The 65,000-nt window shown below is 44.0% G+C and overlaps 3 protein-coding genes across 4 annotated transcripts; 2 read left to right on the top strand and 1 right to left on the bottom strand.

The window, feature by feature from the left end:
• Positions 1-6,601: 6,601 nt before the first annotated feature.
• wdr89 (WD repeat domain 89) lies at positions 6,602-20,322 on the top strand. The gene is made up of 4 exons (XM_063184661.1): positions 6,602-6,684; positions 14,695-15,140; positions 16,710-17,025; positions 17,399-20,322. The coding sequence occupies exons 2-4, from the start codon at positions 14,742-14,744 to the stop codon at positions 17,944-17,946; spliced, it is 1,263 nt and encodes a 420-aa protein (XP_063040731.1). The 5' UTR covers positions 6,602-6,684; positions 14,695-14,741; the 3' UTR covers positions 17,947-20,322.
• A 2,607-nt stretch (positions 20,323-22,929) lies between these two features.
• LOC134435594 (serine/threonine-protein phosphatase 2A 56 kDa regulatory subunit epsilon isoform) lies at positions 22,930-60,153 on the top strand. 2 transcript variants are annotated; one of them, XM_063184659.1, is made up of 14 exons: positions 22,930-23,306; positions 31,931-32,091; positions 45,050-45,246; positions 45,373-45,474; positions 50,083-50,175; positions 50,745-50,875; positions 51,818-51,877; positions 52,257-52,365; positions 52,590-52,643; positions 52,865-52,915; positions 54,263-54,382; positions 54,648-54,775; positions 56,569-56,670; positions 57,249-60,153. In XM_063184659.1, exons 2-14 carry the CDS (start codon positions 31,935-31,937, stop codon positions 57,346-57,348), a joined length of 1,404 nt encoding a protein of 467 aa, XP_063040729.1. In that variant the 5' UTR covers positions 22,930-23,306; positions 31,931-31,934; the 3' UTR covers positions 57,349-60,153. The 2 variants fall into 2 exon arrangements, with proteins under 2 accessions (XP_063040729.1, XP_063040730.1); XM_063184660.1 differs by lacking the exons at positions 22,930-23,306; positions 31,931-32,091 and adding an exon at positions 36,124-36,330.
• Positions 60,154-63,100: 2,947 nt separating this feature from the next.
• Positions 63,101-64,002, bottom strand: gphb5 (glycoprotein hormone subunit beta 5). The gene is made up of 3 exons (XM_063223949.1): positions 63,936-64,002; positions 63,400-63,569; positions 63,101-63,292 (listed from the first exon to the last, which is right to left on the bottom strand). Exons 1-3 carry the CDS (start codon positions 64,000-64,002, stop codon positions 63,101-63,103), a joined length of 429 nt encoding a protein of 142 aa, XP_063080019.1.
• Between the last annotated feature and the right edge of the window lie 998 nt (positions 64,003-65,000).

Raw genomic sequence — 65,000 nt, 5'->3', positions numbered from 1 at the left:
GTGTGTAGCGTTTTTGAGGTTGTTTATAGCGGGGAAACATCAGAAAATAATATTTACAAATTGGCCCCGCCGTGATGCATTGGCAGCCTGCGTTATTCGCCAAAAAGCTTCAAATAGGCTAACTCCATAACGGCGCGGCATTTCCCGGAATGGCTCATCATTAGATACATTTTGGGGCATGGGAAATCGATGGTGAAACTTTCATTTTAGACCGGAATTATCCTTTAACACAGGGTTAAGTAGACTTGAACACATCACCCCACATGGAACAAACGGCAGCACGTATCCAGAGTTACACTACTTCATTCATGTGCAGAGTTACACTTCACTTATTCATTATTAATTTAACCCACAAGCGACCGGCCTGTTTTTGCGACTAATCTGACCGAGCAGGGTAATTTATGACCCCAAGGAGTTTGTATAGAAATACCACCATATAAATTAGTTTTTGGGGTTCATTCAAACGTACATGTATATGCTAAATATGATTTATGCCCTCATTTGCATATGTAAACATCAAAATACAAAAAAACATCCAATACATTTTTTTCTTCTCTCATCATCAGTAATCAACTGAGAAAGTTTCATGGTGATATCTATCATTTACATTTTTTAGCCTATTCACTTGTAGTAGTCTTACCATAATAATACAGTATATTTATGCTAATTATGGAAATTGCTCAAAGTGAAACTTTGGGAAACCAAGCAAAAATTCATTCTATCCATTAGGCCCATAGATGATATTTCTTCAATAAACCTTTAGGGTACTCAACATTTCTGGGTTCATGAAATCACAAGATCAGAGAATATGGTAATTTACATAGACAAAACCATGTCTCAAACATATAAGCTTATGCACACACTCAAAATTTCTCTGAAACTTTTTCTGGACATTGTAGCTGTGAAAAGGTGTCTTCCATATGTATTAGAGCAAAGAAATGATTCAACTGATGCTTGAGCCTTTGTATAGCCATATAATAAGGAAAATTCTAAAAACGTCATTGATTTCTACACTGATGACATGATTCCTCCCTCTTTGTTCATCAGGATGACTTCCATTTCATATTCTCATCATGTGTCTAGGACCACTGTGGCATGATATCAACTAATATGGAGCAATAACAGAGGAAATACTACCTGGGTGCCCTCACAATATGTTCCGCTGGCTATCGCAGGGGTGCCCTATTTATTTATATAATATATTATATTTTAATACTATAAATGTTTATATTATGAATATTTTAGGTCTGCTGACCATGGCCTGCCCCACGATACAAAATACAAAAACCAGAGTTTGAAAATTACAACAACAATGGACATTATAATGTTGAGTATCTCATGGATCCTCTCGGGGTCATAAATGTTGAATTGAAGAATTTGCAGAAATTGCAGAAATTGTGTATGAAATAAATTGTGTCATAAATGACCAGAGTCGGTCGCTTTAGGGTTAATCATTTTTGATTTAGGCATGCATGCACACATACATACATACATACATACATACATACATACATACATACATACATACATACATACATACATACATACAAACCCCAACTCCGATGAAGTTGGGACGTTTGGTGAACAGTGAATAAAATCAAAATGCTATCATTTTCAAAACATTCAATCTATTCATTAGATGGAGAATAGTGAAAAGACAACATATTAAGTGTTAAAACTGAGAAAAAATATTGTTTTGGGGGACATATGTACTCATTTCTAATTTGATAAATCCAACACGTCTCAAAAGAGTTGGGACGGGGACAATAAATGGCAGCAAATGTCGAGGAAGACTAAAAACAAAACAAAAGACAACACTTAACAGTTAAATACATTAACCGATGAGATGATTTTACATAAAAAACAGTGTTAATTCCTATCTTGGACATGATTTCACCAGCTTAAATGGTGGGTGTATTCCTTGCCATGTTTTGCAATGTTTTCCTTTCTGTAGTGCTTACAGTGTGACAGGTCTTGACCAAAAACCCACCATTTTATCACCTGCTGGTCCTTATGATGGAGCCAAACTGTTAAAACATATTAGAGAATGCAATTTGACCTTACTATGTGGCAGTAATCTAAGATGTGCCTTCAAAATATAATGCATGAGTGGCTTTTCATGCTGTTTAAAACCCATTTATACCATTCAGCACAGTATTTAACTCTACAGATGAGTGAGAACATCTTAACCAATGCACTACTGCACCCGCATGCCATCATGGAGGCTGACTTTTGAAGCTAGCACTAACACAAGTTGGATGGTCCATTTTTACTGTGGCACAGGATGTGCAATGCTCTATTATTGTCAAAAAGAATGGACTTCTACAACTTCTGCTGACTTCTGTAAGCAAAGGACAGTTTCCCATGTCTTCTGGGTCTATTTCAAGTGAGCTCAGGTGCTTAGGAGAATGTTACACCCCTGTATCATTTTCATGCATTAAGCATTCTTAATATGGTCAATTTTCAATAGCTCTAATTCCTAGAGTGCTAGAGTGAGACTACAGCCAATATATATTTCATGATGTCATGAACCTATACAATGATTTTATTAACAAAAATATGTCTTATATACACTCAATCGTGGTAAATCAAAGGGAATTCAAAAATGTATGTAATAACTATGGTAATTATTCCCTTTGCATCTTTAATTCTGAGTGACTCAGCCTCTCTGTGATGATCTTATACCTGGACACCTATATTGTCCGTCAGTACAATTCATTTTGAAATGTTCTTCTTTGTTGTTTTATCTTATTTGGATGTTTACTAAATTTCACTGATCCCCGTCCCAACTCTTTTGAGACGTGTTGGATTTATCAAATTAGAAATGAGTACATATGTCCCCCAAAACAATATTTTTTTCTCAGTTTTAACACTTAATATGTTGTCTTTTCACTATTCTCCATCTAATTAATAGATTGAATGTTTTGAAAATTATAGCATTTTGATTTTATTCACTGTTTACCAAACGTCCCAACTTCATCGGAGTTGGGGTTTGTACATACATACATACATACATACATACATACATACATACATACATACATACATACATACATACATACATACATACATACATACATACATACATACATACATACATACATACATAAACTCAATTGTTGTAACAATGCATATTGATTCCTGCAGAATTATTAAACATTACAGTGCATTTGGCAGACATTTTTTGTAAGCATTTTTTTGCCTTTATTCTTGACAGGACAGTGAAGGAGAGACAGGAAATGAGTGGTGAGAGAGACGGGGCGGGATTGGCAAATGATCTGGGTCAGATTCGAACCCGCGCCACCGGCGTAGTAACCCATTGCCCCACCATTAGGCCACGGCAGGGCTGGTAGACACTTTTTAACCCAGTCGATTTACAATCAAGGACTTAATCACAGCACTTGCAGATAGAAAGTGCACAGGAAGTATACATAACAATATATAGTGCAGATGCCAGGCTTAGTTTCTTTTAGTAGCCCCTTAATGCACGCCAATCCAGTGGAACACTGTAATAGTCACTGAAAAACCTTTACACTATAGAGTTACACCACTATGGGCCTTTAGTGATACATTACGACTTGGTCATTACCGTTCTGGTAACAGGTCATTTATAACAGCGGCTGTAGGCTACCTTAGCACAGGGTTAGGTAGAGTGAATAAATAGTGAAGCAAATACACTCACAGTCTCTGTATAACTAGTGACTTTGCCTGGTGAATCCGCTATATCCTGTGAGCCTAGTGATTATAATAATTAAGTTGCTTGTACAGAGTAGCTAAAGTGCTGCAGCTAACTGTACTGAGTCTGTGTTCAATGCCACTGTTAACATACTGTTAACATCTAACAGCTTAGGAGGGGCATAACAGGTCTCTCTCTCTCTCCCTCTCTCTCTCTCTCTCTCTCTCTCTCTCTCTCTCTCTCTCTCTCTCTCTCACGCACACACACACACACACACACACACAAACACACACACACACACACACACACACACACACACACACACACACACACACACACACACACACACACACACACACACACACACACACACAAAGATGTGCACTGCAGGTCCAAAGGTTCCTGCCCATGCCGAGTGGAGTGGAGTGATTCTCTTCCCCAGGTGTGGGCAGGTAGAAGTACAGATGCAGGTAGATAAGATACAGTCAGTGGCGGAACAAGCACACATAGGGCTCCAGGCCAGGGCAAAATACAGATAGGGCCCCACATACAGCCTTTCAAGGTACAGATGCCTAGCCTACTGGGGGCAGCCGTATAGGTATGCTGGCTGGTCTAAAGATCAGAGGTTTGCCGGTTCGAATCCCTCCCTTACATCTCTCTAAACCTCCATTCATGGCTGAAGTGCCCTTGAGCAAGGCACCTAAGCCCACATTGCTCCAGGAACTGGAACCAATGTCCTGTAAAATAACTTTTGTCACTTACTTTGGATAAAAACGTCAGCTAAGTGTAATGTAATGTAATGTAATGTACAGGAGGCCCCTGGGCCCAGGGCAAATAACCTGCTCGACCCCCATTACTCCCATGGATACAGTCTACTGTCAGGGACAATGAAGGACAGACAGGAAATGAGTGGAGATAGAAAGAGATGGGGATCAGGGGATCAGATGATGGATCAGCAAATGACCCAGGCCAGAATCAAACCCGGGTCATCGGTGTATCGGCGACCCCGTAAGTGTTACCGTTACCGCCACAGTAGGGCCCAAGCTGGGTTATTGAGTGGAAGACAACTAAATAGGCTATAACACCTGTTAGCATCACACTTAAAAAGCATCCTCATTAAGATTGGCTGGATCCCTCCTGTTTAACCCCTTTAGACACGGCATTATAAATGAGCTGTTACCAGAATGGCAATGACCAAGTCGTAATGTATTACTAAAGGCCCCATGCACTGTCATAGTAGTGTAGTACTATAGTAGTTAACCTTCAATATCTATCACAGCGTGCTACAGGAGGTATGGCGTGCATTAAGGGGCTACAGACCGTATTTTAAAAAGTAGGCCTAGTCTTTGATTCGCGGGATAACTCCTACCCTGTTTTAAAGTTGTCTTTTCTGAAGTTGGAAAGTACATCAGCATTTATACTCTCACTCCAGCATAGCAGATGCACCATCAGCAAAACAGCACAATTCCATGCACCTAAGTAGTTACCCGATACAGGAAGTTGAAGTGGAGAGGAGGAGGGAGGATAGTAGTAAATAGTAGATACCTGCTGCAGGAAGCTGGGGAGAGGAGGAGTGGGAGAGAGGAGAGGAGATGAGAGAAGAGAAGAGAAGAGGAGGGGAGAGGAGGAGTGGGAGAGAGAGGGGGGGGGGCAAAGGGAACTGTTGTGGGGGGTACAGGTGTTTGTGTGTGTGTGTGTGTGTGTGTGTGTGTGTGTGTGTGTGTGTGTGTGTGTGTGTGTGTGTGTGTGTGTGTGTGTGTGTGTGTGTGTGTGTGTGTGTGTGTGTGTGTGTGTGTGTGTGTGTTGGGGGGGTGTCTAAAGCATCTTCTGTTCTCCTCACAATGTCCACCCTGACACTTGATCTCCTTCCTGCCATCGCACACACCAATGAACCACTTTGTTCCCCTTCTTATTCTCTCTCTCTCCTTCTTCCTCCCTCTTTCAGTGGCAATCTCTCTCTCTCTCTATCTCTCTCTCTCTCTCTCTCTCTCTCTCTCTCTCTCTCTCTCTCTCTCTCTCTCTCTCCTTATCTTCATTCTCTTTCTCTTTCTTTCTTTCTTTCTTTCTTTCTTTCTTTCTTTCTTTCTTTCTTTCTTTCTTTCTTTCTTTCTTTCTTTCTTTCTTTCTTTCTGTTTTTTCCCTCGTCAGTCCCTTCTTAAAGGCCATCTGCTGAAGCAACATTCTGGACTAGAGGAACACACACACACACACATGCACGCACTCACGCACGCATGTACACACATGCGTGCGCATGCAGGCACTCTCTCTCACACACACACACACAGACATGCACAGCACACGCACACAGACACCTACACACTCACATGCGCACGCACGCACGCACGCACGCGCGCACACACACACACACACACACACACACACACACACACGCACACACACACACAATGAAGTAGCTCCAGGGAGGCAGAAGCTTAGCACGTGTCCTTGACCAGCAGGGTTCTTCGCTGTTATGGAGCTACATTACTAACTGAGGTCAGTGGCATGGAGCCCAGTCCAGACACAAATTTTGTAGTTAGTAGTAGTTTGTAATGTATGTAGGCCTACGTTTGATTGGACTATGTTACTCATATTATGATTGGTCATTTGCATTTTTTTTTCTTTTTGCGGAACGGTATACCAGAGGGCAAGCGTCAGGTAAGGCAATCTCCTCACCAGGGGTAAAAGTATAGTTTTCGTTTCTTACTGGTGCTATGCAGTGCTGCACACCTGTGCGCACCCATCTACTTTCACAACTGCTTCTCACATAATTATAGCCTACTTAATTACCGGTAGGCCTATCTGATCTGAAGACTTGAGACATTTTACTCCCACCTTGTGGTCAAATTAAGAATTTTTAATTGGTTTCTACCGAAGCCGGAACCTTCGAGAGGGTGTAACAAGTGTTCCGGTGGAGCACCTTACCCAGCTACACACGCGATGCTGACTGCGATTGCGCAGAAATCTCGTGCATGACAGCTGAGACAAGAAAGGAGAAAACACACATTAAAGTAAGTTTTAACAGATAACTCTGGGAGTCAGGAGAATAATTCGGTTATTTGCATAGAGGAAATGCATTCTTAAGTTAAGTACTACGTACTAGTAACACGTACTGCTACGCAGGACACAAGAATAAACGTAGGCTATTATTGACAGATCAGCAGAATGTAACCTGTCCTTTCAAAACTCTGGTCTCTGAACAACAGTAGCCATAGCCAGAGTGAGACATTGTTGAACGAAGATAACTTCTTTATCTGCATAGTTCACAGTGACCTTGGGTAAATCTGTCGATGTTTTCTGCTTCTAATGATAAGGAATAGGATGGATTACTACAGACTGCTGGTAGTTGAATTAAGCTTACACTGGTCTACCCAACCATTTATGTAATGGATGAATGATGAATATGTAAGGGTTAACGTTCGGCGAGAAGGTCGCTACCGTGGAATAGCAGCACGACAGAGAGAATCTTTAGACCCCGACGCGGAGCGGAGGGGTCTTGTTCTCTCTGAAGTGCTGCTATTCCACAAAGCGACCGACTCGCCGAAAGTTAACCCGCTTATTATATGGATATACTTAAATGATTCACACATGCGGGGACATTTCTTTAGACCTATTTAATGTTAAGATTGTTGCTGCGCAAAACAAAACAGTGCCGTTGTGGAACACCGCTAGGCAACAGCTAGGTAGGCTAGCCAGGACAACAGGTGTTGTCTATCACAGCAGCTGATTAGAGTGACAAAAGACCGGTGTGGCAGCTTTTGTGATATGCACCGGAATTCTCATCCGCATGTACATGTGCTTATACGAGGCTACGGCAAGCGATGTGGGACAAATGTATGGCAGGAACCGAATGTCAACATAAACAGAGATTAGGCCTACACAATCTTCGACATGGTCAGCAATTGTTTTGGGACTGTCATTTATGTTATGCCTACACTTTGGAATTAGATCAGAGTCTTGTTGTTACACAGGTATATTTGATTTACCCCAACTGTACCCTGTACTTAACTTTACTCGCTCTACAAGCAGATACAGGGCGGATGAGAATTCCGGTGCATATCACAAAAGCTGCCACACCGGACCCCCTGCGGAGTGATATGAAACATTCGCTTTAGCCACTGACTTGTATACAAGCCAGTGGCTTTAGCAGTGAATGTCTTGTTGCCATTGAAAGCGGTAGCCAGGACAACGGGTGCTGTCTATCACAGCAGCTGATTAGAGTCTTGTTGAAAAGTCGCTTTAGCAGTGAAAAGTCTTGTTGCCATTGACAGCGGTCTGTTATAGACCAACCCGTCCGTTATCCAAAAATAACAGACGTCCGAACGTTGGGGAGCCCCGTTGAAATGAATGGAGCATTCGACAGATGACGTCACAACCATATAATATAACATGTTAAAACTGGATTCCCTGATCAACCTCAAAGGCTTGAAAACTTAATGGACCTGGCCCTCATAATTTTGGAGATGATTCGTCTGAACATGGTCACTCAGACAGTGATGCCAAAAACAGTCAATATGAGGGGGTCAAGCATTTGATGATTCTAGCTGAAATGACTCATATCTAAAAGCCGTTTGTCGTGTGTCTGTCGGCCTTATGGATATTTTAGTCTAGGCAATGGGTGAAAAAATCGCTCGCAAGGTGATAAAAGCATGAAACTTGGCACAAGTGGTCATTAGGACATGCTTATCAATTTCAGGGGTGGAGCCACCCAGAATTCAACGTTGCATAGCAACGGTTGCTAGGCAAAGCATTTTCTTAAGCAACCAGCATCACTGATAGAGTTTCTTATCACTTTTGTGGTGTCATGATGTCTGTCCTTGTTCATTAGGACATTCTTATCAGTTTCAAGAGTGGAGCCACCCAGAATTAAATGTTGCATAGCAACGGTTGCTAGGCAAAGCATTTTCCTTAGCAACCAGCATCACGGATAGAGTTTCTTAGCACTTTTGTGGTGTCATTATGTCTGCCCTTGTTCATTAGGACATGCCTATCAGTTTCAGGGGTGGAGCCACTCAGAATTCAATGTTGCATAGCAATGGTTGCTATGCAAACCATTTTCCTTGGCAACCAGCATCACTGATAGTTTCTTAGCACTTTTGTGGTGTCATGATGTCTGAATCTAGAGTACTTGTCCTAATATCACTGCAATAATGGTTAAAGAGTTGATATACCTTCAATATCGGAGATAATTTCCTCTTTGTTATTTTTGCCATTCTAACTCGTTCTTGTATTGTGCTCATCTAAATTAAAGAGAGTTTAAACGCTCATACAATTTTACAGTTGCTATTCCTGTATCCAAAGAAAAAGGCAATTGCCTGACAACATACAACATTTAGGAATTACACTTTCAAATCCCTGACAGTAAAACACATACAATTCAGATAATAACCATAGACAATGCTTGCTTGGTTCACACCAGACCATACCACAAGTTAGATATGGGGTCATTCCATGTCAATTCACATGATTCCCTAGAATCTCCCCACATGACCCTCTCCGATTTACCCGATATCTCACATACAGGTACCTTTTGATGTCAATTGAAAGAATACCAAGTATTAGCACCCTACGTCCAACGGTTGCAGAGATGAAGCCCTCCAAAGTTGGGGTGCCATGCCCACTTTTCAAGCGTGTGAATTGCATACAAAATTTACAAGCAGATTTTGACACCTCTTGTTTTAGTTTCAAGGAAGATACAGGCCTAAAAATAACCATGGCCCCTCAATATGACCCCGTCTACCAGATGATGTACTTACAAATGGCATGCCTTGATTATTTTTGGCTATATTAAGCCATAAAAACTGAATTTGTGAAAAGCGTGATGAAGAGTCTTGCCATTTTGGGGTTCCAGAACTTGGACACTATGTATGCTTTGGGAGTTATAATTGATTTTCCATCATATTTGGGAACTGTACAGTGTATTCCAAAATATTTAGGGCGCTCAGACTTTAAAAGCTAAAATAGGAGGGACTCAAAAACAGCTTTGAGACAAAATTACCTTACGGTACCCTCTACTTCAGGCCTCAAATTAACCATGTGGGCACTTGATGACTGGAACGCCCTTTTAACCCCATGTACAGTAGCAGTGTATCAATCATTCAAGCTTGGAAAAACTTTGTTTTTCAAAGTTCTTCATATTAATCTTGGCCTTCAAAGTATATGTTTTTCTCTATATCTTATCACAGTGTCTGTTTTGTCTGCTGCCATCTGCTGGTCTAAAAAAGTAACAACAGCGTAATGTTATAAAACAAAAGGGGCTGGGAAATCTTTTAAGTGAAAGAAAGTGAAAAGTGAAAGCCCATTGGGAAACTCCAACTCCCATTGTCATTGTGACACAGCACTCCACAGCACACAAGTGAACACTGCACACAACGAAATTGCATTTATGCCTCACCCGTGCAAGGGGGCAGCCCTCAGTGGCGCCCCATGGGGAGCAGTGCGGTGGGACGGTACCATGCTCAGGGTACCTCAGTCATGGAGGAGGATGGGGGAGAGCACTGGTTGATTACTCCCCCCACCAACCTGGCGGGTCGGGAGTCGAACCGGCAACCTCTGGGATGCAAGTCTGACGCCCTAACCGCTCACCCATGACTGCCCAACCGCTCACCCATGACTTGCCCATAATTTACCAATAAAGCACTGTAATTATACAGTATATTGCTATATATTAATCATGATTTAAACAAGCATGATGAATATTTTTAATTCAAATAATTTTCCAAGTGTGACTGCTTAATGCTCAATCATGATGCCAGTCCCAAGATGGCCTCAACTCTGCACTACATTTCTACCAGACATGGGGGTGGGTGTGTCCTAGCAGAAATGTAATCATGATTGAGCATTCTGCATAATGCTTGTTAAAATCATAATTAATATATAGCAATATACTGTAGAATTAAAGTCCTTTATTGGTAGCCTAGCGAGCTTTTTTCAGCCCCTTTTGATTTCTTACATTGCACTGTTACGTTCTTTGACCAGCAGATGGCAGCAGACAAAACAGACACTGTGATAAGACATAGACAAAAACATATACTTTGAAGGCCAAAATTAATATGAAGAACTTTGAAAAACAAAGTTTTTCCAAGCTTGAATGTTTGATACAGTGCTACTGTACATGGGGTTAAAAGGGCGTTCCAGTCATCAAGTGCCCACATGGTTAATTTGAGGCCTGAAGTAGAGGGTACCATAAGGTCATTTTGTCCAAAAGCTGTTTTTGAGTCCCTCCTATTCCATCATTAAAAGTCTGAGTGCCCTAATGTTTTTGGAATACACTGTACAGTTCCCAAATTTAATGGAAAATCAATTATAATTCCCAAAGCATACATAGTTTCCAAGATCTGGAACCCCAAAATGGCAAGACATTTCATCACGGTTTTCACAAATTCAATTTTTAAGGCTTAATATAGCCAAAAATAATCAAGGCATGCTATTTGTAAGTACATAATCTGGTAGACAGGGTCATATTGAGGGGCCATGGTGATTTTTAGGCCTGTATCTTCCTTCAAACTAAAACCAGGGGTGTCAAAATCTGCTTGTAAATTTTGTATGCAATTCACAGGCTTGAAAAGTGGGCATGGCACCCCAACTTTGGAGGGCTTCATCTCCGCAACCGTTGGACGTAGGGTGCTAATACTTGGTATTCTTTCAATTGACATCAAAAGGTACCTGTATATGAGATATCGGGTAAATCGGAGAGGGTCATGTGGGGAAGGCGTGTGAATTGACATGGAATGACCCCTATGGTCTGTAGACCGCCTACTGATTTCTCATAGAGAGGAGTGGTTTGTGATTGCTTTGATTTGTGATTTATTTGCTGTTATCATTAAGTGTTATCATTTGGTCTATATAGTATGTAACCCATAGCCAATTGTGTCAGTTACTGTACATTGAAACAAACGGAAAGCTTCCGTTTGTCAAGTACTGTAATGCACGTCATCATCTTTCCACCCCTCCCCACTTGCTGATTGGCCCCCAAGATCTAGTTGCCTCACTGAGAGATAGAATCCATGCAAGCTTTTCAGACTGGAATGTGCAAAGCAACATAGGATTTCCCAGGCTAAGACAACACAACTGATACTGTGTAGGCAGCAGTGGCTTAAGCACTCATTCAAACCCAGATTGTCTGTTTTTGTCTAGATTCAGCCCATTAAGGTTAAGGTTAAGTAAGGATAAGGTTAATAAGAGTGTTTTCCACACCTTCATATATGGCTGAAGAGAGTTTGAGCCCCAAGAACTGTCATGAACTGGCACAGAAAGATGACTGTAACAATGCGATGCCTAAGCACTTGGCAATGAAATTATATATTTTGTACACATTGCAATAATCAGGTTAATGATAGAATGGTACGTCAGTAGGTTTTTGGATAGAGAAACAGTACAGCACTGTTAAAGCTTCTATTCCATTTGATAAAGGTTCAGTGTAAATACAGTAAGAATTAAGTTAAGACAAGGATGTGAAACTCAGGCCAGGGGACCAAATTTGGTCCACGGAACCACTTCGGCCATTAGGCCGCAAGATCTTTGCAAATTTGTATTACAGTTGGCCCACATACACCATCAATACATAGACAAGGTGACTTGAAGGCAAAATTCAGTCAGTCTGAGTTAGAGTACTTTTATAAATCCACAAAGCAAAATTTTGTTCATCACAAGAATTATGAGTGTGTCCAGACTAGTGTAACAGCACATACATAGTTTGTTAGTTTTAAATATACAAAAAATAATTATACTTATACTTATAGTAATAGGCAAACAGTACCCATGATTGTAACCAACTGCTAACCTGACAACTATTGGTTAAGAGAAAAACATTTCTTTGCATTTCATGACTATAATCTGCTGCTATTAGACCATATAATTTTAGACAGACTCCATTCATTTTGAAAACATGTTACAGTTGTCTAAATGATTTGTAACACATAATCCATTTAGGATGTCAATACTCACTTTGTCATTTGACACAACACAGGCAAATGATGTTGCTCATGCAGGCATCTTTCTTTCCAAAGTTGTAAATTTGTGCTCTGAATGATCAGTATGCAGTAGGCACATGTAAAATGCCGTGAAATAAAGAGAGGCCTGACTTGAACACTTAAAGCCCCTCATTACTAGAAATGTGTTCAAGAAAAACTTAAGTGAGAATAATATTCACATAATTGCAATGCTTTGTGGTTTCTAGAATGACACCAAAGGAGTCACAATGACACAAGTTGCTATATAACCTTTTAATGTATTAATACAGTGATATAAGTCAAGATACACATATACCACAGAACTGATTAAAAACTGTGTTGTTGTTTGTTGCTCAGGAAAGTTCATTGATTATGAAAGGTCATAATCATACATATTGCAGTATTTGAAGCCTTATGATGCATTATTTTAGTGATATTAGGGCAAGGAGTCAATATTTAGACATAACAACAAAATTGCTGGGAACTGTATTACTGATGCTAGTTGCTAATGAAAATGCTTTACCTAGCAACTGTTGCTAGGCAATACTGGATTTTGAGTGGCTCCACCCCTGATATTAAGTGATATTTTGGCAAAGAGTTAATATTTACACATCATAACACCACAGAATTGCTGGGAACTGTATTACTGATGCTGGTTGCTAAAGAAGATGCTTTACCTAACAACGGTTGCTAGGGAACATTAAATTGTGAGTGGCTTCACCCCTGATATTAAGTAATATTAGGGCAAGGAGTCAATATTTAGACATCATAAAATCACAAAATTGCTGGGAACTGTACTACTGATGCTGGTTGCTTAGGAAGATGCTTTACCTAGCAACGGTTGCTAGGCAGCAATAAATTCTGAGTGGGTCCACCCCTAATATTAAGTAATATTAGGGCAAGGAGTCAATATTTAGACATCATAACACCACAAAATTGCTGGGAACTGTATTTCTGATTCTGGTTGCTAAGGAAGATGCTTCACCTAGCAACCGTTGCTAGGCAACGCTGAATTCTGAGTGGCTCCACCCCTGAAATTAATAAGCATGTCCTAATGAACATTTGTGCCAAGTTTCACGCTTTTATCACCTTCCGAGCGATTCTCCCATTATATTGCACCCATTGCCTAGACCAGTGGTTCCCAACCTATGGGTCGGGACCCAACCTGTGGGTCGCCAAAGATCCACAGGTGGTCGCGAAGCCCTCTTGAGTTTAAGGGGATGCATTTTAATACCATATATAGTCCATGTTGAATAAATGACAAAGCATTTAAACTAGTATATGCATTGAAGCAACACAATGTAGCCTACATGAAACAGTTATTCAATATTTGACAGAAGACAAATTCAGGAATAAAATGTTAATTAATGAGTATCATGTGACTCCCTCTCGTGCGCCCGCTCGCGCGATTGGGTCACCATAGCTTACAATGGTAAAAATATGGGTCCCTGAAAAAAAAGGTTGGGAACCACTGGCCTAGACTATTTATGTTTATGGATGATATCAGTGTTTCTGTGTTGTGATATCAGCATATTAATGGTCAGTGTTTCTCTGTTGTGTTTTTACTATCAGCCTTATTGTGTCAAATCTAAAAGCTTATCGTGTATATGTGTCTATCAGTCTTAATATTCAGGGTTTCTGATTGTGTTTTATTATCACCCATATGATGGCCAGAGTTTCTGTGTTGTGTTTTTTTAGACAACACAGAAACATCCATAAGGCTGATAGATATTTATTCTTCTTATTGATGGTCAGTGTTTCTCTCTGTTGAATTTTTATCACCCATGGATGTTCAGTGTTTTTTATTTTATTTTGTGTCTTCAGCCATATTCATGGTCAGTGTTTCTGTGTTGTGTTTTAACTATCTGCCTTATGGATGTGCCACTGTGTTGTGTTAAATCGAAAAGCCTTTCGTCATGTGCCTATCCGTCAAGTTTGTGTATTATTTTGTATTATCAGCCAATGTTCATATATATTAGAATTAGCAGTATTGTAATGCTCAGTGTTTCTGTGTTGTGGATTATAATGATCTGTATTGTAATGTTCAGTGTTTCTGTGTTGTGTCTTCAGCCTGTGAGCTGCCTGGGTCTGGGGTAGTTGAGTGTCTGTGGGTTTCTATGGAGATCCTGGGGGAGAGGTTCGGCTCGTTGTCGGTGGCGTGTCGGCTTGCGCCAAGCGAGCCGGCGTACATCCTGGACGTGGCGTGTCAGCCGGCGGGGGGCCCCCTAGTGGCTGCTAGCTGCTCCGACGGCACGGTGCGCCTGCACCAGCGCCACACGCTCGCCCCGCACGGTGCGGGGTTCAAAGGTCACGCGGGGCCGCTGTGCGGCGTGCGCTTTGCCCAGTCCTCCCCCGACACCCTGTACTCTGGCTCGACCGACGGAACGCTGCGCTGCTGGGACGCTAGGCAACCGGGCGGCACGGCGACGCGAGTGTTCCGCAGCGATGCCAGTCATGTCTTCTGCTGCATGGACCTGAGCTGTAACGACATGCTGCTGTGTGGCGGCACAGAACAGGTAGGCACACACACACACACACACACACACACACACACACACACACACACACACACACACACACAAACAACACTACCCTACACTCTGGTACTGTAACGACGTGCTGCTGTGTGGCGGCACTGAACAGGTGGATAATGCAGTCACACACACACACACACACACACACACACACACACACACACACACACACACACACACACACACACACACACACACACACACACACACACACACACACACACACACACACACACACACACACACACTCGCTCTACACTGCACTACACTACACTACACTACACTACACTCTACTACACTCTGGTACTGCAATGACATACTTCTTCTCGAGTCACACACACACATACACACACTACACTACACTACACTCTGGTACTGCAGTCAGAACAGGTGGGTACTGCAGTCACACACACACACACTACATAACACTACACTACACTCTGGCACTACAGTCTGCTGCATTGTGGCAGCGCAGAACATGTGGATACTGCAATGTGGGTACTGCTTGCTTTTTATAATGCTGTTCATGTCTTTGGAAGTTGAAAAGCTCAAACGTCCATGCACAGCTTACAGCATGTGTTAGTAACTGCCTTGTGGCCTTCGGGATTGATAAAAGTCACTCTACTCTACAATGCTCCGAATAGCAATGAATGAAACTGATAATCTATCTGTTAAGTGAAGCCGTGTGTGGCAACAATGTGTGTTCATGTAAGTGGCTTTGGATAAAAGCTGGAATAATGAAATGCAATGCAATGTAGTGAAGTGAAGTGTAATGTAATATACTAGTGTAATATAGTGTGTTGTTATGTAGTGTAGTGACGTGTTATGTAATGTGTAATGTGTTTTCACGCCCTCCAGGAATCATGCTTGAGCCAAGTTTTAGTTTAGTTTTAGTGACAGTACAAACACAACAGAAACCAAAGTCAGTAGAGAAATCATAAACCCAGACACAATGAAATATGAACTAAATGTACTTTAGAAGGTACCAAATTCCAACTGTTTTGATGTAAATGGGAAAATTTGAAGAAATTTGGATTACAATACACAAAACTATTTTGCGTAATAATGTGGAACAGAGCATTTTAAGTTTTTTATTATTTTAAAAAATATCGTTATCATTGGAAGGTTCATTCAAAAACGTTTTAATTGTACTCTAATGGCTGATGACTTGAAAATTATGACGACTGTCATTTGTATTGATTAATAGGGGAAACAGCGAAAAATGTCATTTGCGTAATAATGTGGAATGCGGTGTAGTTTAGTGTGTAGTGTAAGGATGGTGATGGCTCAGGTGGTAGAGGAGGCGTCTGCCACCAGAAGGTTCGGCAACCAGGTTCGAGCCCCACTCTGCCTGACCCTATCGTTGTGTCCTTGAGCAAGATACTTAACCACAAATTGCCACCGGAAGCCACTGCCACCGGTGTGTGAATGTGAGTGTGAATGGCTGAATGTGAGGCGTTGAATGTAAAGCACAAGTGGAAAGGCCCTATACTGTATAAATGCAGTCCATTACCATCACCATTTAATGTGATGTAATGATGTCATTTGAAGGTGGGTGAGGATTCCTTCCTTGTCTTCTGGGACGTGCGCATGGCCACTTCCTCTTCCTCCACATCATCTTCCTCTTCCTCCACTTCCACTTTCTCCACTGCGGCTGGGAAGCAGCAAGGGCTGCTGGGAGTGTACTCAGAGTCGCACAGTGATGACATCACGGCAGTGCGTTTCCACCCGCGGCAGGCGGACCGGGTGGCGTCCGGCGGAACAGATGGGCTGGTCAACGTGTTCCAGCTGAACATGGGAGCCGAGGAGGACGCGCTCACACACACCTGCAACACACACTCCTCTGCTGCCAGCCTCGCCTGGGCAGGTAAAACACACACACACACACACACACACACACACACACACACACACACACAGACGTATCTCACACACCTAAAACACACACACCTCAGCAGCAAGCCTCAGGCAGGTAATACATACATACACACACACACACACACACACACACACACACACACACACACACACACACACACACACACACACACACACACACACACACACACACACACACACACACACACACACACACACACACACACACACACATAAACTGATGGGTCCACAATAGGCAAGATGAGAGCCTGTGTCTGTGATAATGAGTGATAATAACTGTATGTGTGTGTATGTGCATGTGTGTACATTCATTCGTGCATGTGTGTGTGTGTGTGTGTTAGGTTCGGACTATAACGAGCTGCTGTGTGTGACCCATGACGAGGGCCTGTGTCTGTGGGATGTGCGGCACTCGGACTCGGACTCGGACGACCCGCTGGCCCTGCTGAGTGTCCCGGACGCCCGTACACACGTCTCTCTACCACCAGCACCACAAAGCGACGCTCTGGAGTACCTGGTGGGCGGGGCCTGGATGGAGGAGGCGGGGCAGCTGCTGGTTGTGGGCGGAGCCGGCTCAGGAGCTCTGCATTTGATTGGTTGTTGCGGTCGAGAGGGCCTGAGGCCGCTTCGGTGTCTGGAGGGCGGGCACTCGGCTACCGTGCGGTGCTTCCTCTGGCTGCCACTCGAGGGCGCCCTGCTGACAGGCGGCGAAGATGGACAGCTGCTACTGTGGAGACAGGGGGGAGCGGAGACACAGGCGTGCGAGAAGAAGGCGTTGGAGGGGGTATCGGAACTACAGGGGGGCAGAAAAGACACATTGAAGAGTGTCTCATCTCTGCAGCTGAAGGCCAGATCACACCGCAAACACCATAGCAACAGCAAACACCACTAGCGTTAGGTTCAGACAGACGGACTGACTGGCAGGACAATCACCCCTAGCTCACCTGAGACAGACAGACAGACAGACAGACAGCTAGCTCAGCCACAGCTCATCTGAGGAAGACAGGTCAATATATAAGCTCAGACAGACAGACCGACAGACAGACAGGTCTGTATCTCGGCCACAGCTCATCAGTGGTAGAAGCGCTACTATACTCTACTGTGTGTCTCTCACTACTGCGATCACCACAGTAGCAGCAAACCCATTTCTGTCCCCATATGTTCATGTTAGCCTGACTAGCTTATGAACACTAACTGTAAAATGTTCTGACTGTGTGCTGAACAGTGTTAACATGTAAGGTGTACTAATATAACAGGCTATTGAAACCTGGTGCTTTTAAATGTGCTAAACGGTTGTTTTATCAACTCCTCTGTGATACCTCAGACAGCTCCCTGCCAACCCAACTGAGTGTCCACGTGAGACAGGTGGCCTTAGGTTATGGTTGGGGTGGACTGACGGTGGGGTGGACGGACATGTCCATACCTCTTTCCATATTGCCTGAAATTGTTCCTGACACTTTTCCACAAGCGCAATTCAAAAGTAGCATCCCAGGGAAATCTGTCAAATGTATGTCCCCGTCACTTTTCAAACCAAACCGACATACTCTTTCCTCCGTTCACCTAAGTAAGGAGGGGTAGGAATACTCACCGAGACCCAGGATTGGGAAAGTTCTTTTTATACAGGAACATTTCCAAATGAACTAGTGAATTTTAAGTTCATATTTGTTATAATTAATAGTTTGTTCATAGTTATGAAAATGAAATAGTTCATAGTTCTTTTTTCAAGAGGTTGTTGCGAGCCATATTGTTCAACATTGTTCTATTTTTATCAGAACAGTGAAAATATATGTGTTTGGTGTCATCTTATAGTAATTGGGGCTCTTTACGAAGTATTTTTTGCAGGGTTTTCACCTGAACTCTAAAAAAAACCCCGCGGCACCCTGTTAGACGAAGGCACATTCAGTTTGTTTGCAGACACCAGAATGAACTAGTTCATAGTTCATTTATCAGGCAGTAAATAGTATGCGTTCAGTTCACGTTCTCCCAAATGATGAACTAGTGCTTCAACTATAGTTCATATAACTCGTTTTGGTACAACACTGCCCAGCTCACATGTTATATACAGTGCACAGTAAAGATGAATACACCCCTGTTGAAAAGAAACATTTTGAACAATATCTTATTAAACACACAAGTTATTCCCAAAGTGCTCATAGAGTAAGTGTAATACAGCATCTTTTGAGCTTACGACAAAAAAGTAAGGTCAATACTCGTATAACTTAAATGACATATTTGTTATGTTGGTGCAAAAGTGAGTACACCCCTATGTTAAACTCCGGGAGAGTGTCTGTGAAGGGGCTGTGTTGACACGAAACGTCTAGAAATGGAAAAGGATCAAAAGGGAGGTCATCAGTGTGCATTTCATCCTTGCCTTACATTGAACTTTTACATTTTGTGTCTGCATCTGGCTAAAGTGAATGTGTGTGAGATTTGAATGAAATCCTATAGAGAGTATCATGATCTGCTTCAGTAGTCACAGTACATGTTGACAAGCATGTTTCTTGTGGTGAAATTCAGCTTCCTACTGTTGATGGCATCCATACAGCTCCAAACCATTTCAGTCCCACCACCATGCTTGACTTTAAGCATGGGGCACTTTTCTTTGTACAAATCACTTTTTACCACCACACATGCTTGACACCATCTAATGCAAATTTCTTTATCATGGTCTCATCATAGTCAAACAAACTAAGGATATGGGTTACTGTGATCTAATGACACCAAGATAAACAAATTTGCTTGCAAATTTGATCGGAATCGAACCCGGGTTGCCAGCGTTATTATGGTATGCTGTCTCATCTCATTGAGCCACCACGCCCCCTCTCTTTCAATATCTAACCTCCTGTTCTCTCATCCTGTCCTTTTTACTTATGGCCTTTGTGATGCAAGGCAAGACATAATTGGCGATAGAAGTTTTATTCAGTGTCTTGCAAAAGCACAATTAAAAAGTTTTCACATTTGCAATCAGGATGTTGAGTGGGTAACATATTCCAAAACTTTTCGTTGCTAGGCTGAGGCATCACGGAAGCACAAAGCCACAAGTAAAAGGAGAGGACAGAAGGTTAGATAATAAAACTCGCATGCTAAGGCAGTATTTCACCGTACACACAAGTTCTGCACAGGTGTTGATCTTAATGAAGCATGTTCATTTCTACTCTATTTTTACGCTATTTTTATTGTGTTGATCTGGACTTTTGGTGGAGGAGATAGGAATGGCGTTTGATATGGGGGGGGGGGGGGTATTTCACATCAGAAAATACTATTTTTTACACACACACACACACACACACACACACACACACACACACACACACTGAAACGAACCACACAAAGAAACTTCTGACAAAAGAGCATCTCATGAGGCCAAACATCGCTGCAGAGCAAGCACAGACGGCTCTGGACAGTAGTGGGGATAGACAATAATAACAATAAAAATATTTTTTTGGAAATGTGATGGCTTGTTTCACTCCTCTTTGGAACACAAAATAGAAATATTTTAATTTAATAATTTATCATCAAGTAATTGGTAAATGTTTTCTTTCATTTGTCAGTGCCTGGTGTGTGTGTGTGTGTGTCCTCGTCTCCTGTAGACCAGTGTGCTGCAGAGACCTGAGTGGCTGGAGAACATCACTTGTTAAAGCAATGTTAAGGATCACGTGTGTTTATTACCTGGGTGGAATTCCAGTAACATGGTCAAGTGATAAACCTGGCCAAGTTAACCTACGGGAAGTCGTAAACCTGCTGATAGCCCACGTGACATTTCGTTTTAAAAAATGAGGACTGCAGGCTCTTCTATTAGATGATGATGACCACAACCTCAAGATTACATCTTTGTTGTCTATCTAAATGTCACATGTAACTAAAGGTATGATAAACATAAAAAATAAGAAAATATGGGCAACAAATACTAGCTAATACAAGCTACAGTAAGGTGTGTGTAAAAGTGAATAAAACTTCCACACTACCTATCCAGACAAAGCTCTACAGTAGATGGACCACATTCATGTGTTATTGAGCTTATTACACCTTGTAGAACAGCTTGGCCACCGTGGTCCATGCATGCTGGTCTCCTGTCCATTCCATAAGTGTGGAAGAAGTCAGCTGGCCACAGGGCTTTCACCTTTCACGTGCCCTCTCTGTGGAATAGAATCTAGATCGAACGTTTTTGTTTTCGTTTATGGCAGGGCTTAGTTCTTTGCATTGTATTATCTATGTATTTTTTATTTTGTTTTGAGTAGGCTATGGTGATATTACACTATGAATAATACATATCATTATTATTTACTCACAGGCCTGCCTACAACTCACACCACCACTGTATTTCTAATAGACTGTCTCTGCTACTACCAACTCGTGCATACAAATCCCTGTAGCCATGGTGGTGATGGTGATGATGATGATGATGATGATGATGATGGTGGTGATGATTATGATGATGACAATGCTATGCTGCAGAGACTTCTTTTTATTTTTTTTATTATTATTCAATCTTTTTCTTCCTTTGCCCACACTGCACTACCTCTGTGTTTTTAAACTATTCCTAATGTATTTAGACAGAAATATCTCTATTTTTAAAACATCTCTATTTCATAAATCCCTTATGTATTTTTTTCAACTTGGTCCTACGTCTGTATCTCGTCTACTTTTGCACAAGTTGTATGTTACTGCTGCAACACATGACTTTCCCCACTGTGGGATAATAAAGGGCATAGGGCCTAGGCCTACTTACTCTGCTCTGCTACCTCTTATCACAGTTCTGTCCTGCTTTAGTGCAGCTCGAAGTTCAACAAGTGAGAGTAAAGCAGGAACACACGACAGTATCTGCAGTGTAATCGTGGCAGAGGAAAGGCGCTGTCAAGTGCACACCCAAACTTGCATGCTCAACACTCCCATACCACTACCCCAGGGCCACTACCATATTCGCATACTATTTCCACTCATACTCCCATGCTGTAGGCTACTACATATAAATCCTCACCGATACGCTCATGCCATCTAGCCTACTTTACACATAACAACCAAACTCCCATGTGCAATAATAATAATAATAATAATAATAATACATTTTATTTGAAGTGCCTTTCAAGATACCCAAGGTCACTTTACAATTAAAACAGATAGAAACAGTAGAAAAACAGTGGGAAAAGTATAACAAAGCATCAATGAATTAAAAATAGGAGAATAATTAAAATGTAAAATAAAAAAATTAAAACAAGAAAAAAAGTAAAATACTATTGAGAATAAAATAAAATGAAAAAATAAAGTAATTAAAGTAAGTGGAAATGCCTGTCAGTGCGAAATGCAATAGTTATTGCATTAACAGCTGAGCCTGTTGGTTCTAATCTACAGCACGAGCCTACACAATGTTTAAAACCCACTTTGTTGCTTTAATGGCTAATAAAAACTAGCAGGACTCGAGTCATGGTCGGAGTTTGGGGATGTTTGGTGGTGGCAACTTTCCAGACACATAGTAGGAGACATTCCCAGAACGCGGCGCGGAAAAGCTAGCCGACATCGTTTCTGCGAGAGTCTGCTAATCTTTATTTAGTGTTAACCCAAAATGTGACTTTTCTCCAGGTCCTGTGGGTAGGGTTGGGCCCATCGGGTTTGTCTTCATTCCTTCCTAAAGTTCACCTCCGCCTACTGCCCACTGACATAAAAAAACAGCCCTTCTGTGAATCTCTTCCCCTAGTATTGACTGTTCAACCTATCTTTCCTTATCCATCCGTCTTCCAGCCTCGCCGCTTCGCTGATGATTGACGCCATGCACTATCCAATCACATCCTTGCTCTTCTTCAAATTGGCCAATGGCCATCGGCTATAGGCCCAAACCAACCAGCAGTTCCTGTGGGTCTGATGTTGTGTGTGCCATGGACTCAGCCCAGTAATATTGACAATAGGGTGAAAAGAGATTGTCCCAAATTAAACACATTTTGAGGAAAATAACCAGGAAACACTGTGTTGCGCTGCAAGTTGGCGATACCGTAAACAATCAGGGAATGTGATTCGTTTAGTTGCATCTCATCACACATGAGTATTTCGTTATTAATGGGACACGGAGGATTATTTCGGTAGAAGGTAAAAGGTACTTGGGTTTGGCTGTTCAAAAAGGCCAAGATAGCTTGTTCTGCTGGTGTAGCTGCTACTGCAAGAGGCCAATTGCATAGGATTGCAAACATCTTTGTGGAAATACTGATTTGAAAGGAGCTCTCCAAGCCAACATATTTGCCACCCAACATACAGAGGATCAAGGTAAAGAAAAAGAATGCTGGCTTGTCCTTTTCTTATGCGCTAACTTGCAGATTTGTGAAGCACGTCTCGGTAGCTAGCTTGGTAGCTAATGGTAACGTTAGCCAACTAGCCGTTTGCTGCTCTGCTCCCAACGTTACATCTAGAAATGTGTGGGATGGCTGATTAGTCAACCCCTGTGTAGCTAGGTGGCTAACTGGCCAATTTACCTCTTGTTGGGAACTTGTTCTACCACTGTCACCCTGATCAGATTCAAACGTCAGTCTGTCACTTACTCCCCGTGAGCCGTGTAAACAATAGAAGCGCAGTTGTCAAGCTTTTCGCTGATGGTTGTTTTCTGAAGGACAGTGAGCTGTGTCTCGCTAGCTAGCTGGCTATTAGTGTAGTTAGAGCTTTAGCCCACTGAATAGCAAGCGACCGTGCTGTCTCTGCCTCTTGCTCCGCACCAAACGTTTGAAAGCAGTAGTGGTGATGGAATGCTGCTAGCCGATTTAGCACTAGCCAAACACTACCCTGCGACACCAGGACAGCAATCGCTTGGGCGACCTGTCAATGTCTTGTTTCAGGGTTGTCCAATACAAATCATTACGCATGCCACCATCTAAGCACAACGTGTCAATGGAGTAGACACTCGTCATTGCATGTCTATTCCGGGTCTTATTCCGTTATTTGATGTAACAGGGATGAAGTTAGCTCGTCGCTACCTAGCTGCTTAACCCAGAGGCCGTTAAACCACCAGTTTGCTTGCTTGGTTGGTTGGTTATGGTGTAGCGTACGGTATGTGATTCATTCAACACGTCCCTCTAGATGTGCCCGCTTTATTCATAGCTATTTTCGGCATGGTTCCGATATGTTTTTGCCGCCCGTTCCCTGCATTACCTCACGGAGATGTGACGAGATAATCTGTCCACCGTTATCTAGTCGTATGTCAGAGCTAGCACTACTATCTGAGCAATCATCGAATCATGATGATCCATAGGCATACCGTAGTTCTAGCTACTCCGAGTCCTCCCCCCTGGTCGGCCTAGTTGAGTGTACGGGTACGTGGTTGCGGTTAGTCCATACCCTACCATCCATCCTTCCTGATCTTTGCTAGAACTACACCCCATTCGTCCTGTGCGAAGTGACTGTGTTTCAGGCTAAATGAAATGATGGTCTAGTCTAGTGTTGGAAGAAAGCCCAGTCCTCCAAAATCTTCTTGTAAAAAAAAGAGAGTAGCTGTTGATTCATACGAATCCATTGGGACAGGGGTCAGCTCGACAAGCACGTGTGTGTGTGTGTGTGTGTGTGTGTGTGTATGTGTGTTGAAAGTAGTTGTTGATGATTCCCATAAATCCATGACGCCCTCTGAAACCGAAAACCCGGACTTGACTTCTGAACTTTCCAGCTGAGGGTGCATAAATTCATGTAGTACCACATACACAGAATCTCTCTCTCTCTCTCTCTCTCTCTCTCTCTCTCTCTCTCTCTCTCTCTCCCTCTCTCTCTCTCTCTCTCTCTCTCTCTCCTCTCTCTCTCTCTCTCTCTCTCTCTCTCTCTCTCTCTCTCTCTCTCTCTCTCTCTCTCATGTCTACTGTCTGGGTTTCTCCAGGACTAGTACAAATTAAGTCAAGTGTATTTAATACGCAATAAAGCAACCCAATGTGCTTACAAAATAATAATGAAGACACTACTGCAGAACGACATGCATGCCATTGTTTATATTGTAAGCAATAACCCACAGTACTCCACATTGCATTCAATTAGATATGGAATGTAAACGTCATAACATCATGCATATCCATGCCATCACGGCACAATGAGCAGTAACATGTATGTTATAACATGAAAATCCCTATCTTACAGCAGCACATCATGTAGGCTAATGTAGATAATATCATGGTAAATATGTTCATCCTACGACACGGCAGGATGCAAACAGTAGTATAGCATATTATAATATGACAATACAGCATGCACAATAATGTGCAAGTAATAGCATCATCAATATCCATGCTATGATGGCACAATGTGCACAATAAACATATATAGGGTTGTCAACCGTCCCTTGAAATGCGTAATCGTCCCATATAAACAAAAGTCTGGGTTTCTTATTGAGTTGAAATAACACCGCACACAGGACGCTAAAATGTTTTAAAAGTCTGTTTCTGGGGGAGGACCACCAGACCCCCACCAAAATGAAGTGGCCCGTATTTTATTGATTGACAGTTGGCAGCTCTCTGTGTATGTGATGATAACATCATGCATAACCTCCTTAGTTACCCTATGGTACTGCAGTGCAGCATGCATACAATAACCGCAGAGTATTATAACATTATGCATGTTCTATGACAGCATAGCACCTTAATAGCACGGCAGACACAAACAGACAGAATAACAGACAGACAGACAGACCGACATCACAGCAAGGCAGCACAACATCCACACAAACGTCTGTCTGGGCCAGTGGACCAACACACACAGACACGTACACAAACACACACACTGGAGCTACTTGCCAACTACTTGGTATCAGTTAACACACACACACACACACACACACACACACACACACACACACACACACACACACACACACACACACACACACACACACACACACACACCTAAATTAGCAGCATATGTGCAGAGTGTGTGAATGGTGCAGTGCTGTGCATCATCTTTCTCTACCAGCCTGTCTGTCCGCGGTTATGATTGGCTATCAGCCTGCCTTTCTGGGGCTCTGATTGGCTCTCTCAAGACTGCTCTTGACTTCCTGTGAAAGCCTGTTGACTTCCTGTTTAGGATCTTTGCCTCCTCAGCCCTGGCTTTAAGTGTGTGTGTGTGTGTGTGTGTGTGTGTGTGTGTGTGTGTGTGTGTGTGTGTGTGTGTGTGTGTGTGTGTGTGTGTGTGTGTGTGTGTGTGTGTCAGCTGGCCTATTATGTAAGGGGGATCTAGGAGGAAGGCATGGTTTAGTGTGAGACGCTCAGTGTCAGTTGAAGTGTTCAGTGTGTATGTGTGTGTGTGTGTGTGTGTGTGTGTGTGTGTGTGTGTGTGTGTGTGTGTGTGTGTACATGCTTGTGTGTGTGATGCTGCTGTGTTCATCACAGAGTGCAACAGAGGTCCTTTAGGTGCCAGTATTTTCAAAAGTTTGTGTGTTTGTGTGTGCGTGTTGAAGTGATTGTATGCTCCAAAAATATACGTTGTTCATTTTCAAGGCAATTGCAACACGGTTGTATCCTCACATTGTATCTTGCCCAGGCCATATACTGCAAGTCTTGAGATGAATAATGTAGACCAAGGGTCCCCAAACTTTTTTCTCTGGGGGCCACATCATCGTTCCTGACTGTGACCAGGGGCCGGGATCAATCATGTGGGCTGTATACTAGGCCACTGCCTGTTAAGGCCATAATTTCTAACACAAAATAGTTCATCATTACAAGTGATTTGCAAAAGAAGTGAGTAGTGTTCAATTTGAAATACCACAGGTATCTTATTTTCTAATAACAGCCATGTAAAATAGCAAGGAAAGGTTAGAAAAATATGGTGATTGACAGTTTATGAGTGATACAAAGAAATGGCAGGCCTGTTTATACTACAGTGAGATGAGAAACTATCAAGACAAGAAACTTGTGATTCACACTAGGTTAGTGAAAATTAAACTGTAGGAAGGCCTGTTGATAAACAAAATAAAATCCTTAAAAATATATATTTTATCATTTTTTTTCTGTGAGGATTGCTTCTTTGGGCCAGTTCAAATGGTGAGGTGCAGAGAGGTGGAGGGCCGGTCAAAGGGGCCTTTCAGGCCCCATCCGGCCCCTGGGCCTTAGTTTGGGGTCCGATGATGTAGACAGACAGGCAGTATTCACGCGTGGGTCTACGAAGGCGTGCTTTTTATCAAAAATCCTTGTGCATGATTGGGGAAACACTGGTCTGACACTTGTAATGAGGTGCTACTAACTTTAACTATGCAGATTCAAAAGTAGTCCATGCAAGCGGCCATTGTTGTCTGAAACCACTGTCGCGTTTCACTTATATTTCACCTTCTCCCCTACGTTTCAGTTATATTTTGACTCCTTTCACATCTCTGAAAAACCCTGATTGGTTCAGCTACACGGCGGTTCGGGAGCAGGCTGAATCCGGAGGCCCTCAGTCCAGACCCTCGCGAGAGTCAGGCTAGTGTAGACCACTCTCTCATTAGCTACTCCTGTTAGAATAATAATAATGAACATTTATAATAATACTCCTGCTCTCTGGTGCCTGCGGGTAGCCTAGTGGTTGAGGAGATGGACTTCAGATCAGAGAGTTGCAGGTTCAAATCCCACCCTTCCACTCCCTTCTGCACTCCATGACTGAAGTGCCCTTTAGCGAGGCACCTATCCCCAGACTGCTCCAGGGACTGTAACCAATACCCTGTCAATAACTAAGTCGCTCTGGATAAAAGCGTCAGCTAAGTGTTAGTGTAGTAGTGTACTGTAGTGTAATGTTATTCCCATTGTGGGAGAGTACACCATAAACACGTGTATTCTCGACAAACTCCAGGTGTGTGTGTGTGTGTGTGTGTGTGTGTGTGTGTGTGTGCGCGCGCGTGCGCGCGCGCGTGCGTGCGTGCGTGCGTGCGTGCATACACAGGATTTCCCCCAGAACTTTATTGCTAATGCGGTCACCTTGACAAGAAACACCTACCACCTTGACTAGGTCCCCTGAAAAGATAAAGATTTCATTGTTGTGAATGTAATTTCTGTAACTTCTGTTGTAGTGATGATTTTGGCTTGGTCTCTGAGAAAGTAGTTTATGTGGTCAAGCGAATTTTGAATGTGAAAGAAGGCAGATGCATGTGTTACTGCATTCTCCATTGGAAGCTGAAGTGAGAGCTGTGTGTTTGTGTGAGAGTGAGTTTGAGTGTTTTGTATTATCTTGCTAGTCTGTGTGGTGTTAGTTTGTCGTTGGTTTCTTGGGGGTGTACAGTATGTGTGTGTGTGTGTGTCACTTATTTGCATATGATGCTGCAGCTAAGCTTACGCTTAGTATGTCTTAAGTGTTTGTGTGATGTGATGGTTTTGCGTGCTTTGGATTAGGCCTGGGCAAAAAATCGATGTGATTTTAAAATCGAGTTTGAAAGTCAAATCGATTTGTTTTTTGAGAAATCGCGTTATACGATTTTTTTTTTTAATTATCTGTCATTTTATGTATCCAAGCGCACAGAACATTGCATTACGTTCACCACTTGGCGAGGACGTAGGCGTAGGCTGTCTACCTAGTGCATTCTCTGTGTCTCCTCCCCCATTACATGCACAAACAAACGTGGTGAGTGAAATGGTTTGACAGAAATATAGTGAAACGGACGAGGAATACGGGCTCCTGTTCAAAAATAGGTGACACTACCTCCTATCGTTTTGCCAATGATGAATACCAAACAACCTACCACTTTGTAAATTGTGAATGATAATGTCAATGTCATAACGTAAGCTGTACGTCTAGCAGCCGGACTACAGGCATGTTTGAATATTTGAAACGAAAACATCTCGCGTAGAAAATGCTAAACAAACTACTCCACCCCTACCACAAGAGTGGAGCAAGGTGGAAAGCAGTCACGGATGCAATTAGCCTAGAACTACCTACAACGATATGCTTCCAATTTATTCGGCAGAGAAGGGAGTTTTTCAACATATGCTTAAAGTTTTGGATGCACTGCTTCCTCGTCTGTATAATCCTAACCAACATGTGAGTTGAAAGGAATCTCTCTCCCTCCCTCTCTCGCTCACACACACACACCCAAACACCCGGAGCAATCGGTCTCTCGCGCGCTCTCTCTCCCCCTCTCTCTAAAGCCCTACTCGGACGGGACTAGTTAGGAGACTTGTGGTAAAGTAATAATAACCGCGTCTGAACGCGACATGTCAGTAAAGATAGCGGCGATATCGGTAAACTTCGCCGAGAGTTTTACCACCTGTTAAGCAGTCCGGAGAATGCGAATGCGCTGATGTCTGATTAAATGCATGAAACGCGATATCTACTCAGGCTTGCAAACGTTACCGTCTTGAAGTAAGCGTTTTAGGGTGTTGCTCCAAAATGTTTTCTCTGTGTTAACGCAGCAATGTTCAGATGCATCGACATGTATTTAGACGCATTACTATGGGCTCTGATGGGAAACCAGCAGGCAATTGCTAAATTTGTTCATCTGGGACAAGAGCCTCCATACATCTGCACTATAATGCATCATTAATATATTGTGGGGATGGATGGCACGTGACGACAAATCTCAACAGTGTCTTAGGGTTTACCCCTCACATTTTTTGTTCTTTCTCTGAGATGTTTCAATGTAATCCCAATTGGTCATTTCTATTAGCAATGTTCTGAGATAAAATTACATTAGGCTATTTTGGCCTGGAGTTCCCAAACTTTACTATGAGCCCTCCACATACAGGTAGATTCCAGCCAAGCCCCCCTGACATGGGACATAACACTATTTTTTTCTCTGCACCCAGTTTCACACCTTGATAAAGTTTGTGTATTCCTAAGACCATTTAGGTACTACAGAAAGCACAATACATAAATATTATAAAGAACACAATTATTCCACTGGGATTTAAGCCTATTTTTGGTTTATTTTGGCTATTATAAAACTATATTTTCCCTGCCAATCTGCCACGGCCCCCCTGGCATCCTCTCACTGCCCCCCAGGCGTCCCCAGGCCCCACTTTGAAAACCCCTGCTATAGGCTACCTCATGTCCATATAAACTGGTCCAGTCCGAGTAGACTTCAATCACACATACCAGAGGCACCGCCACACAAACAGAGCCTACTTCTCTCTCTCTCTGTCTCTCTGTCTCTCTCTCACACACACACACACAAACACACAACCACGTAGGGGCCTAGAGAGCTCAATTTTTTATTTTTTTTGGGGGGGGGGTATTGAATCGAATCGTGAATCGTGAATCGAGTTTGTTAATGAAAAAATCTAGATTTTTTTTTCAGGGTGAATCGCCCAGCCCTACTTTGGATGATCTGGTATCTTTTGTGTACATTTTGATGATTGCCTTTGATTGACAAACTCCAGGTGTGTGTGTCCATCACTCCAGGTGTGTGTGTCCATCTCCATCAGTTAAGGTGGCCACCTTCTCAACAGTCACCTACCACCTTGACTAGGGAGGGTTGCATCATATTTTGTGTATTTCTTTTTTGGTGGGGCTCAGATGTCAGGTACAACCGCAGATAATGCCCATAAATTAATTAGTACTTGGTAATTAATGTACTACAATGAGTGTAGCTTACTTCTTAGATAATCCACTAAAACATGCAAAAAAACGATTTAATCCCTACAATCGTGTCATAAGCCGTGGTTGCACCACCCTGAGGTGTGCTAAAACGTCATTGACCTGGGTGGCTAAGAGCTCTGCAGTAAACCTGAGTGTCTCTGAACGTCTCTCTGGAGTCACACAACTGTAATTAAACAATCCAACACACCTCTCTCCTCACCTGCACTATAACACTGACATCTCTCTCTCTTTCTCTCTCTCTCTTCATCCCTCTCTCCACTCATCCTGCATCATCTCACCATTCTGTCCCCTCTTCATCTGAACTCTCAATCTTTTTTTAATCTCTCTCTTCCTCCTGTTCTCTCCCTTGTTCCTCCTTTCATCTCACCTCTGCTATCCATCTCCTCTACCCTCCTTCTCTTCTCTTCTCTTCTCTTCTCTTCTCTTCTCTTCTCTTCTCTTCTCTTCTCTTCTCTTCTCTTCTCTTCTCTTCTCTTCTCCATCTCCTCTCCCCTCCTCCTTTCCTCCTCACCTCACCCCTTATTTCCTCGCCTCCCCTCTTCCCTTCTCTCTTCTCCATCTGTTCTCTCCTCAGCTCTCCACTCCTCTCATCCCCCAGCTTCTCTTCTCTTCTCTTCTCTTCTCTTCTCTTCTCTTCTCTTCTCTTCTCTTCTCTTCTCTTCTCTTCTCCCTCCTTCTCTTCTCCCTCCTTCTCTTCTCTCTCCTCTCTCCTCTTCTCATCTCCTCTTCTCATCTCCTCTTCTCCTCTCCTCTCCTCCTCTCCTCTTCTCATCTCCTCTTCTCATCTCCTTTCCTCCTCTCCTCCTCTCCTCTCCTTAGGTGTTTGTATTGTATATGAGATGTGAATCACAACAAGTCTGACTAATGCTGAACCTTATGGAATTTACTAGGGATGCACCCAATACTGCTCATTGTACTCGTACTCGTACTCGTACTCGTACTCGTCAAGCACTTGCCGATAAGCTTACCAGGCACCGATACTGCTATTACACAAAACAATGCAAAATCTTGTGACGTTCCGTGGACTTGAAAGCAGCATGGAAAAAAGTGCCACCTCATACATTTACTAACATTTAAATCTACATGGAAATGGACAATAAAAATATCACGGGTGGAAAAAAACAAAGCCATGCATTTATTTTCATTGTATTTTGGTGGTAAAAGGTATCGTTATCGGTACTCTGTATCGGCAAGTATACACATTAATGTACTCGTACTTGTATCGGTTTTCAAAAAAGTGGTATCGGTGCATCCCTAGAATGTACCTGTCTGATGTGGAAACAAATATCCCTATGGGACAATAAAAAAAAATCTAATCTAATATCCTCTCCCCTCCCCTCCCCCCATCTTCTCACCCCCGTCTCCAGGGCGATGTCCTCGGCTGCCAGCATCCCCCCCTCGGTGGACAAGGTTGATGGCTTCAGCAGGAAGTCGGTGCGGAAGGCTCGCCAGAAGCGCTCGCAAAGCTCCTCCCAGTTCCGCTCACAGGGCAAGCCCATCGAGCTCACACCCCTGCCCCTGCTCAAAGGTACACACACACACGCACGCACGCACACACACACACACACACACACACACACACACACACACACACACACACACACACACACACACACACACACACACACACACACACACACACACACACACACACACACACACACAGGGCAAGCCCATCGAGCTCACACCCCTGCCCACTTAAAGGTACACACACACACACACACACACACACACACACACACACACACACACACACACACACACACACACACACACACACACACACACACACACACACACACACACACGGGCAGTGTGGAAATTGATTGGTCAATGTGATGATTCCTTGAGTTGGGCCAAGGCGCACATGGGGGGAAGCAGATAGATAGATAGATAGATAGATAGATAGATGGATAGATAGATAGATAGATACTCTATAGCCTAGTGCTGTAAATCGATTAAAATTTTAAATTTGAATCATTTAAATGTCACAGTTGACTCACGATTCTCTAGCCTAATCAGACACACAGCATATTTAGTTTAGAGTGACAGGAGGGGAGAAAATTTGGTCACACATGGTCTACATTTTCCCTAGAGCAGTTTGGGGTTAGGTGCCTTAGTCACCTTGGCATTTGGGATTTTTTTGCTGATAACCTGAATGCAGTCTGCAAATGTAACACGTTTCAAACAAATAAAGCTCAAATGTTGCTTATGCCTTCATTAATGACAGTCCTGACATTAATAATGAGAATTTGCCAGTGTAGCTTATAGCAAAGGGGATGACTCTTCAGGGCTTTTTCTAGGATTTTTTGGCATGAGGGAGCATCATGGCAGGTTGCGGGGAGGTGAAGGGGGGTGTGTCCCCCCGTGAGTGAGAAATTTACTTGGGGCGCTCAAATATATATATACATATGTAAAAAAGTATGAGGGCGCAGCCGCGGAGGTATGAGGGTGGAGCGCCCCTATTTCCCTGGTCAGAAAAAGCCCTGCTCTTGATTCGAAGGAGGGGCGGGTCTCTTCCTAGTGTAGCCTGTTATTGGGCACGCTGGGAGTTGTAGTTTAGCTATTACTAGACCCCCTCGCCTGTAATCGCATTCCTCGTCACACTACTGAGGTGTGTGTGTGTGTGTGTGTGTGTGTGTGTGTGTGTGTGTGTGTGTGTGTGTGTGTGTGTGTGTGTGTGTGTGTGTGTGTGTGTGTGTGTGTGTGTGTGTGTGTTACTGTCCACGAACAGACCCCCCCCCCCCCCCCCCCATTCTGCATCACTTCGCTTCACCAAGCTGCATGTGTGTGTGTGCGCGTGTCATGTGCTTCATATTTGTCCACCAGACTGTTTAGAGACTGGATGCTGAGATTGCTCTGAGTCCAAAAGTGGAAACACCACGTGCATGCATCTCTCACACATACACTCACACATACACACACACACACACACACACACACACACACACACACACACACACATGCGCGCGCAGTCGATGTTACTTCCGTCATCTGGGAGGAGCCCGTAAAAGTCCTCAACAAAGTTCCAGACAAGAGTATTACAAAAAAAAGTTTTTTTAAGCTTATATTTTCAAGGTAACACTTAAAAGATATTTCATAGGGGTGGGCAAAAATGAAAATCTTTAATCGCATTAACTCAATGACTTTCTGTGATTAATCGTGATTAATTGCATAGCGCGCGAAACCCAAAAATAATAATAATAAATAAAATAAAATAAAAATATTTTATAAATTAATAAAATAAAATAATTAATAATAATTTGCAAATGTACTGTGTAGATAACCTATGTAGGTCTAATATAATATTCCACAATGGAAATGTAGGCTATTTGCCAACCTATCAGTCTAAATTATATAGGCCTAGTAGGCTATATGCCTATCCAATGTAGGCCTACTGAAACAAATTATTGCATACAATATTCCACTAGAGCGATCTAAGATTGTAGGCTACTGAAACTGATATATTAGAAATTAGAAACTCAAATTAGGATGGTCTACATGGGCCTACAAGAAGAAAAAAAAAACTTGTCACTTTAAAAAAAACAGTCAAGAGGCAGGCATGCGTCTAAGATATGTCCCGCCTTCTCTCACTGTCAAAGACTCCCACCTTCTCTCTTATCTGTCGCTATTATTTAAGGTGTTTCAGCTACTAGAAACGAATGTAGAAACCAAAACGTTGCGTGAGGAATGTAATATCTCACGGTCCGCTTTTTGACCAGGGCTTTAGTAAGTTTGCGTGGCGTTATTGACAGCTGATAGACGGCCAGCGCAGTACCCTTTTCATGCTGACCGTACAATAGACTAACCTTGCGAGCTGCAAAGGCGAGCCACATGCTGCTCGAGAGTTGCGCAAGGAGGACTGTAGAACTGTGTACCGAAAATGTCCATTCAGAAGTTGACGTCCTTCTGTAGGCTATGCCTGTTTTGTTTTGCCTACTTTTCTAGACATTCTTCTTCTCTGTCAGCAGGCAGTCATTGGAAGCAGCAACAAGCGCGCTGACGCTTTCAAAATAAAAGCCACGAACGACGGTCATAAAAGAAAAAAAAAAAGAAAAAAAAACACACACGAAAAAAAACCTGCTGCGTTATAGCTTTAACAAAATTGCCGGGCAATATTGACCTCAATGGTTAACGCACCGTTAACGTGTTAACGTTGCCCAGCCCTAATTTCAAATGTTACCTACTACCAATTCGACAAGGATTTTAGTTACAATACTGATGCTGAATTCACATTTCATTGTGCATATTATGAATTTCATTGAGGACTTTTATGGGCTCCTCCCAGATGACGGAGGTAATGTCGACCCAGCTGTATAAGCAGAGAAGCTATTCGACTGAAGCTATTTGGAATAACTCGGTAACTCTGCTAATGTTCGCCCAAGGTAGAGAACACTTCGGGTGGACTACTAGATGGATGTCATGGTTCAAATGGCATTTAGGTGAATCTACTCCAAACCATGACTTTAAGGGTTAATGATTTGATTTCCCCCCGTCAGAAGAACCAAGCCTTCTCCCCCATCACTGCTGGCATAGCGCCCTCTGGAGGTGTGGTATATAACTAGCATAGAAAAGCTTGAATCTAATTAAAGAGAGGTATTTTCTGTTATACACTCACTCAGGCCTATGCCCCTGCTCAAAGTCACACACACACACACACACACACACACACACACACACACACACACAAACAAGGGAAACCCATCGAGCTCACACTGAAAGGTACACACGCAGAATTGCGTCTGCTCTGAAGCTATGTGTACCAAACGCGACTTACGCTACCTGAGCAACGGAAGTCATTATTTCTCTATGGAGGGTCGGCGACTAGAAGATTATTTTCTTGTTAGCCATGTTAGGAAGAAAAGAATGCAAACCAAATAATGTCAAAAATGTGGTTATACTTTGAATTATTACTACATGCTGATTAGTTTCCAGGCCATTACACACTGAATTTAACTTTTTTGTGTGTGTGTGTGAAAATTGAACGTAAAAGCCCAGGCAGCAGTGCGGCGGGACGGTACCGTGCTCAGGGTACCTCAGTCATCTAGGAGGATGGGGGAGAGCACTGGTTAATTACCCCCACAGTACCACCAAACTGGCGAGTCGGGAGTCGAACTGGCAACCTTTGGGCTACAAGCAGCCGCTTACCCTTGTGTGAGTGCCCTACGCACGTAAACACAGAGCAGGAAGTAAGTGCACCGATTGAGGCACGCTGACTCAGCAGCAGCTCAGAACAGACATGATGAGCCGAGCTCAGAGCAAGCTTGGTGAACAATCACATATCCAATAAAAGCAGAGGTGTGTGTGTGTGTGTGTGTCGGTGTGAGCCCCCTGTCGGTGTAAGAGGGTCATGTAGCCTTTAGGTCTAGAAAGGGTGTGGAGTGTGTGTGTTTGTGGGAGGTGGGGGGCAGAGGTAGTGCGTTGTGGCTCTGCGACGCTCATTTGCTGCTTCCGTTTTATCCCCCAGCCCACCCCCACCCCCCCCATCCTCCCCAGGCCTCCACCCTTCTCAGGGTAGGGGGTAACACGACCCTCTGGGTGTCTCCTTCCTCTGCACCCCCCTTCACGCGCATACACACACACACACACACACACACACACACAGACTGTCACTCTCTCTCACATTCGTACTGCTCAGTGCTGCTGGTCCTGCTCAAAGTGGTGCTTCAGGAGTTGCTGGTCACCCTGACGGAAACACACACACACTCGGTCCGCAGGGCAGGACAGGACGGGACACTACCTTACTAGGACACACACACCACAACCAGTGAGTGCCACCGACTGAGAGTGGGAGAGAGAGAGAGAGAGAGAGAGAGAGAGAATACAGTATTTGACCAGAGTGTATACTAATGTGTGTGTGTGTGTGTGTGTGTGTTAGCGTTAGCTTGGTTGCGGTATGCAGGTCAGTGGGTGTTGTATCATCTGTCTTCCCGATGGCACTTTTAGCCCTGCTGAGGCCGAGTTAGCATTAGCTAGCGGTAGCATTATCCTTGCTAGTTAGTTAGCTACCTCGCTAGCTGCTTGTTTACTGGCACCATTCCTCTGGAGCGCGTCCACACAGCCTGTCGAGAACACACACAGACACACGCACACACGTCCACACAGCCTGTGTGTGTCTCACCCTCCTCAGCCGCCCAGACTGGCAGCAACAAACACACACACACATACACACACAGGGCCTCTGACAGCTTTCGCTGGGCCCAGAACAAAGTAATCTGAAAGGGCCCCCTGCCCAATACATACAATGTAATGGGGACCCAATTCTGGGCCCCCTATCTCCCTGGGCCCGGGACAACATAATCTTGTCTTTGACTCAGCGGTGTGTAATGTGTTGAAGTGTTGGAGATGCAACAGGTAATTTTGATTTGGTGTTTGGAGAAACTAATATTGCCTGACATAATCATGTCGAAGTGTTTGTGTGTGTATGAGTATGTGTGTTTGTGTGTGTGTGTACGTGTGTGTACGCGTGCGTGTGTGTGTGTGTTTTCTGAGGGCAAGGTCTTGAGTAAGTAAATGCTGCTGTTTGTGGTGTCAGTGACCAGAATAATTCTATTGGCCACTAACACGCACGCACGCACACAAACTGCATCCGTCCGTCCGTCCGTCCACAGAATACATCAGGGTTTGACATGTTGATGTCGTACTTGTGAGCTTTACCTCTGAAACGGTCGCCATTGGTCCCCTAATGATGATGTCATCTGACAGCCAGTATCACCATAGCAACAACTGTGTAAGCAGAGGATCCAGACACATACACACACACACGTGTGTGTGTGCACCTCTCAAACAAGGTGTGCTTGGACAGGTAAATCCTGAGCAGAGATGTCTATCCCACATCCCTCAGAATGTAAAACCCCACAGGTTTGATCTATCCATCTCCGCATCAGAGATCGTACTATTGATTACTTAACACATTGACTACCAGGTGTTTTTTGAAATACTAGCCCTAGACTCCCAGCCAGTTTCCTCAATTTTGACATTTTTTGAACAGCCATCGAATATTCTGTCTTAGGTCTGGAGACACATGTCAGGGCTTATTCGAAAACTGAGAAACCCTTTCTACTGGTTTTTACGGCATGCTTCTATATTCTTGCATTCCGAAGTTATTCAACTTTAAGCGAGAACTATTTTAGCGAAAAATGGCGATTTCCCACATTCGAACGGAGTAAAAGCCTTTTTTGTCACGGATGTGCTCTTTGACTCTCAGAGTTTAAATTGAGGATCTAAATATATTTTCACGCACCAAAGACAGGGTTGTAGCTAGGATGAAATTATAGCGTATCGGTCGAGGGAGCGAAGCGACCGAGAGGGGGGGTTGGTGCGGAAGGGGGGTTTCCCCCACTGAGCGGTGCGGAGTTTTTGACATTTTAAGGTAAAAATAGGCCACTCTAGGGGTACCTAAAAGGTAAATTATCAGTGTTGGGTTGCAGTAATGTAACTACTTTTTTTCTGATAAAAGTGTAGTGTAGGCCTAACGAGTTACTACTAAAAAGTTGGTAACGAAACACCGTTGTCTGTGAACTTTTGCGATTGGAGAGGTAAATATGACTCCCTCTCTCGGGCGCATACGCGCAAATAGAGATCTATTAAGAGGAAGAGAGAGGTGTGTCGCGGTGTCCCCTCCTTCTCACAGTTGCACTAGTTTCGAAAACGTTGAGGAGCACTGTGAACCGTGTGTGCATTTAATAATAGGGCATATCAATGTCCGAGTGATCCGATTCCGAGACAAGTGCAGTTTGACACATTTTCCGAGCTCGCGCTATAGTACAGCTTGCGCGTCCTAAAACCACAGGACTGGTGCCGGGTGCCTTTCGCATGCAATTAGCCTAGCCACAGAAGACGCTCCTTTTGCTACGAATGCGGGGTTTTTTTTGTAGTCACGCTATGTCAACCGGCAAGCTTAGAAAAAAGTGCCTCTCACCGTTACGGAGATGTCACGTCTTCTCCCACCTACTTTGTCCTCTTTCGAATAGTGTCAACTCCCAATGTCAGCGCTTAGCGCCCAATGTCTCCTGATTTGTTTGTATGGTAACAAGTAACGAACCCAGCACTACTGCTGACACTGCTAACAGGTTGGCAACTACGCTTTGGAGAAACAAGGATGCGATGCTACACGTGCATTTGTTGTTGTTTCATACGCTTGTCACAGAGATTAATAAAAGCCGTCAAAACCCCGCGACAAATAAAAATAGTAGGCTGGTAGTAGTAGTAGAGTGCTATATTGTCATTTAAATACAGTGAGTATGACATGTGTCAGGTTTGGCAGAAGGGCGATGTGGCATTGATCTGGCTGTAGCCTACATAATACAGACAAAATGCCGTTACGCTGTATTGAAAATAAGCGTAACGGTCCAAAATAAGCGTCACGGTCCAAAATTATAGCGTAACGGGCCGTCACGCACTTTTGCGCTAGCTAGAACCCTGAAAGAGAAGACCAGTAGCTTCCAAGTTCACTAATTTCATGAAAAAAACACCTGTATCACTTCTGTATCATCAACACCTGTATCATCATCTGAAGAGCTAGTTACTAGTGTATCCTGATGGGCATGTGTCATTCAAGTATTATAGAAAAAAGGTAGATGCGTGAATACACTCACCAACGTTAGTTTCTGCTGCTGTGTTGTGCTGTTTTTTCATTCCAAACGTCCATTTTCACACATAATTTGATGACAGCAAATCTCCTTATCCTTCTGTAGGCCTGTGTTTACCATTAGCTAGCAAAGCCCTGACAGGACGCTAAGTATGTTTCGATGACTCAGGCGACTTGATGTGACGTGAACAGGAAGTGTGCTTGATTTTTAATATCACTCAAATACTGCATTGTGATACATTGCACAGATGGAATATCCAAATCATGACTTTGTAGGAGTTTTGACTGTAGGTGTTTTCATGATCATGATCTCAGTTCTGTTCATGACATAATCACTAAAATCACACATAATGCGTGCTAGAATGTGTAGATTCAGAATCCATAAAAAAACCCTCAAAAACGGATTTTCCTTGTTTTGGGAGCCAACGCATGGGAAGTAAAAACAGGTTTCCCCGTGATTTGGTAGTCATTGTGTTAAAATAGGTAGACCAGCTACTCAGTGGAGTCACCTGTGTTGGGAGGTTTTTGTTTTGGAACCGTATTTTTGACACCTCTGCTTCTGAGAGTGATGCAGAGTCGTTTCTGTGTGTGTGTGTGTGTGTCTCTGCTCTCTCTCGATTCTTGTCGTTGCTAACCGTCTTAAGACCGTCTTACCATTCCCTTGGATTTAGTGGTGAGCGTCGCTGTAGATAGAGTGTTGAGTCGCTCTTACGAAGGACGTTGCTACCGTCGTTAGCAAAGACGCTTTCGAGATACGGACCCCTGATGGACTCTGGGACTCAGTTGATAGTTTGATGCATGCAGATCAAGCCTGCAGTTAGCTGAGGGAGGAGGGTGGGAGGGTGCAACTCAATCTACTCCCTCCCATCCTTTCCTTGTTCTCTCACCTCAGAGTTGCCCTGCTGCCGTGGAGAAAACGATAGTGTCCCCAGCTGTCAACAAGTGCAGAAGGACATCATTCAATCAAAGATTTTGAATATGGGAGACCAAGATACCAAGTCAACCAAACGTATCGATATATCGCGATATAATCTGACGATTGAATCGAATTGCATCGTATCGTGGGGCATTCTTAAGTATCGAAAATAATTGAATCGCTGGCCCCTGCCCAATGCCCTAGCTCCATAACATAAGAGAAGTTGAAAAGTAATTTTAAAAAGTCAAAAAAAAAATTATTGAAAATAATCGCATCGCATCGAATAATAAGATATCGATATTGAATCGTATCGTCATGGAGGCTGTGATTTACACCCTCAGTCACCAATGCAACAAAGTGGAATGAAGTCGGGTCTCCTAAATGCACGTGACTTTCCACTGAACTCCACTCATTCTCCGAGTCTCCTAAAGGTGCATGGCGGCCTTAGAATTGAGGATTAGAACCTAAGTGCTGCACTGTGTAAGATTGTGGCCAGAGAAGGTATTGCAAGTATGCTGCTCATTGAAAGTGTGCTGCCTATTGCCAAATTTGAGCCTTTCATGAATACGTACTAAATAATCAATTAATATACTAGTATGACCAACGTACAGTAAGTTACTGCTAAAAATGTCTATATCTGGAAATTCAAAATGGCGGACAATGGAGACAATCCCCCTTTTCATGTATGAAAAGTGTGATTTTCCCGATCATAATGAATGCTTAGAATTTGATGGTGGTGGTAAGTATTCATGAAAAAGTCACATTTGCAATGGGCAGCATGAATTCTGGAATGAAACTGCTAAAAGTATTGAGCCTGCTGCACACTGGGCAATACGGTCACCGCATCACCGGAGTGGTAGCCACCTAGTGGACACCGTATTACTTCAGAAAAACTCCCGCAAGCAAGGTCTAGTAGTGGCTGGTTTGAAACATGGCAGACGGAGCAGAAAATGCTTCCAAACTTATTTATTTGAACGCTAAAAGGCTTCGTTTCACTTTTTTGTAGTGTGTTACTGATAAAGATCATGTGTGAAAAGTATTGGTGTGTTTGGTGATGAATTTGGTTTTCGTAATTTCGGATCAAATCATAAATGCTTGTTTTCTTGTCCACCTATCTAGTGTGGATTATATAATGTAGAGGTGCACCGAAATGAAAATTTGTGGCCGAAACGGAAACCGAATAATAGTTAATCACTTGGCCGAATACCGAAACCGAATATTACAATTCAGTCAAAAGTGATAAAAAGTTAGGTTTTTCACTATTTTTAAATATGGCTGAAATCTACGGTTTACAATTAATGTTTTGAGATGTTTTTGAAAGAAAATAAATGTGTATTTGAAGTCTTCAAATGTTAGAGTAGAACTGAAATTAGTTTAATTAATGCCCATTTTCAATTCATTTTCTATTCGGCCGCTCAATTGGCTTTCGGACGAAAACCGAAAGTGTCTTTTTTTGCGTTTTCGGCCGAATATTTTCTGCAGCCGAATTTTCGGTGCACCTCTAATATAATGATAAAGTTTGATCGCCGTTTTAAACAGCCTAAAACGGCGTAATTTTGATATTTATCTATTAATTTTTGAGAAGATCTGCGGGAAATCCTAAAGTGTTTATCATCACCATAGCAACAGCTCTCTTTACCGCACGGAATTTTCCGGACGAGTTGAAATATTTGAACGTATGCGGAGGCTCTCGGATGCGGACTTTTTTCCGCACCGGACTGTCCGGACCCCAACCGCATACGGAATGCGGTTCTCCATAGACAATGAATGGTTAACGGTCAAACCGGATTCGTATTACCGCATGTAATGTGCAGGGGCCTCTACACTGTGCATCTGTAAGTCATGTAGATCCTGGAAGAAATTGCTTATGCATCCTCTCCACCTTATCCATCGTCTTCAACATATCCAGCCTGGAGGCCACAGGAAAGGACTAGAGAGAGTAGTTTGACTTGAACCTACTCTCACCAGTGTGTGTGTGTGTGTGTGTCTGTTTGCGCGACTGTCTGTGCGCGTGTGTGTGCGTGTGCGCACCTGTGAAAAGTGCCATGGAGACAAGGCTTCTTTGGCCAACGGAGGGAAACTGTCTCCGCTGTTTGTGCGTCAACTCACGTCGTTTGTGTGTGTGTGAAGGAGAGAGAGTGAGTGCTAAAATGTTCTGTTTGTGTTTTCTGTGTGTGTGTGTGCGTGCACGCATTAGCTCACATTATTTGTGTGTGTATGAGAGAGGGCTCATGTGTTCTGTTTGGGTTCTGTTTGTGTTTTGTGTGTGTGTGTGTGTGTGTGTGTGTGTGTGTGTGTGTGTGTGTGTGTGTGTGTGTGTGTGTGTGTGTGTGTGTGTGCGCGCGTGTGTGCGCGTGCATACAGTACATATCCTTCAGTGTAGCCACTGGCACAGTCACCTGCCCAGCCCACCTGTTGGAACCGCTCACACCCCTCACCTCTGTTTTCCACTGTGGCACACACACACACACACACACACACACACACACACACACACACACACACACACACACACACACACACACACACACACACAGACCCCATACCACGCCTCTATTTCAAGCCCACAGCACCTCCCCTCCCCTCACTGATGCACGCACACACGCACGCACGCACACACACACACACACACACACGGGCAGCAGCAGTAGCAGTAGTAACTTTAAACCACTCTTCCACTTTTAGAATTGGGGCTTTCCCTCCGCAGCCCACTCTGTCTCTCTCTCACACACACACACACCTTCTCTCTCTCTCTCTCTCTCTCTCTCTCTCTCTCTCTCTCTCTCTCTCTCTCTCTCTCTCTCTCTCTCTCTCTCTCTCTCTCTCTCTCTCTCTCTCTCTCTCTCTCTCTCTCTCTCTCTCTCAGTGTGTTTCATGTCTGTGTTGCTCATTCGGAGTTCCTGTGTTGATTGCTCCTCATTATGAGTGTGTGTGTGTGTGTGTGTGTGTGTGTGTGTGTGTGTGTGTGTGTGTGTGTGTGTGTGTGTGTGTGTGTGTGTGTGTGTGTGTGTAATTGTTTGTTGATGTATTGAATGCGTTGCAGTGTGTGTTTGTGTCTGTCTGTCTGTCTTTGTGTGTGTGTGTGTGTGTGTGTGTGTGTGTGTGTGTGTGTGTGTGCGTGCGCGCAAAGTGTCTGTGTTGTGTGTGTGATGTCAGGTGAGGGAATATGATGTGGAAAATTGGGAAACGTCAAATGTGATGTGCTTCATATCAGGCGGCTGCTCCCCCACTAAGGCGGTAGCAGAGTGTGTGTGCGTGTGTGTGTGTGTGTGTGTGTTTGTTCAGTTCGGAGAGCCTGAGCAGCGCGCTGGAAATGGAACTCCAGGAAACTGTCTGCTTTAAGACACAGGAACATCTCTCTCTCTCTCTCACACACACACACACACACACACACACACACACACACACACACACACACACACACACACACACACACACACACACACACACACACACACACACACACACACACACAGAAGGCTGCAGTTCTCCCATCAGAACTGGGGAATAGGTGTGTGTGTGTGCGTGCTTTACTCCTGAAGGCGCATTCAGACCACCAGAGAACCGTGCCGGTTCCCGTTCCCACACCTAATCTTGAAGAGGCCGGCATGTTCACACGCCACAATTTCTGAGCGTTCAGAAACCGGCAAGTTGGCTCACAACAACGCGATTTGAAAAATATTGTTTTTTTCTCTGAGAACCGTGACTACATAGATCAGTTCAGTGAGTCTGCAGGAACGTTCCTCAGTGGAACTAGAGTTCACTTAAAGGGGTATGCCACTATTTTTATTCTTGCTTAAAAGACGAGTTGAAAGAGGGAGCATGTCGCTAAGCTAGTTAAAGTCAATGGATCCGTGTAGCATGCTACAATGCTACACGGATCCATTGACTTTCACTAGCTTAGCGACATATTCCCTCTTTTAACTTGTCTTACAGCAAGACAACGCTTAACATGAAAAATAAGACACTTTACCACCTTTATAAACCCTGGCCAACGATTTTAACTGTATTATGCCCCAAAATAGTGGCATACCCCTTTAATGGCTGTGTGGGACCATGAACATCAGCAGTGTTTCTGGGGGGAACTATTCAAGCTGTGTGCAGGTCAGGGCTGGCTGCATGGACAGCACGATTGCATGGACAGCATGTGTGCGCGCGTGTGCATGCGTGCGTGTGCGTGCGTGCGTGTGCGTGTGTGTATGTGTGTGTGTGTGTGTGTGTGCGCGCGCTCTAGAGCCCACAAACACACACCTGTCCACTACGACTCATGCTTTCAATGCACTCTTTAGGGCCAAAACATACCAAGGCGGAACGGAACCGGCACGGGACGAACGCGGTCTTTCTGCTTAGTTTCGCCCGGCGTGTTTTTTCTCTGCCTTTCACTCTGACAGCGTCGGCGTGCGTGGCCAATCCTGTTCAAAACTCTCCCCACAGCTAAAGCTCTAGCGTGCTACTTTGCCATTCATTTGAATGAGACACCGCCGGTCGCCGGCGTGAAAAAATACGCTCAAGTTCTATTTTCCAAATGCAGCGCACCTGCAGCTGACACCCGACTACCGCCGGTTGGTGTGTAAGGACAGATAGGTTTCAATGTATTTTCACCGACGCCGGTAAAAAACACGGCCGTTCCGCGTCGCTTTACCGCCCTGGTGTGTAAGACCCCTTATGCAGTACACACATGCACACCGCCCAATAAAGCCTCCCTCTGCTATGTGAGCCGACTTCTCGTGTGCATTCAAGCCTATCTGTTTCAGAAGTACATGCCAAGATTACAGCATCCATCCTATCCTAATAAACCTTACTAAATTGTGTAATTGTGCGCCTCGCGCATGCGTTTGTGTGTGTTTTCCACCCAGAGCCAGAGCTGTTCCTGGATAAGCTTCAGCAGTGCTGTACGGTGTTCATAGCGTATCCTAACGTGTGTCTGTGTCTGTGTCTGTGTCTGTGTCTGTGTGTGTGTGTGTGTGTGTGTGTTTCTAGATGTGCCTGCGGTGGAGCAGCCGGAGTTGTTCCTGAAGAAGCTTCAGCAGTGCTGTACGGTGTTCGACTTCATGGACACGCTGTCGGACCTGAAGATGAAGGAGTACAAACGCTCCACGCTCAACGAGCTGGTGGACTACGTCACCGTCTCTCGAGGCTACCTCACAGAACAGGCCTACCCCGAGGTGGTCAAAATGGTACACACACACACACACACACACACACACACAGCAGGTACACAGTGTAATTAACATGATCAATGACATAGAACACTAAAGTACCATTAAAACAAGTGTGTATCTGTGTGTGTGTGTGTCATGCAGGTGTCGTATAACATATTCCGCACGCTCCCTCCGACCGACAGCAATGAGTTTGATCCAGAAGAGGACGAGCCGACGCTGGAAGCCTCGTGGCCACACCTACAGGTGAGGAGGGGTGTGTGTGTGTGTGTGTGTGTGTCTGTGTCTGTGTGTGTGTGTGTGTGTGTGTGTGTGTGTGTGTGTGTGTGTGTGTGCGTGCGCGCGCGCGTGTATGCGCGCGCGTGTATGCGCGCGCGTGTGTTTTGAGTGTTTCTTCCAAGAGAGTTCTTCTCTGTAAGTGGCGTTTTCTGGGGGAGGGGTTTGCACACAAGAAGTGCCATTTGGGACAAGCACCAACAAGCATTAGCATAACCAGCTAGCATTGGCTAACAATACCCCACACTGTAGCATCTGTTAGCATTCCCACATCCCAACACTGTACCTATGTTACATGGCAAAACCAGTTAGCTTTAGCAAAGACTATCCCCACACACTGCCGCTAAGCAGAATAGCAATAGCATTCTGTGAGTGTGTGCGCGTGTATGTGCGCGCCATTCCTCAGCCCTGAAGCCTAGTGTGTCTACCCCCACTGGAACCGTCTGTCGCAAAGTCTCACTCTCCATGTATGCCTATTTGTCTGTCTCCTTCTGCCTACCTTTTTGTCTGTCTGTCTGTCTGTCTGTCTGTCTGTCTGTCTGTCTGTCTGTCTGTCTGTCTGTCTGTCTGTCTGTCTGTCTGTCTTTGTTGGTTTGTTTGTCTGAAAGACTCTCTTTTTGTTTGTTTATTTTTGCGTGTGTGTGTGTGTGTGTGTGTGTGTGTGTGTGTGTGTGTGTGTGTGTGTGTGTGTGAAAGACTGTCTTTTTGTTTGTTTATTTTTGCGTGTGTGTGTGTGTGTGTGTGTGTGTGTGTCAGCCAGCCTGCCTGCCTGCCTGCTTGCCTGCTTGTGTCAGTAATGCAGCTGAGTGCGTGCGTGTGTGTCAGTGTGTGTGTCTGCGTGTGTGTCAGTAGTGGAGCAGACTGTGTGTGTGTGTCTGTGTCTGCTTGTGTGTCAGTAGTGGAGCAGACTGTGTGTGTGTGTCTGTGTCTGCTTGTGTGTCAGTAGTGGAGCAGACTGTGTGTGTGTGTGTGTCTGTATCTGCTTGTGTGTCAGTAGTGGAGCAGGCTGTGTGTCTGTGTATGCGTGTGTGTCAGTAGTGGAGCAGACTGTGTGTGTGTCTGTGTATGCGTGTGTGTCAGTAGCACTGCTGACTGTCTGTCCGTCCTCAGGGTTCTATTAGACTTGAGTCTCATAAGTCGCGGAGAACATTCCTGGTAATTCACTTCAATAATAATAATTATACGCCTTACTGACCCCTGTAAGTGTGTGCCCCTCTGCCCCCTCACACACGCCCACACACACACGCGCGCGCACGAAGACGTAAACACACATACACATACACATACACATACACATACACATACACATACACACATACACATACACACACACACACACACACACACACACACACACACACACACACACACACACACACACACACACACACACACGCGCGCGCGCACACACGCACACACACACACACGCACACTAGGGTGCATCAAACGCCGCTTGAAAATTAAGACTTTGAAAAATCCCGCTCTGCTCTTGCAATATTGTTCCTTGAAACTACCATAACTTCTTTGCAAATTCGACAGAAAACATGCTTGGGGGGGTTAAAACCTAGGAAAGTGGAAAGGCAACTGAAGCAGTCTTCTAAATCTAAAAAAACCTCCTTTCCACTTTTTTAAAACATCCATTGCCATTCAAAATTTCAAGCCACTCTTAAACATTAGGCCCTTCTCCACTACCTGTTTTCTACCCGGTAAAGCTCGACATGGCATGACCGCTTATTGCTTTTCGATCAGCCAAGTACGGCTCGAAAACGAGCCCTCATTTTTTTTGGCTAAACCGAGCTGAGTGGGTACCGGCGCTGCCTACTACCCAGAACGCTGTGCGTCAGCTCCCCTGCCACAGGCCGTTTCTCAATGTGAAGTGTCTTGACCTTGCTAGGATGAGTAATCCCATTTTTCGAAGATTTCACATCATTGCGACTCGCTAAGTACTGTTCCAAAGTATGCTTCAAAATCTACCATGTGCCATGCTCTTGATTCAAGGCTGCACTTGCTGCATCCTTGCCGCAACAACATACCCAGAATCCTTCATGTCTCCATTAGGGACGTCCCGATCCGATCACGTGATCGGAAATCGGCCCCGATCACGTGGTGTGCGACTCGATCGGAATCGGGTGTACCTCCCCGATCAGGACTCGGATAAATACATTCTCATGATTTTTAAAATTAACATGTTATATCTATCGCAATGCAGTGGCACAGAGTGGAAACCCTCTTGGCTCCACATAAACATCCACAGGAACAACATTACATTGCCAACTGAAAGGCATTGGAACACTGTAACGCACATCAACACTTCAGGTCGTCAGCTGCACTTCTCTCCCTCTCTCTCCTCCCTCTTCACGTTAACTCAAGAAACTGACCTCGGTCTTTACTCTGACCAATTTAAATGAAATGAACACGACTTAAGCAAATATGACGGAGAAAAAAGTAGGCTATAGCCAAGGCGACTTACATGTTGGGCTACTGTAGTGTATATCCACGTGAGGATTCTGGACGGCAAAATGCGACATTGACTATCCAACAGATTAATGATCACTGCGCCTGCAGTCAACTGTAGTTCTAATTAATTTGCAATCAGTTGAACCTGATGCAATGACAAGGACTCTGATGGAAGTTAACATTCGACAATATGCAGGTGAAAACAGCAAAAAATAGACTGACTGTAGTGTTTTAACAGCCTCAACAATCTTGTGCATGCATCTTTAAAAAACTATCTTTTTAAGCTGTTTGTTAACTTAACTTTCAACTTCTAACATAACTTAATCCTATCACTTGTTAACATAAGAATCAATTTTGCTTCTGACTTTACTTCTAGTGCTTGTTTTTACAGATAATTACGTACAGCTTCAGGATAGGAACAACAAGGGAGCCGTCGTAGCAACGGTTTCTAAGCACAGGTTGCAGGAAGCGTACCAAAATAAAAGCTCAATTCGTTCTCAGTGTGTCATTATCTAAAATGGTCATTCTGCACTGACCCAATAGTCCCACTGCCTACAGAAGTGTAACCGTTTTGTTTTGACACTGCAAATGTGTTATTTTGTTTGCTTAAAAGGTAGGCCTTTTGTATTTTCACAAAATCAATGACTCGGACTCGAGGGCAAAAAATGCTGATCGGGACATCCATAGTCTCCATGCTCGCGCTAGGGTTTTTATTACAGGTGTGGGAAAGCCACAATATATGGTATGTTGTTGTTTCCAAGATGTAAATACCTTAACGTAATTCAACACAAACTGGTCATTGTAAGTGCTCATTATGTTTGTGTTACGTTTCACAGCTTTTAGCTACGGACAATTTGTGCACTGTTATGAATTGATATCAACATTTTCTTGGTTTTGTTGTACTTTTCAAATATCACCCCTACAGAAATGCAGCCAAACGAACGTGTTTACTGTTTAAAATCAGTTAAAAAGAAGTGTGTAGTGGCCATGGAATTCACTTCCACGCTTCCAAGCATGTTACATTCATAATCGTTTGAGATGCTTGTGAGTCTTTGAGCTTATTTTTGCGAGTGTATGACCTCAAGGCTGTAGCACTTCAGAGGCAGCACACTTTACTTTGAGACAGGCCACAGTGAATCTAAATCAATCATGACAGCTACCCGATCAACTACCTTAGACTTCTGTGTACACTTTGACACTTTATTACTTTGATATTAAAATCAAAGCAAAACAAATCAACTGTTAGTATCCAAATATAATGTCGCTCAAAGTATTTTTGAACTATTCTGATAGATTAGATTTCTGACGGCCTTGGGTTAGTCAACAAGCCAACGTAAAGTAATGGTACGTGACGATGCCAAAAAAACGTAACTTCAACCACACTCCAAGTAATGCGGGCTTTAATGGAAACACAAAGAAGGCTGACTGAGCACCACCACTCAGCTCGACACGGCCGGGTTGTATGTGGAAAAGCGCCTATTGATCAAATTTTTGCTAAGATTTTACAAGGAAGTTATGTTAGTGAAAAGAACAATAGTGTGAAATCGTAGCAAGATTTTCAAAAGTTAGGGTGTTTTGATGCACCATAACGCACACACTACATGAGTCTCATCTTTGAATCGTCATGATAACACGGCCCATTTACCCCTGTGTGTGTGCCCTCTGCCCTTAACACACACACACACACACACACACACACACACACACACACACACACACACACACACACACACACACACACACACACACACACACACACACACACACACACACACACACACACACGTTATGCCAAGTGCTGTACCAAAGTTGTCATGCCAACGTCCCCCTGCTGACTTTGACCTTGTGACTCCAGTTGACCTTTGACCTCGATGACCTTGCTTCCTGTTTGTCCTTGTGTGTCACTGTGACCTGATTGGTCCTTGTGTATCATACTGTGATCTTATTGGACCTTGTTTATTGCGCTGGAATATTATTGGTCAGCTCTGTAACAGCTTCATCTGTTTATCCCCCACCTCCCTCTCTCTTTCTCTCTCTCTCTCTCCCCCTGTCTCTCTCTCTCTCTCTCTCTCTCTCTCTCTCTCTCTCTCTCTCTCTCTCTCTCTCTCTCTCTCTCTCCAGCTGGTATACGAGTTCTTCATTCGTTTCCTGGAGAGTCAGGAGTTCCAGCCCAGCATTGCCAAAAAGTACATCGACCAGAAGTTTGTTTTACAGGTGAGAGCAGAAGGCTCGTCTGTCTTCTTTATTTACCTTGACTGCCGAAACTCATGATATCGCGTAGGGATGTAAATAAAATCGAAATGTATCGGAAGTATCGGCCGGCGATTTAATCGAATCGCATCGTATCGTGGGGCATTCTTAAGAATCGAATCGCTGGCCCCTGTGCAATGCCGTAGCTCCATAACACAATAGTAGTGGAAAAGTAATTGGAAAAAATCGAATCGAACCAAATCGCATCGAATCCCTGATTTAAGAAATCGATACCGTATCGTATCGCCATGAAGGCTGTGATTTACACCCCTAATATCGCGTAACCATTGCTGAACAGGTCAGATCTTAATAACTCGTTATGTATATATCCACATTACCATGTCCGGTACCTTCTGTACACATGCCTGTATTTCTATTAAAACATAAAACCCTCTTGTCTTTATTTCTCCCCTTTTCCTCTTCATCACCCCCCCCTCTCTCTATCTATCTCTTTCACTTTCTCTCCCTCCCCTCTCTCTCTCTCTCTCTCTCTCTCTCTCCCTCACTCTCTCTCACTCTTTGTCTCTCTCTAGTTGTTGGAGTTGTTTGACAGTGAGGATCCGAGGGAGAGGGATTACCTGAAGACAGTCTTACACAGAATCTACGGCAAATTCCTGGGGCTGAGGGCTTTTATACGCAAACAGATAAATAATATTTTTCTACGGTAAGCAGCCAGCCCAGATGCACTCCGCCGCCTGTCACCAGTGTCAACATGAATATAGGGCAGTCATGGCTCAGAGCGCTGGCCTTTAAGTCAGAGGGTACAGGTTCAAATCCCACCCTTACCAGCATCGTCATCCGTCCTCCTTTGTTACCTTGCACAATGCATGCTACTACTGTTCTGTACATACCATGCACTTTAAATATTCCATTGCTCTCAATCCCATTGCACTTGTGTGAGCACACCAAGTAACATTCCTAACAACTGTATTTTATACTGTTGATATGGCTAAATAAACTTGAACTTGAACTTGATGACTGAAGTGCCCTTGAGCAAGGCACCTAACTCCTCACTGCTCCAGGGACTGTAACCAATACCCTGCACCTAAATGACTGTAAGTGGCTAAAGCGCCAGCTAAGTGTAACGTAATGTAATATTGAGACACACAGTATACGCTTGATGTCAGTCACATGGAGGTTTCATTTTAGCATTTGATTTAATTTGATGTCCCTGATATGACAAAGGTGTGTGTGTGTGTGTGTGTGTGTGTGTGTGTGTGTGTGTGTGTGTGTGTGTGTGTGTGTGTGTGTGTGTGTGTGTGTCTGTGTCTGTGTCTGTGTGTGTGTGTGTGTGTGTGTGTGTGTGTGTGTGTAACAGATGCCAACTAGCAGAGCTCAGTGTAGAATGTTAGTTAACCTCCCTTCTGCAACCTCATACCGTATCGGTAGCGCTGATCTATCGCTCTGGACGTTTTGCTCAGCGGTACGGTGCTGTGCACGAGCGTTGACTGATAGGTGGCGGGTTCAAGTCCCCCATGGCAGACCAGCACAGGATGACCTCAATTACATGTTACCTTAGATGTGTGTAAAGATTGTCAGATGTGACTGTTGTCAGGTGATAAATGTTTCGACTGATTTCTCTCTCGTCTTGTCTGTGCCTCCACAGTTTTGTTTATGAAACTGAGCACTTCAACGGGGTAGCTGAGTTGTTGGAGATCCTGGGAAGGTATGTGCCTTTTACTTCAAGCCTTAGCGTGTGTGTGTGTGTGTGTGTGTGTGTGTGTGTGTGTGTGTGTGTGTGTGTGTGTGTGTGTGTGTGTGTGTGTGTGTGTGTGCGTGCGCGTGCGCGTGCGCGCGCGCGCGCGCGCGCGTGCGCGTGCATGTCTTTCTGTCTGTCTGGTGGCCGTGTGTCTGTGTTTAATGGCAGTTGGTGCTCTTGCCTTTACCCGTGTGTCTTCTGGTGTTGCTTAGCATTTTTAGATGCACCACTAACATGTTCTCTCTCTCTCTCTCTCTCTCTCTCTCTCCCCTTTCTCTGCCTCCTCCTCTCCTCTCTTTCCCCTCTACCTCTCTCTCTCCTCCTCCTTCTCCCTCTATCTCTCCAGTATAATCAATGGCTTTGCGCTGCCCTTGAAGGCTGAGCATAAGCAGTTCCTGGTGAAGGTGTTGATCCCTCTCCACACGGCCAGAAGCCTCTCGCTCTTCCACGCACAGGTAGGGGTGTGTGTGTGTGTGTGTGTGTGTGTGTGTGTGTGTGTGTGTGTGTGTGTGTGTGTGTGTGTGTGTGTGTGTGTGTGTTGCCACGGACGTGTAGTGTCTAGAGAGCAGTGTGTGTTTGTATGCATGTATCGGTGTGTGCATGCGTGCGTGTGTGTGTGTGAGCACGCCTTACTTGTTTGTTCACCACAATGACTGTGTGTGTTCTTTTTGTTTTGCAGCTGGCGTATTGTATTGTACAGTTCCTTGAGAAAGACCCAACACTAACAGAAGCGGTAAGAACCTCTCACAGGTGTGTGTGTGTGTGTGTGTGTGTGTGTGTGTGTGTGTGTGTGTGCGTGTGCGTGTCTGTGTGCGTGTGCGTGTCTGTGTGCGTGTCTGTGTGCGTGTCTGTGTGCGTGTCTGTGTGTGTGTGTGTGTGTGTGTGTGTGTGTCTGTGCGTGTGTGTGTGCGTGTATGTGTGTGTGTTTCTGACTTGTTGTCATTGTTGTTTCAGGTTATCAGAGGCCTGCTGAAGTTCTGGCCAAAAACCTGCAGTCAAAAAGAGGTACAATACACACACGCGCGCGCACACACACACACACACACACACACACACACACACACACACACACACACACACACACACACACACACACACACACACACACACACACACACACCCACGCACCTGGGCACGGTGGAAGTAGGGGATGCTTGGGGTGCTCTAGCACCCCCTAGGGTTAGACATATGCCACTACAACACAGACATAATAAATTCATACTGGTGCTTGTTTTTTCCCCTCATAGTGTACCCAAAACGCAACCCCCGCCCCCCAATTAAAAATGACTTCCAGCATCCCTGCTGTGACTTCCCTGGTCAATTACTTACACAATACACATCGGAGGATGGCTTTGAATGAGCAAATGGCCTTAGATCAGACCTAGAAAGGCTGGGGGCCCTGCTGTGGTGCTTCCCAAGCCTTCTGAAAGGACCCACCTTTTACTCATACGTTATAATATAATATAATATAATATAATATAATATAATATAATATAATATAATATAATATATAATGTAATATAATACAATATAATATAACACAATATAATATAACACAATATAATATAATACAATATAATGCAATAGAATTGAATACAATATAATCTAATATGGCATATTGTTATCATTGTAATGTGTGACGTTGGTTGGTGTACTGCCGTACAAAACAAGAACGCAGTAACTCAGATTTTGGCAAACTGAGAAAAAAAGGCTTCAAAGTTTCCTATATGGCCAGACAACTGTGTTGTCGGTAAAGCGATGGTGACACTTCCTTGTAATACTTTTTTAGGATAGAAATTAAATGCACATAAACCCCCCCGCAAAAAACAACATTTATGAGTCTTTTTGCCACAAAAAACAGAGTTACTGCATTCTTGGCTGGTACTACTGCCACAAAATGGAGTTACTGCAGGACTTACTGCATTCTTGACCAGTATTACTGTCTACTCTAACCATTTCCATTGGAAAGTGCAGCAGTAGCTCACCGATGTAACATTTTTTGCACTTTCAACATGATTTTTCTCTAAAACGGAATGATGTTGGACCACAGTTTTTTGACACAAGACAAATTAGGTAGTTTAAAGCCCATCTAAACTCAATTTCGACCATTTTGGAGTTACTGCGTTTACTGCGTACTGCGTGTTTTGCACGGCAGTGTAGTGATGAAGTGTTGGTATCAAGGGCTAAAAGCATCAGCTGAGTGGAGTGGAGTGGAGTGCGTGTGTTTAGGTGATGTTTCGAGGTGAGCTGGAGGAGATGCTGGATATGAATATCAATATTAATGCGATTTGATTGTGTGTGTGTGTGTGTGTGTGTGTGTGTGTGTGTGTGTGTGTGTTTGTGTGTGTGTAGGTGATGTTTCTAGGTGAGCTGGAGGAGATCCTGGATGTGATCGAGCCGACGCAGTTTGTGAAGATCCAGGAGCCGCTCTTCAAGCAGATCTCACGATGCGTCTCCAGCCCACACTTCCAGGTATGGGGTGTGTATGTGTGTGTGCGTGCTTGCGTGTGTGTCTGTGTATTATTGGAGTAATGAATACTCAATGCCTTTGATCAAGAAAAACTCCATAATAATGTTTACGTGCGCATGTGTGTGTGTGTGTGTGTGTGTGTGTGTGTGTGTGTGTGTGTGTGTGTGTGTGTGTGTGTGTGTGTGTGTGTGTGTGTGTGTGTGTGTGTGTGTGTGTGTGTGTGTGTGTGTGTGTGTGTGTGTGTGTGTGTGTGTGTGTGTGTGTTAGGTAGCAGAGCGGGCGCTGTACTACTGGAATAACGAGTACATCATGAGTCTGATTGAGGAGAACTCCAACGTCATCCTGCCCATCATGTTCGCAAGCCTCTACCGCATCAGCAAAGAACATTGGAACCCGTACGTACACACACACACACACACACACACACACACACACTGTACCACATCTCCAAAGATCATTGGAACCCATACGTACACACACACACACACACACACACACACACACACACACACACACACACACACACACACACACACACACACACACACACACAGACCGTCTCTGCTTTACAAGTTACTGCTCTGGTGTTGTGATTAAAATGTAAAATGTCCAAATCATGACACAAGCTTTTGACTGACATTTGTGTTCATTACAGACCTCCCAAAATCACATATATTATGCATTGAAGGGTGTAGATTCGAAATATGACGTAAAAGCAAAAACATATTTTTATGTTGTCGGTATACAACGTATGGGCGTGAAAAACGTATTACCGTATTAGCCCGAATATTAGACGATCCTGATTATAAGACGACCCCCCATTTTCAGGCTCATGTTTTGGGGAAAAAAGTTTTTTGAAGACTTAATTTTGTTTCACATTTGAAACTTTTCTCAAAATGCAGTTTTTAATTTGTTGGAAAATCTTAGGCTTTTTACAAAGAACAAATTTAACAATATATTTTTCATGGAATTTCCATGATATAAGACCACAGATGGCTACTCATATCCTTTTCCTTTCTTTACTCACTTCACCTGTCAAGCGCCAATAGGCACCATAACAGGCTACAGCCGTCTGGGCCCGCCTGTTAAAAGAGCGACGCAACATAGCCTACATTCAGAGTCTGCGCCAGCCAGGCAGGCACCAGTCCAGTAGAGATAGGCAATCTATTGTGCAATGCACAGATTTTGCGAAATGCTTCGTTGACAGCAATATCTAACCAGCAGCCGTCTCGCCAAATCGCCGTTCATTTTATGCATCCAAAGTTTTCCGTTGGACTGTAGAAACCGAACGTGACCAAAGGCAGATTGACGCATTGCACTTGGAACCCATGCGCTACCTATCAGGACCACGTTGACATTAAAAGTCCGATTGATATTCATTTTGTACCAAGGGTAAAACTCCTAGTGATTTTATATGAACAAGACAATCTCTTGCCCTAACCATTATTCTGTGTTGTTGCATCGTTGCGAGGCATATCGTCGCTTTGTCGCGCACACACAGATGACCATTGATTGGCTTATGACAGCATCCAAAACTTAGCCTACAGGTTGTTCGTCAAATCACCCTTCATTTCTTTAGTTCTAGTGGCGTTATCGGCTGACCAGAGAGAACGACCAAAGCTTTCCTGATGAGACTGTAAAACCAAACACAAATAAAAGCAGTGCAACAAGCCGCGATTGACTTGTGTTTTCCCCCTTGCACTGTCGTCCGCATCGCGTTGACATTGACAGTTGATAGACGTGCGGTGCAACTGTCATAACGAAACAAGCATCTGCAAATTTGATATGGACAAAACAATCTCTTAACCCATCCATTATTGAGTTTTGTGGCATTGTTGTGAAGCATAGGCTGATGGCCGAATTCAGGTTCAGTTTTAAAAAAATATAAAAATATATATTTTTTTACTTTTTTCTCTAGCGCGCGGAAATAAGACGACCCCCCTTTTTAGAGTACTATTTTTAGAACAAAAAACACGTCTTATATTCGGGCCAATACGGTATTACGTCGTCGGTACTTAATGTGTTAACCTGCAGGAAGTGGTATAGCTGCTAATAGATAGCCCACACGTGTCATTTAGTTAAGAAAGCGTGAACTCTATTAGATGATTTACCGCTAGCTCAAGGTTAACTTAAACCTAGTTTACTACTGTTTATTACTACTGAATATGTATGTGTTTTTTTTCTCCAGGGCGATAGTGGCTCTGGTCTACAATGTATTGAAAGCCTTTATGGAGATGAACAGCGCTTTATTTGATGAACTCACAGCCACATACAAGTCAGACCGCCAGAGGTAAGACATGCACACACACACACACACACACACACACACACACACACACACACACACACACACACACACACACACACACACACACACACACACACACACACACACACACACACACACACACACACACTGCTTTTGATGACTTCCTCACTGAATAAAGAGCTGTTGAGATGGCAGTGTTCCGTAAATTCTGATTTCGACTGTAGAATATGAAACATAGCACAGCGTTCAAAATTATTATGCAACTGACATTTTTCACAGAAATTCCTAAATAGTCAATATAAATGACAGTTATATCTTTCAAGTTATCAAGCGTTAGAGTGCAAATCAAATGTTTTTGAATGAACCTTCCAATGATCAAGGTTTATTTTTATTTTCATTTTTTTATATAAATGGCCTGTTCCAAATTATTACACAGAGTTTTAAACCTATTTAATCTTGTAAGCAACTGACTATTGATATCTATGAAATTAGACGCATTAACCTTGGTCCTCACGCTCCTTCTCTCTTTTCCTCTTCACCTTTCCTCTTTCCCTCTCCCCTCCTCTCCTCTCCTCCCTCTGTATTCCTCTCCTCCTCAGGGAGAAAAAAAGAGAGAAGGATCGCGAGGACCTGTGGAAGAAGCTGGAGGATCTGGAGTTGAAGAGAGGCCTGCGTAGCGACGGCATCATCCCCACTTAACGACGCGCCAACACGCCCCTCTCCCGCCCGTCGTCATCCCCCTCCCCGTCTCCATCCCCCCATGACATGACAAGAAAAGAGGCCTGCGTAGCGAATGCATCACCCCAACTTAACGGCGCGCCATCACCACCCCACCATGACGGCCCCCTCCCCCTCATTGACACCCAATCCCACGTGACCAGCCACCAACCCGCCGCACGGACGAACCTCAGAAACCTCAGCTGCCATTGGCGCCCAGGGCACTAACTAGGCGCCCAGGGCACTAACTCAACCAGAACCTAGTTGGAACCAAAACCAGAACACTCTCTTCACCAGAAACTACTTAGAACCAAAGCCATGACCAGAACCGTTGCCCACGATTAGGGTTAGGGTTGCGATGTAGGCTGAGGCCTCGAGCTAGAACTATAACCTTAGGCCTTTTAACGATCTGCGGACGATCGTGGATAACGGGGGTTAGATGTTAGATGTTAGAGTTGGGGTTGGGGTGTAGGCTATTTGTATGAATGTTGGGGTTACAGTTTAAACGAAGCTAATGGGTTGGATAGTGAAGCGAGATAGTGAAGCGATACGGCTCTGGGGGCTACGAGCAGTGGTACACACCACACGCCACACACACACCTGAGGTTCTAGAGTGTTGTGAGGGTTCTAGAATGTCGTCCGTGCGGGCGGAATGTCGCCTGCTTGGCCGGTCCAGCTGTAGCCCCTCCCCCTTGTTCAGAAGGAAATTCCTGTGTGTGCGCGGGGCTTCCGGTTGGAGAGCGGCTGGTGCACTTCCTGTCCGTGCGAGGTCACTTCCTCCTATAGATGCAGCGGGCGGCCTCGTGAGCAGCACTGTAAATATCCAACATCATCATCCTCATCATCCTCATCATCATTAGTCTCCCACATCCCGCAGAGAAGACAACCAACTGCTACAAGCCCAGACGATGGAGAGGACAGCAGGAAAGAAGAGAGGAGGAGGAGGAGAGGAAAGGAGAGAAGAGACCAGAAAAGATGCGGAGAGGAGAGGAGGAAGGTGGAGGCAGAAGGAGGAGACTGTCAGCCAATGGCATCCCAGTGGAGCTGCTTTTAGGGGGAGGGGAAAATCAGAAATCAACCAATGAAAGAGAAGAGAAGACAGACCCTACACCCGCCCCCTCGTCTACTCCCCTGGACTCCCCCCCCGCCCACTACCCCCACTCCCCTTCACTGATGCCCTGGGCCCGACGGGACATGCGCGCGTGTGTGTGTACACTGTGTGTATGTTGCAGCCTGTATATGTATGGCGCTGAGTAAGGCTGCGTGTGTGCGTGCATGTGCGTGTGTGTGTGTGTGTGTGTGTGTGTTTGGGGGAGGGGGAGGGGGGTGTATCTCTGCAGAGCCCGTTCTGCTGCCACTCCACGGCTCCACCGTGTGGACACATTGTGAAGGTCTGCTGATTTCACTGGACATGAATGACCTCATCAGATGCCCCGCTAGTATTCTAACCGGCAGAAACCATAGAAGCCCAACTCATGGGAACACACACACACAAACACACACACACACACACACTCTCTCTCTCTCTCTCTCTCTCAGCGTAGCGTTGCGTTATGTTGTTATTATTATTATTATGTTTTATTTCATTTCCCTTCGCTTCTCTTCAGCTGGCCCTCGTGTAGACCAGACGGCATAATTTGATTGGCTGGCTGAGGCTGGCCTCTGTTTTGGATTTTGATTGGCTGAGGTCTTGTGTTTTGTTTGGCCAATCAGAAAGAGCCATCCTATATCGTGGTCATGGCAACAGCATGCCGGAAGAAGACATGGAGGCGCCAAGACTCTCTCTCTCTCACACACACACAGACACACACACACACACGCACACATATTCACGCTCACAACCACGCCGTGTGTTTTTCAGTGTGTGTTGCTGACTGTGTTAGGCACTTGTTTATTGTACTGCAGTACATTTCTCTGTAGTGTCTTGTAAAGGTGTGTGTGTGTGTGCGCATGTGTGTGTGTGTGTGTGTGCACGTGCGTTCTCCACAGCACTCTGCCAGATAATGATGCCACACACACACACACACAAACTCCCCTCCAGCTGTGGGAGGCCAATGGCGCAACCGAGCATACACACACACACACACACACACACACACACACACATACACACACACACACACACGTTAGACACAAACACACACGATACACACACACAGCCCTCCAGCTGTATGAGAATACAACTCTTCCTGTCCAGGCGTCTCCTTTCGTTTCTTTTTTGTTTCTTTTTTATTTTTAATTTTTCATTTTGGATGAAGTTCCTGTAGAGGAGTAGTTTTGTTTAGTTGACAGACAGCAGCATTAGGGTTGCGGGGAGGGGTGCGGGGCGGGATGGGGTGGGGGGAAGAGGAGAGGAGGAAGAGAGGGGCCTTCTGGGATAGGTGTTGGAGGACTGACTGGGTTGTGGGCGTCATTTGGCGGGGGGGGGTGAAATTGCCTCATCTCCCTGCTCACTGCAGCGCTGCAGAGCCATTCTGCTATCGAACAGAACTGTCCCCCAGCAGGAGGGAGGGGTGCGAGGCGGGTTGGGTTGGGTTGGGATGAGGGGAAGAGGAGGAGAGGGGCCTTGTTGAGGAGGGGTGAAGTCTCCTCATCTCCCTTCTCACTGCAGCGCCGCAGAGCCACTCGGCTACCGAACAGAACTGTCCCCAGCAGCAGCAGGAGAAGCAGCCCACCACACCACACCACACAACACAACACAACATGACTAAAGGGTTGGAAAAAATACAAATGTTTAATTATTTTAAAAAATAAAGAGATATTAAATTAAACCTGTTTTGTGATAAAGATGGCTGTAAGGCTTGGATTCATTTCTGCTGCCTGTAGGGTATGCATGTGTGTGCGCGTGCGTGTGCCAGGGCTTGACATTGGCACCTGCCAACCAGCCAAAAAGGTAAAACTTGGCCATGGCTAGAAACAATTTTAGCATCAACTTGGGTATGACTCTTTTGAAGTGGGTATACTGTATATAGTGCGATCCACTTTTTCACCTTCAAAGTTATTCAACTGGAGACGCACCACACGGAAGAGCGCGGTGTATGAACTACTTTACTGTATATTCAAACATTTTTTGAAGTGGGTATACTGTATGTATCTGTGCTATTCTAAATAATGGATCAATCAGTTTTAAGTGGGTATACTGAAGCCCCTAAAATTTAGAAGTGGGTATACTCCGTATACCTGCGTTCTACGTAGACTACACCACTGGTATGACGTGTATCTCAGTAGCATACAGTTAATCCTGTTTTAGCACCTTGTGTTATTTGGGTTCAAGAAAGATCATTTGGATTCTTTTCGTCTGATATACTGTAGGTAGTTTCATTTAACACACTGTTCATAGCGTTGATCGTCTTATCTCTTCATTTTCTGAACTTAGATGTATCATGGTAAACAAATTGTGTAAAATATAATGACAACATATTTGTGCCCAGTAGAGGCTGAATGTGTAGGCCTACAGTTATGCTCAAAACAATAACAGTGTCTACAAAGGTGAGTAAACATCAAAAATCTTCTTGTACTTTAAACTTGTACTTTAATGTGCCCAAATACTTTGGGGACATTGCACATTCACTGTGTATTCTATGTCAACGCAAGATTAAGTTCTGTAATATTTCACAGAAAGTGACAAAATGCAATTCATAACGTAACATGTCTTGTCAAAACATCCAATATGATGTACTCAAACTGATCCATGATTCTTATATATGCTAAAAAAAAAAACCATCCCCATCATAATACTTGCACTACCATCAGATACAATTGTTCTATTTGGGTCTAAGGCGTTCAGGCAGCTTGCCAGGCATGATTGTGCAAGCATCATGATATGGGGGTGTTTTTCGCACTATGGTGTTGGTCCTGTTCATCACATGCCAGAGACCATGGATCAGTTTGAGTAGCCTACGTCAGGGTGGAAGAAGTTATGCTGCCCTACTCTGGAGGAAATGGCTTTGAAGTGGCCGTTTCAACAAGACAATTATTTACTATTAGTGGTTGATTCAACAAGGCAATTACCCCAAGCATGCTGTATCACATTTATAGGCTACCTCCTCGTACAAGGGGACACAGTATTAATTTTGTGCACTTCTGGAAATAGATCAACTGGACTGAACTGGTAATCTGGCATACAGGGAATTTTCCCAGTGGGGCAAAAGTCACCAGGTAGGCCTACTCTTGTTTGTTTTTACTTAGGGACTGGCTCAGTTTCGACAGGGCTGCCCATTGGGTCTATCTCATAGAGGTAGAAAATAACACTAGAGAGGACACAGCAATTTGCGACAGCACTAGAAAATGGCAGCTGGAGCTTCCCAACTTCCGTAGGTAGTGTAGGTACCTTCAGGCAATGCAAGTCAATGGAGAACACGCCCACCCCTGTCAATTTTTTGACTAAAACCGTGTGAATATGAAGTAGCACATTCATCAAAGACCAGATTTGAAATGTCAGGCTAAATATCTACTTAAATCATGAGTCGATAAAATACATTTAAAAAGCAAATAATACCTTTTATGAACATAGCTAGCAACACACTTCAACTATTGTCCTTGTATAGTGTGTTGATGGACATTTTCACATGATTAAGCCATTTTTGACAGAGGTGAGCCTTGTTCTCCGTTAATTTCCATTTCTCTGATCTATCTACAGATAATGGCTGATACAGATTGCTGTAAAAAGGGGGGCGGGGTCCTCTCTAGTGTTATTTTCTACCTCTACAGTATGGTCCATCTTCAATAGGCTACAGACAGTGGACTGGGTCAAGCAGGACATAGCACGAAAATGGCTTGTATGTGTGAGGGGCCCAGCATTAATAATGCTCCTCGGGTGTTTGTAGGAACGCCTCTGCAACCTACTGTACACTTCAGCCATGTTTATTCATTATAAAATATAGATCAGTTCTAGTCAGTATCCATATGTGTATGATAAATTATTTGATAACCAAGTTTAATGTTGAAATGATTGATTATTTTGGAAATAGAGATTTATAAATTAAAGAGATATAGTTTTAAAACAAAAAACAATGGAAAGTGGGCACAGTTTCTGCATGACAGTGATGATATGTAGGATTACATTGTTTATGCTGTGGAGTCTATATGTAGGATTACATTGTTTATGCTGTGGACCTACTGTATATGTAGGCTATTACATTGCATAATAATACCAGACAGGTAAATGTTAACTGGCAGGTAAGAATTGATTTTAGACTAATGTAAAACATGAAGTAAGCTACAATAAGAAAGTAACAAAATATAGGTAATAAAATGATAGCCAAATATTAAACCAAACACAAGGTCATAAAATCATACAGTATTGAACAAAATAGGCCTACATACAGTATATTTACTATTCCCCTGTATACAGTAGGCTGTATAGCTATGCTAGCAGGTGGAGAGCCTAAATATAAACACGTGTGTGTGTGTGTGTGTGTGTGTGTGTGTGTGTGTGTGTGTGTGTGTGTGTGTGTGTGTGTGTGTGTGTGTGTGTGTGTGTGTGTGTGTGTGTGTGTGTGTGTGTGTGTGTGTGTGGGAGAGCGAGCGCGTGCGTGCGTGTGTGTGTGTGTGTGTGTGTGTAGACTGCAGTAATACACTCTGTAGTGCTGGTATGACACATAGGGCAGTCACAGCGTAAGGCCACGGTGTGTGTGTGTGTGTGTTCTGGTTTGACAGAGCAGTCGCAGCATAGTGCCACAGGGTGTGTGCGTGTGCGTGTGCGTGTGTGTGTGTGTGTGTGTGTGTGTGTGTATTAGACAGCAGTAATGCACTCTGTAGTACTGGTATGGCACAGAGAGCAGTCGCAGCGCAGTGCCACAGGGTAGGTGTAGTTGGGGTCCACGTTAGCAGAGCAGTTGGGGAGTCGGACGGTCACCAGGCGAGACTCATTATAGGTGCAGACGCGCTGATACGACTCCACATAGGGAGGGTCCAGCACAGGCTTCTGTGGAGAGAAAGAGAGAGAGAGAGAGTGTGTGTATTCTCCCATGTCTCACAGTGCCCCCAGCAGGTGTCAGTAGTTGTGTGTGTGTGTGTGTGTGTGTGTATTACCTCCCATGTCTCACAGCGTCCCCAGCAGGCGTCGGTGGTGATGTGCAGTCCTCCACAGCCGGGTTTCCTGGCCAGGAAGCTGAACTCCCGCACGGCACAGCCAATGAAGCGCCTCAGATACACCATGGAGGCCCCTCCCCTCACACTCACACGCCCCTCAGCCTGCGGCCCTGCACACACACTCATACACAGGCACACACACACTAGCACCAGGAGAGTGTGCCTATACACACACACATGCACGCACACACATATACACACATGGGGTGGAAAGGTGATGACGCATATTGCTCGACAAATGGAAGCTTACTGTTTGAATACAACTGACACAATTGGCTGTAGGCTACATATATGGCCAATAAGTGGCCCTTGGCAATTGTAAACCACACCGTATCTCACTTGTGGTATGGTCTGGTGTGAACCAGGCAATATGACACATAACACAACTTTCTATAAATAAAAGGTGATAATAACCATGGCTTTGAATCCGATTCTTTTTGCCAAGTGGTTCGTTCCAAATAGAAACAGTATTTTACCATTCCTGGATTGATGGTCCCGCACCAGTGAGACGCTATTATGTTCTTTATGAGTGTGCAGAGTCATCATCTTATGTACAGTATAATGTATTTGCAATAATGAATTACTACTTGAAGGTAAGGCCTTGGACTGCTTCAGGGAACGAAAACAAAAAAAAACAGAAACTTTTGCCATTATGCTCGGAACAGGAACAGTACCAGTACCAGTAACTTCATTCTTTGTTGTTCTTTTGTATAGTCTTTCTTAATGGTTAGCCTACTGGTTTATAATGGATAATTCTGTTCCTGAAGTGGCTAAATTCAGTATGGCAACTTTGTGGCCATTATGTAGCCATTTCAGGAACTGATTTCATCATTCTAAACCGGTTCAAAACCTTGAAACTAACATAAACAAAAAACAGGCCAGTGAACTAGATGCATAAGAACAATACGTAAGTCCTGAGAATGAGCATTTCAAAACATTCTCAGAAGCACCCTAAAAACTATTATAGAACCATCGGCAAATCCACACAACCGACACCACTTCAAATCATTTGTCAGTTATACAGTATGTAGTACTGTAGAAGAATTTGACAATAAAAAGCCCTCTTGACTTGACACTTATTATTCATACATTGTCTATATAAACTTTATTACAGGCCCAATAGGAAAACAATATAAACATGAAATAGAGAGAAAAAAGGAAAACAATTGCCTCTTACCTGGTGCCTGTCCAGCAGCATTCCATCTGGACTCAAACAGAACCTCCAGGCGTCCACTTCAGAACACTCTTTAGAATTCCAGAACCTCCAGGCGTCCACTTCAGAACGCTCTTTAGAATTCCAGAACCTCCAGGCGTCCACTTCAGAACGCTCTATAGGATTCTAGAACCTCCAGTCGTCCAGCAGGATGCCAGACCACTTCAGACACCCCAGAGCGCTCTATAGGATTCTAGAACCTTCAAACGCCCCAGAGCACTCTATAGGATCCTAGAATCTTCAGACGCCCGAGAGCGCTCTATAGGATTCTAGAACACTCAGACCTCTCTCTCCAGACGACTTAAAACCTCTCTAGATCACTTCACGT

This window comes from Engraulis encrasicolus, chromosome 19 (genome assembly GCF_034702125.1).
Source record: "Engraulis encrasicolus isolate BLACKSEA-1 chromosome 19, IST_EnEncr_1.0, whole genome shotgun sequence".
Lineage (NCBI taxonomy): Eukaryota > Metazoa > Chordata > Actinopteri > Clupeiformes > Engraulidae > Engraulis > Engraulis encrasicolus.
Note: the sequence above shows the minus strand (reverse complement) of the source record. Positions and strands in the feature narration are given on the sequence as shown.

Bases quoted from the DNA above. Each gene is read 5' to 3' on its own strand.
- wdr89 (XM_063184661.1), top strand. From the start codon at position 14,742: ATGGAGATCCTGGGGGAGAGGTTCGGCTCGTTGTCGGTGGCGTGTCGG. The intron at 15,141-16,709 runs GTAGGCACACAC...TGTCATTTGAAG, and splicing joins TGTGTGGCGGCACAGAACAG to GTGGGTGAGGATTCCTTCCT. The intron at 17,026-17,398 runs GTAAAACACACA...TGTGTGTGTTAG, and splicing joins TGCCAGCCTCGCCTGGGCAG to GTTCGGACTATAACGAGCTG.
- LOC134435594 (XM_063184659.1), top strand. From the start codon at position 31,935: ATGTCCTCGGCTGCCAGCATCCCCCCCTCGGTGGACAAGGTTGATGGC. The intron at 52,644-52,864 runs GTAAGAACCTCT...TTGTTGTTTCAG, and splicing joins ACCCAACACTAACAGAAGCG to GTTATCAGAGGCCTGCTGAA. The intron at 54,383-54,647 runs GTATGGGGTGTG...TGTGTGTGTTAG, and splicing joins TCTCCAGCCCACACTTCCAG to GTAGCAGAGCGGGCGCTGTA.
- gphb5 (XM_063223949.1), bottom strand. From the start codon at position 64,002: ATGACTCTGCACACTCATAAAGAACATAATAGCGTCTCACTGGTGCGG. The intron at 63,570-63,935 runs GTAAAATACTGT...GTGTGTGTGCAG, and splicing joins GGACCATCAATCCAGGAATG to GGCCGCAGGCTGAGGGGCGT. The intron at 63,293-63,399 runs GTAATACACACA...TTCTCTCCACAG, and splicing joins GACGCTGTGAGACATGGGAG to AAGCCTGTGCTGGACCCTCC.